The sequence below is a fragment of the Beta vulgaris genome, chromosome 4, assembly GCF_026745355.1.
Source record: "Beta vulgaris subsp. vulgaris cultivar EL10 chromosome 4, EL10.2, whole genome shotgun sequence".
NCBI classification, from domain to species: Eukaryota; Viridiplantae; Streptophyta; class Magnoliopsida; order Caryophyllales; family Amaranthaceae; genus Beta; species Beta vulgaris.
In genome coordinates this window covers 31,277,472-31,349,560 of record NC_079205.1, presented here as the reverse complement: position 1 = coordinate 31,349,560, position 72,089 = coordinate 31,277,472, and the positions used below count along the sequence as shown (strand labels likewise).

Here is a 72,089-nt window from a genome sequence, read left to right as displayed (position 1 = left end):
TCATTGTAGGGGACTTTTAGATCGAAAAAAGTGGCCTACCGTTTCGTTTACACAAGGTACGTACATAGTCTACGTGCTATATGGTTTAGAAACATGCCTTAGGGATGTTTTTATTTATTAGTATCATGTATAGGACCTTGTTGTTCATATATATGAGTTACTGAAATTGTTTTACATAATATTTTGCCTATGTGCTACATGTAAACTAGAAGTAGTATGAATATGAATGTTTGTATGGAAGTTTGATGCAAGCAGATAAGTTCAGTTCATGTATTAATTCGTGAGTGAATTAATGTAAGTAAGTTGAATCATGTGTTACATAGATTCATGAGTATTTATTTATCTTGTAAGAACCGTGGATCTTATTTGGTAAATATGAGTATACCTATATAAAGGTACAATTTACTGTTGGCTAGGTTCAACAGGCAAGTTAGTAAAGAATAAAAGAAGTTAAAAGAGTCTTGAATGATAAGTTGTGAACACTTGTTGATTCTAAGTTTAAAAAGGAGTTTTGTGATGTTTATGTGATTGTTAGTTGTGAGTGTTATGTGCTTGGTTGGTGTCAACACAAGTATAAAAATGAATGCAACGTAAAGTGAAACGAGAGTAGGTTATAGACTTTAGACTGGTGCACGTCTAGAGTTGGATACTAAGGGTTGGAATACATAGTCCGCCGTGATATGTATTTTCCTAGGATTGGTTTGATCACCTTTCCTCTTTAGCTCAAAGGTTCCTCGATATCGCAGGTCAATTGGAATATGTGGTAGCTCCCATATCTCCTACTTCATTATAGACAACTCGTCCCATAACTATTCCATTTAAAGAAGAAATAAAAGTTTAGAGTTTAGTTCAGTAAGAGTCATCTGCAGTTTGTTATATGCTTATTATTATTTATTTCTACAAGTTATGTTGTAGTATCATGTTTAGGATTATTTATGTCTGATATGTAGTACTCAGCTTTGCTGATTACGTGGTTGTTTGTGTGTGTGATCATGGCTTTGCCTATTGATCCTGTGATGATCCTTCTGGTGAGAAGAGTCAGTATTGCATTGACATTACAGGTTCGCAGATGCATCACATTGGGAATCTGGAATGGAGAGGCTTATACTTAGCATAGTTTAAGTTGTTTTCGTAGGGACATCTTTACTTAAGTTTGAGGTTTTTAGTTGGTGTGCTTTAGTTTCCAAACAGTTGTCATTTATTTCATAAGTTTAATAAAGTTGATTTTTATTTTAGTAAATTGTTTTCCGCTCCAAAATTCTGAGTAAGCCAAAACGTTATCACACGGGCGATAATGCCTGGGTAATTCTCTAGATTTGTTATAAAGTATTTTCTAGAAAGAGAGAATTATCGGGGTGTTACAAAGTGGTATCAGAGCTTTAGGTTAGTTTAAGACTTATAGGCGCCTAACTAACTAGCTCATTAAGTGACTTTAGTTTTTAAGTTACCTAGCTTATGGGTTATTGAAGGAAACCTTAGTATTGCTCCTACGTTTCATAAAATATTTTTTTTTAAGAACCAAAATTTTCTTGATATGCACCGAAAATTTCTTTTCACGGAAATTCGAGGTTCGAAATATTTTTTTCCCAAAAATTTTACGAGTTCGAAATTTTTTCGAAAACTTGTTGAGTCCGAAAAAAAAAAAATTTTTTTTTTTCGAGTGAAATTTCTTTTCGTGTAACCTTGGGGTTCGAATGTTTTGTATTTCGAAAAAAAAAAATATTTTAGGCACAAAAGTGATGTTATTTATAAAAAGTGTCTGCATTATTTTCATGCCTTTAAGGTATAGTATTGCATTGTGAGAATGGGTAGTATAAGAAGGGCATATAAGATAGAAACATTATATGTCTGCATTGAAAAGTTAGTTCAGCATCATCATTATTTTCTTCCCTGCAAATAAGTGCATTATTTATTTTTCTTCCCTACTGATGATGCATGAATGTTTTTCTTCACTGCTAACTATTATATCATTCTTGCCTGCTAAGGTGTTATATTTTACATGCCTTTGTTTTTGTTTACCCTTTGATTGTTGGTGGGAACACGTTAGGAAGAGTGCTAAACCTTTTGGTTTATTGTGATGTAGCTCTACGATTATTGCTGCAAATTTAGGAAACTATTTTAACCCCATCGTTCTGACTGACGGTGAAGACGACAACCGTCATCCACCCATTGACCATAGGGAGTATGAAGAGCTGCATTGGATAATGCGTTGCATCTTGAGAAGACACTATGCTAGGGATGATGAAGTCATCATAGAGATGGATCGTGCTAGAGGTACTACTAGGGAAGACATATATGATGCATGTATGAGGACTGAATCCGAACCTGAAGAAGACTTGGACACCATACCTACTAGACAGTCTAAGATCAAGAGAAAATTTGTTGATTACTATGAGACTGAAGAAGAGGATGAAGCTAGTGATGAAGACTTCGTACCTCAACAATATAAGGAAATAAGGATAAGGATGGCAGTGTAGTGCCATAGGTTATATACATATAGATATTTTTTTTAGTTATAAGAATAATGTTGGGTATGTGCCAACAAGACAAAAATGTTTTCTAGGATTAGCATTTTAGGAAAATATATATACTAGTGTGTTATTTTATTTCACATTTTTTTCCCTTCTATGGAAGAATAAAAATATAGTTTGTTTATTCAAGGAGTAAGAATTTATTTTGGGCACGTAATGGGAAATATTTTTATTTATTTATTTATTTTCATTATGTGATTACAATTTTCTTGCTCAATTTCATGTGATATGAATTTATTTACGTGAACAACTATATGAATATTAGAGAACATTCCATGTTGAAACTTAGTGAAATTGTATGTTGATGCGATCTTTAGGGATCAAATCAAGTATTGCCTTGCTTAGATGACTATGTAAGTTTCCTGGAACCTGAGTAGAGTTATATTACTTTCAGGTCCCGAAGTAGAATGGCTAACAACACTGAACTAGCTGATGCTATTCGCCTCTTGGCGGAGAAACTGAACCAGGACAAGGTCGAACGTCCAGAGACTGCTGGAGAGATGTTTGAAAGACTGTCCAAAGTGAAACCACCTTATTTTAAGGGACAAGCTGACCCTACCTTCCTGAAAACTGGATTAGGGAATTTGAGAAATTATTTGAGGTAGTAATTGCCCTGCTAAATGAGAGTAGGACAGCTGTTTTATACCTAAAGGATGAGGCTGATTTGTGGTGGAGAGAAAAGGGGCTAGATTGAGTGCTGCTGAGGGATTCAATTGGGAAGCCTTTGTGATTGTGCTGAGAGGAAAGTTTTACCCTGCCTTCATGAGAAAGCAGAAAGCTCAAGAGTTCTTAACCTTAGAATGGGTAGTATGACTATTTCTGAATACTATAGTAAGTTTATAACCTGTCTAGGTTTGCACCTGAGGTGGTAGCTACTGAGGAGCTTAAGGCTCAGAGGTTCGAACAGGGTTGACTGATGAAATCCAGCTGGGATTAGGGGGTGAGACCTTTACATCTTAGATGTGTGTATGGGAGAGCTTCACATATTTATGGTTCAATCAGAAGGAAGAAAGAATGGGATAGTTGGTGAAAAGAGAAAAGAGGTTAGTACTGAGGGAAACCAAGGTAACTTTAAGAAAAACCGGAATGGGAATGGGAACTTTCAAGGAAGGAACAACCAGGATAACCGTAGTCAGGGTAGACCTGAGAGGGTTCACAATTGCAAGTTCTGTGACAAAAACCATCCTGGGAGAGACTGTAAGGGAGAGCCAGTGACCTGCCATTATTGTCAGAAGAAGGGCCACAGAGAGTATGAGTGCTACGCTAAGCACGGAAAAGGTTTGAGGACTCAGGGAAACAGTAATCAGGCTAGACCAGGGTCAAATCAGATAGGGAACCAGGGTCCTAAGCCTGGAGGTCAGAATAACCAAGGGAACCATAGTAGGCCTACTGCTAATGATAATCCTCCCAGAACAAACCTGCGGAAAAGTGTTCGTGATGAGTCATCGAAGCAGAGAGATCTGCGGATGTGGTAACTGGTAATTTCTCTTTAATCAGTTTTCGTTAAAACGTTATTTGATTCGGGGGCGACTATTCTTTTATTTCGCCTTCTGTTTAAAGAGTCTGGGATTAGGGAGTATGATCAATTGACTTGTCTGTTAGTATTCCTACTGGGGAAGTCGTTAAGTGTACTAAGTTGTTCAAGAACTTACCTTTGAAGATAGGAGGGAGTGTCTTTCCATCCGATTTATCGAGTTTAACTTAGGAGATTTAGATGTGATTCTTGGGATGAACTGGTTGAGTCATTACAAGGCCAGGATCGATTGTGAAGTCAAAAGTAGTGTTGAGAAACCCTTCGGGAAAATTTACCTCATATAGACGATTTGGGAAACCTAAAACTTTGGAGTGATCTCTGCTATGCAAGTGCAGAAGTTGATGAGAAAGGGGTGTGAGCTGTTTTTCTGTAGCGTGCAAGATGTGAGTAAAGAAGCTGAGTTAAAACTTGAGGATGTTCCAATAGTGAATGAGTTTATGGACGTATTTCCGAGTGAAATTTCAGGTATGCCGCCTGCAAGAGCTGTTGAGTTTACCATAGACTTAGTTCCTGGAACTGCACCTATATCTAAGGCACCTTATAGAATGGCACCTCCTGAGATGAGTGAGTTAAAGAACAATTGCAAGAACTTTTGGATAAGGTTATATCAGACCTAGTGCATCGCCTTGGGGAGCTCCTGTTTTGTTCGTGAAGAAAAAGGATGGGAGTATGAGATTATGTATAGACTATAGGGAGTTGAATAATGTTACCATAAAAACAAGTACCCTTTGCCTAGAATAGATGACCTATTCGATCAACTGAATGGAGCGGTGTGTTCTCGAAGATTGACTTACGTTCAGGATATCATCAATTGAGGGTAGCTGATAAGGATGTACCTAAGACTGCCTTTAGAACGCGTTATGGTCACTACGAGTTCACTGTAATGCCATTTGGGTTAACAATGCTCCTGCTATATTTATGGATTGATGAATAGAATCTTTCATGAGTTTTTAGATAAGTTCGTAGTGGTTTTCATTGATGACATTTTGATATATTCGAGGAATGAAACCGAGCATGATGAACATTTGAGGATTATCTTGGAAACCTTGAGGAAGAACCAACTATATGCCAAGTTCTCTAAGTGTGAGTTTCGTTTGGAGAAAGTAGCATTCTTGGGTCATTTTGTGTCTAAGGAAGGAGTCTCTGTAGATCCTGCTAAGATTCAAGCTGTGAGTGAGTGGCCAACTCCAAAGAGTGTGCTGACATTAGGAGTTTCTTGGGTTTAGCTGGCTATTATAGGAGATTTGTGAGAGATTTCTCGAAGATAGCAAGACCTATGACTAATTTAATGAAAAAGGAGTCCAAGTTTGAGTGGAATGAGAAGTGTGAGGAAGTTTCAGATCTTGAAGGATCGTTTAACCACTGCACCTGTTTAACCCTACCTGATGGGAATGAGGGATTTGAGGTCTATAGTGATGCTTCAAAGAATGGTTTGGGTTGTGTGTTGCAACAGAATGGTAAGGTAATAGCTTATGCGTCGCGTCAATTGAAACCTTATGAGGCTAATTACCCTACCCATGATCTAGAGTTAGCTGCCATAGTGTTTGCATTGAAGATTTGGAGACATTATCTTTATGGAGCAACTTGCAAGATATTTACAGACCATAAGAGCTTGAAGATACATATTACCCAAAAAGACTTGAATATGAGGCAAAGAAGATAGTTGAGTTAATGGATTGATCTAGATATCCAGTATCATGAGGGGAAAGCAAATGTGGTTGCTGACGCCTTGAGTCGAAAATCGAGTCATAGCTTGAGTGCTTTGATAGTCCCTGAGGAGTTGTGTAGAGATATGCAAAGGTTGAACCTAGAAATTTTAAATCCTGGGGAAAGTGAGGCTAGACTTAGTAATCTTTCTTTGGGAGTGTCAGTTTTCGATGAGATCATTGAGGGTCAAGCGGGGATGAGCATCTAGATAAGATAAAGAGAAAATGAAGCAAGGTAAGGAAGTAGACTTCAAGATTCATGATGATGGGAGTCTAAGGTTTAAAGGGAGATGGTGTGTACCACAGAAGTGCAATGACCTTAAGAGACGTCTTATGGATGAGGGGCATAATACTCCGTATTCTGTGCACCCTGGGGGTGACAAATTGTATAAGGATCTTAAGGTGATTATTGGTGGCCGAACATGAAGCGAGAAGTAGCTGAGTATGTGTCTAAGTGTCTAACCTGTCAGAAAGTGAAGATAGACCATAAGAGACCCATGGGGAAAGTCCAACCACTAGAGGTTCCTGGATGGAAGTGGGATTCGATTTCTATGGACTTTGTGACTGCCTTACCCAAGTCGAGGAGTGGAAATGATACCATTTGGGTTATAGTGGATAGACTGACCAAGTCCGCTGTTTTCATACCTATTAAGGAGACATGGAAGAAGAAGCAACTCGCTACAACCTATATCAAGCATGTAGTGAGATTGCAGGAGTTCCAAAGGACATTATTCGATCGTGACTCTAGATTTCTATCTAAGTTTTGGAAGAGGTCCAATAAACCTTGGGACAACATTAAAGATGAGTACCGCCTTTCACCCTGCGACCGATGGTCAGACTGAGAGGACTAACCAAACTATGGAGATATGTTGCGAGCTTGTGCTATAGATTTTCAAGGAAGTTGGGAGGACCAATTAGATTTGATTGAGTTCTCTTACAACAATAGTTACCATGCGAGTATTAAGATGGCACCTTTTGAGGCGTTATATGGACGGAAGTGTAGAAGTCCCATTTGCTGGAATGACTCTATGTGAGAATATAGTTTTGGGGGAATTCATTGAGGAGACCGTCAAGAAGTTAGATTGATTCAGGCTCGAATTCAAGCTGCGCAAGATAGGCAGAAGAGTTATGCAGACTTAAAACGGCGCGAAGATGAGTTCGCTGTAGGTGATAAAGTATTCCTGAAAGTATCACCCACCAAAGGCGTTATGAGATTTGGGAAAAAGGGCAAGCTGAGTGCTAAATATGTAGGCCCATATGAGATTTTGGAGCGCATTGGGAAAGTAGCTTATAGATTGGCATTGCCAATGGAGTTTGAAAAGATGCATGATGTGTTTCATATATCCCAATTGAAGCGCTATATCCCTGATGAGCGCCATGTGTTAGAGCCTGAAGAGTTCAGATAGATAGTAGCCTCACTTATGAGGAAAGACCTGTCAAGATTCTCGACAGGAAAGTGCGTAGTACGCGTAACAAGGATGTTCATATTGTCAAAGTTCTTTGGTCTAACCACGAGTCAGAAGAGGCAACGTGGGAAGCCGAAGAGGATATGAAGAAAAAGTATCCAGACCTATTCCTTGAGGTGAGTTACGAGGGCGTAACTCGTTTTCTTTAAGGGGGGTAGAATGCGATAAATTTCGCGCTTTTGTCTATTTTTATGAGTTTTCATGATATGTATGCCTATGTTGGGCAATTTGCACATGTTAGTGCAAAAGAAGTAGAGTCTCCGCATAAGAAAAGTGTTCATAAGTAACACAAGTGTTTTAAAAATGGGAAAGTGCACGAGAGGCACTACCTTTTCTCCAAAAGTTTTCGAAATGTTTAGTTCAAACTTTTGAAAGTACGAGGGTTTTGTGTTAAGTTTCGGGACGAAACTTCTTTTAAGGGGGTAGACTGTAATCCCCCACATTTTTAAAGGATTTTCATAAATATATTAATATTTATGTAGTTATATTTAAATCCAAATGAGTTTGGAAAATGATTTGACTTTTAAAAAGGGTTGACTATTTTAAAAGTCAACAAAAATATTTTCATAGCTTAATAAATTTGAAATGTTTAATTAAGCATGTTTAATAAAAGTTTAATATTAAAAGTATTATTTAAAAAGAAGTTTAATGGAATCGAAACTCTAAAGATAAAAAGGAAAGAGTCTATTGATGATTAAAGTCCTAAGTTGATCATCTTATTAGTCATCAAATCTTTTAAATCTTATCTCTTTTCCTAAACCAAAAGGATTAGCCTTTTGTAAATATCCTAAAACCCAATTTTTATCCCACCCAATTATTTTATATATATCACGCCAACCATATTTTTCCTCCTCTCACTCGACATTTTTCTCTCTCCTCTTCCTTTGTGCGTGAGTTCATATTCCTCTCAAAAGTTGTTTCTTCTTCGCTAAGTAACGTTTCTTGTTGAACAAGAAACGTCACAAATATTTTCTTGAAGCCAAGATTCTTGCTGCTGCCACAGGCTGCCGGCGCCCCTTTCCTCCTCTTTGTTGTGTTGTTTTCTTTTCTTCTCTCTAAGATTCCATTAAAGTATTAATTTTTACATTATTTTATTTTATTATCATGTTTATGATTTAATTATATTTTATATGAAAATATATTTTCGGTTTCATATGATAAAAATAAATTTCAGATTATTATTTTTCAGTTTTTTTATAAAGATATGGTTTTTAGGGTTTTAAATCACTAGAAACTATATATTTAAAGTATAATATGAAGTTTTGATTAGAATATGATTTTTATATGCATTAAAATATTTTCAGAAGGTTTATAAATTTTATAAATGCTGGAATTTCAGAAAGTTGTATTTTAAGGTTTTAATGATTTTTAATCACTAGAATAGTTGTACTATACTAGGGATTAAAAATAATGAAAGTTTAATACATAAAAACGATTTTAAAGACGTTTAAAAGGGTTTGGGACGTTTTTAAAGTTGCTGTAAATTTTTTAGTTCAAGTATTTACTTGTTATTTTATTTTCTAGGCGGAGAATTCATAGTAGGGGACTTTTAGATGAAAAAGTGGCCTACCGTTTCGTTTACACAAGGTACGTACATAGTCTACGTGCTATATGGTTTAGAAACATGCCTTAGGGATGTTTTTATTTATTAGTATCATGTATAGGACCTTGTTGTTCATATATATGATTACTGAAATTGTTTTACATGATATTTTGCCTATGTGCTACATGTAAACTAGAAGTAGTATGAATATGTATGTTTGTATGGAAGTTTGATGCAAGCAGATAAGTTCAGTTCATGTATTAATTCGTGAGTGAATTAATGTAAGTAAGTTGAATCATGTGTTACATAGATTCATGAATATTTATTTATCTTGTAAGAACCGTGGATCTTATTTGGTAAATATGAGTTATACCTATATAAAGGTACAGTTTACTGTTGGCTAGGTTCAACAGGCAAGTTAGTAAAGAATAAAAGAAGTTAAAAGAGTCTTGAATGATAAGTTGTGAACACTTGTTGATTCTAAGATTAAAAAGGAGTTTTGTGATGTTTATGTGATTGTTAGTTGTGAGTGTTATGTGCTTGGTAACTCTAAAGTAGTCGCCATCTTCAGGGGAGTTGTTGAACCTTGCCTTGAAGATGGTCATGTGATAGTTGTTGTCCCAAACATATCTTATATCAATCAATGCAATAAACGTCCATGAAAAGAAATTTTGTTGGGCCAATAGCTCCCACAGTTTGCACAAGCACTTAAAGTGCACCATCCTCCCCTGATACTCATCTTGACCTTCTTCTATCCTCACCACTTTGAGGGAGGACTGGGTACAAGGGAGAACTAGGTGCTTCACATATGCCCAATTCATCATTTGAGGTCTTGGGAAATTTAAGATAGTGGAAACCTCCTTATCCCACCTTTTGCAAACTATCAACAGTTGGTCTTGTGACTCCTCTGCCAATTTAGGCCATATATGGGTGGACAAAAGGTTGATATTAGAACCAATCTTCGCAATGCTTGATCCTACTAGTGCCGAGCTGTCTGGCTCTACTACGGGTTCATTGCCAAATACCCGTGCCATTTTCTCTGCCCATCTCATCCTCTCATTTATGATGAAAGATTCTTTGTATTCCTTTATGTTGTTGAGGACGAAACTATTATTAAAACAATCATCATCAAACTCAACTATCATGTTTGCATGCGCTTCCTTGTTCATTTTAATTTTTGAAATGAAAATGTGATGATAGGATGTTATGGCCAAGTCCCTTTAAACAACCAACCCATTTGTTCAACGGTTACTTTCGTAATAACTTTTGGGATCAATGATAAATTGAGTGCTTTGACCCCTTTTTTGGGAAGTTTGTAGACTGTTTTTAATTATTTATTTAAGGTTATAAATTTGTTGATAAGTCTTAACATTAATTTAACACTTTTTAAGCGTTTGGGCCTAAAATTACTTCCTTAGATTTATTATTCATTTTATGAACAACAATCAAGCCCATAATTTTTTATATGATATGGAAGTAAGAAGGGATGTCAAAAATAAAATTATTTCATTAATTGAAATAATATTTCTTAATCATAAAATATCTTTATAAAGACATTTATTAATTAAACTCAAATAAGTACATAGTTCCCTAGGAACATACAAACTATGCATTATCAATACGATTACTAAGATATTTACCCCTACTGCTTGATCTATGAAGCATGGAGATAGACAAAGCTAATGCTGATTGGTGGGTCCTCATGTTCATCTATATTAGGATCATTATCATCCGAATAAGCTTCATCCAAGACAATATGGATGCCTCTTTCTGCTAAGTGTTCTTGCCACAAGAGACATGTACATTTGTACTGTATGAGTTTTTTAAAACTCAGATTCTCGTCCACTTGGACTACTCTATACTTTCTAGTGAAAACGCCAAAATTGCTTTCACATATTATGGACCTGGTGATACTTCAATGCGAGTTCATGTGGAAAGTATTATTTTGCAATGCATTATACCCATGCCTTGAGACGCTTAGGACTTTCAATAAATATCCTTTTTCCATTTTTGGCCATAGATTCAACATTAGGAAGTCCACATCACTTCCTATAATAGCAGCACTAGATCTTTGTTTATCGAAATCTCCAGGTTCGACATTTGGGTCTCTTTCGAAGAGCTTGATGATTTTGGATTCCCATCTGTCCATTTCCTCTTCTTTAAATTCCTCTCAGTCTTCTTGTGTAATGTCTCTATTAAATCTACACCTCCAACATTCGTCAAGAATGAGTGCTGAAGGAGAGATTTGTTGATTAGTCATTTCTCAAGATTTTTTCCGGTTTTTTTATTGTAAAACAAAGTTTTTTGGAATGAAGAACTTCAGAGTTACAATAGGAATATATGAAGCGTTTGATATTAACTTTTTACATGATAAATTCATGTATTTTGTAACCAACCTTAATCACTTCAAGTTAAGACTCTTGATGAGTAAAAATGGTCTGCCTACTAACTCTTTGATGTGTTATATCATTTTTAGAGTTTGCCATTAGTGACGTGTGTAACTTGATGGCAATTATTACTTTCAGAAATAAATTGTTTTCCATCTCATTAATACATGTTAAGAGTTTTAGTATCCCAAGAGACACCTTATTTAATCTTAGCCGTGGAGTTTGCATTATTTAATTTGAAGGCTTCTTTTTGAATAACATATTAGTTTGCACAATTTTGATTGGGCAAAATATATAAACAAGGCAAACAACATATATGATAAAAGAAATTTGGACTAAATGTTAGAAATTTTTATTTCATTAATAAAATAAAATTTAGAACCTAGGGCTAAAATTGTCATATTATAAAAATTACAACTATTTAGAATTTTTGAATTCTAAATCCTAGGCCTAAATTCAGTCCCTTGAGGACCTTGACTTATAGGCATCTGAATCCTCTCCAGAGGCGCCATCATGTTCTCTAGCAGCAACATCACTATAGTCATTGCCAAGAGGGTAGAAGCAGTATACACCGCTAGAGGTGTCGTTTGGGAAATGACCCTCCTGAACCCTCCTCCTTTGGGCAGGGGGTTCATCGTCATCTTAATCCTCATCATCATCACCATTAGATTCATCTGATGGTGGAGGAGTACCCTTTTCCTATTCCTCTTCCTCTTCCTCCTCCTTTATCTCCGATATCTCTGAAGGAGGGAGGAAAGGTTGGTCAACCTCTTGTGGGTTGAACTCTGAAGTCCCAGTAATGCAAGACTCGACAGATGATTAAGGGACATCCATTTCCGGAGAAGAAGGTTGTTTGAGAAGGTTTGGAAGATGAGAGGTTTTTTCCTGAGGGTGTTGTTTCAAGAGGTGAGTTGTGTGTCCAGGTTATTACACTTACCCCTTTTTATAAAGATATTTACTATCTCCTGAAACAAAAATTGTAATAAACCATGACGCTTCCATTTGCCTTTTGAAATCACAACCATCACCAAACTTCAATTCACCATGTTTAATGAAAGAATTCGCCGTGAAAATGAAAATCCTGAAGCGCTGGCTAAAAAAAGTGACGCCACGCAATATGAGGCAGCTAGTCAACTATGAAACGCCATTAGAGTGAACCTTGGGATTTATAAGTCTCAAGTGTTCTGGTATGTGAATAAAAGCACTGACTCTAGTACTCGTTTAGAGGACAGAATTGCCACCATTGGTCCTTGTTTTCCTTTAAAGGTGCCAACACCAAAGCGCCAAAGAGTCTTAGAGAAATAATGCTATCCAGTCTTAGATCATATTATTTTAGAGGATAATAAACCCATGACGCTTCCATTTGCTTCAAAATTTGCCCACCATTTGCATTAGCCTTTGTCCAACAAACCTTTTAAAGGTTGGATTTCAGGAATGGACGCAAAAGTATGGTTTCTACGCATGAAACCTTTTCATGAAAAATGGTCCAAGAGAAAAATATTTTCCTTCTAGATATTGGCTTCTTATGAAACCATTCCCTTTGACAGGGCCATGTCCACTGCCTTACTGGCTTGTTGGGACCCTGCCATCAACTGCTTCTTGTTCCGAAGGGGATCAATGAGTGTAACATTGGCTGATATTGCCTTTCTTGCTGGAACTTCTCCAAGAGGTCAATATGGAATTGAACTCCCTATATTTCACCATGTTAAAGAGTATAACTAGTTGTACATAAGCGTTTATCAACCTTTCGCCAAATTGCCAATCCTTCTGCTAATGCTGGCAAATGGGGCTTTCAGAAGTTTATTGATTTCTTCATTAATAAGGACTCTAGTGAAGAAGTAACTCCTCAAGAGAAAGTATTGTTCCTCACTTTTCCAAATTAATGATGTATAGAGCTAGAGGAGTTCTAACATTATGGCCATCTCTAACTATTTATATCTCATGTACTTATGAAGAAGTAGCTTTGGCTCTTATTCTATTGGGACGACTTCATAAACGTCTTTTCAGGAGTAGAGAATCCTTCAAAGGTTTTGAAATACACACCTCTGAGTCCTCTATATTCTCTACTAACAAGGAATTTGAACCTCTATGGCTCTTGACTTGCTAGGGCCACAAGGACTTACCTAGTCTGATGGTTCTCAACCCCTCTTCTGCTTTTGAAGCCCCTAAGGGTTCAAAGGAAAAATACCATTCTTTTGGTCTTTTTTTTTTTTCTAATTAAGAGAGATGTATTTCACACAAACTCCATTACATCCTGCACACTAGACTTTGGGAGGACAAACCAACTAGGTTGGACTCTCCTCAACAAAGCTAGGAACTACTTACAACCTGTAGAGTAATTTGCCTCAACCATTCTCTTTATCTCCTATTAATTTTCTTTGGTAGTATACTATAAACTCTTTCTACAACTGATCTTTGTATCCTATTGACAATTATATGCACAGACGCAACTTTCTGTTCCCAGTACACATCATTTCTTACTAACCAGATATGATAAACCACTGCAGCCACTGTTGCTATGTACACATTCTTCTGAAACTTACTCAGCCTGCATCTCTGAATCCATCGAGCCAAGTCCCCAATTGTGCTGTGCATAACCCCAATCTGCAACCAAGCCAGTATCTGCCTCCAGATATCATTGCTATACTTACATTATATTAGCAAATGGTCTTGACACTCTTCACTTACATCACATATGAGACAGTTAGGCACCTCACTAATACTATACTTGAACATTCTTGCTGTTGTCTGGAGCCTATCCTGTATAACAAGCCAAAGAAATAATCTATGTTTTGGTGTTGTTAGCCTATTCCAGACCATCTTATCCCACTGCACTCTCACATGATCACCCCTTAATAGCAAATAGACATTGCTAACGGAGTATTTATTCATCTGAGACATTGTTATCTCTGTAAACTTCTCTTTAAGAGTGTCTTTAACACTACACACCTTCTTCCAATACCAGCTACTTCCCACTGAAGGCTGGTAATCCCACGAATTATGATTCTTCACATAGACTTCACTAACCCATTTGATCCAGAGATTGTCTTTTTTTGAAGCAACAGCCCAGACATATCTCCCCATTGCTGCAATGTTCCAAATACCTATCTGCCTGATGCCCAAACCCCCTGCATACTTAGGTAAACACACCTTTGACCAAGCAACATAGTCAGGCCTTCCACTATAGTACTCCCCAGTCCATAGGAATGCTCTACAAATACTCTCCACTTCATTTATCACTCTCTTAGGAATGATAAACACCTGGGACCAGTAGACTTGAATATTGAGTAGCACTGAATTCACCAATACAAGCCTCCCCTAGTAAGCCAAATGTCTACTACTCTAGCTTCTTCTCCTAGAAGGGATCTTCTCAACAAGGTTCATGCATTCCTTTACTGAAATTCTTTTTAAACTTATTGGCACTCCAAGATATTTAAAGGGGAAAGCACCCAATTTATAACATGTCACATTCTTTATCCTTTGTTACACCTCCTGCTTCATGCCAGTTGTGTACATCTCAGTTTTATTTTCATTGACCTCCAACCCAGAGATTTCAGAGAAATGCTTAAACCCTTGAAACAAAGAATAAACAGACACAAAATCCCCTCTACTACATAGTATAACATCATCAGCAAAACATAGGTGATTCAACCTCACACCTTTACATCTAGGCCGAAATTTAAATTGAGTTTTTTCCCCTACATCCTTTAGAGTCCTAGATACGTACTCCATACATAATACAAACAATAAAGGTGAAATAGGGTCTCATTGTCTAAGCCCCCTCTTACCCTCAATAAAACCACTACATTTGCCATTAATCATTAGAGTATATCTAGGAGAACAGACACACTCTAATATTAAGACAATAAATTGTCTAGGAAAATTTAATCCAATCAACATTAAAGATTGTAGCAGTTATGGTGAAGTCAGCTTCAATCTTGTATCTCCAGGGGTTTGGCATCCAAGCTCGAAATTTTTTGTACTTCTTGGTTTTTAAATCTAGTCCTGGTATCTGGAATATTTTCGAGGGCAACAAAGCTATTTCTGCTGAAAATGAAACTTAGCGCCTTCATGTAATGCTTGCTGAGCTACAATCCCTTGACATCCACTCTAGTTCCTTAGGAAGTGGGAAGTTTTGGAGTGGTGTCCTTAGGTCCAGGGATTTAACAGATGCTGAACTTGAGTGTTGTGGCTTTGAAGCCTATAATCTACAACTAGTAGCTAGACAATTTGGATTAGTACAAATGTTAGATATACCTTTTTCTTAACCCGCAATGATTCTTGGACTTCAAGGGGTCGTTTTGAAGAAGGTAGAGCCCTTCGAAGTAAAACTCTCAGCCTTTAATTTCATGCATGTCCATTTCTCCTTGGAAATGGATCACTAAAGTTGTTCGAGGCTTCCATCTTGATGGGATCATGTATTCCTGGACGACTCAAAATGTTCTGATGCTTTGGCGAATTTTGATAATCAACTCTTCTTCGGTTGTAAGTAATTTTTTTCCTCGGTTATTTTATAACTTTCAGTGGGAATTAGGATTGCAAATATTCCTTGTGCCTTTTATTACCTTTTAGCTAATGCTAGCAGGAAGAAGCTAAGAGTGGCTCACAGGATGGCGACATACTTTAGGTATGACAAGCTCTATTGGGCCACCATAGATAAAAAGGTTCCACCTCATGCCTCTTTATAGGATTAAGATGATGCTGCTTATGATCAAGGGGTTTCATATGGCGATGTCCAAACAGTGGAGGACATTCAGACCATGGGACCAAGGAAGAAGATTGACCGTTTTAAGAGGGATGCAAGGAAAATAGATTACAATTGTCTCTCTACCTCCAAAGTAACTCAACCCAAGGGGTTCGTGGAGCAACGCGAGCCTTTTCAGAAGGCTACCAAAAAGAGAGATCAAAGCTGCCATTCTACATCCAAACCTCTAAGATATTTCAATAGGAAATGTTCTAAGTTAGAAGCATCTTTTGAGGTACAGCAATATGTGATCTCATCTGCTGAAGATGATGGTAAGACCATAGCTCAAATCTTCCCTAAAAGGAATCTTTCAGGAGTGAAAGCATGTATGGATACCATCTTTTACTCTCTTTTGTAAGAAATTTCATTCTCTCGATACTAACCTATTTAATTATAGGTTCTTCTGGTTTGAAAGAGCCTAAGACCTCCAGTGATTATTCTTTTGATAAGTGGTTCTGCCAGCCAACCTTCGACAGATGTTTCTAAAGTGGTTGACCCAAGATTGAATTCAATAGATGGTTCTATAGATGAACCGGTCATCAATCATCCCACTTTCCTTTAAAGCGATGATGCCCTCCAGATGGAACATATGGCTACTCCTTCTTTGGAAGGATGTGATGCCCCCAGTTGAAACAGAATGAGCACCTTAATGTGGAATCCCTTGATGAAGACTTGTTTCATCAGTTTAGTGAGGACCCCTTAGAGTCATGTCCTTTAGTGGTTGAAGTTCCAACTTCTCCTCTTACTCCAACAATTGTCATAACAATCCCTTCTATTACTGGGAGTAAGGTTCCAAAAGAAGTTATTCCTTTAGAGATCACACCCTTGAGGACCAATACTAAGCTTTTCACCACCTCTGTGTTCAAAGGTTCAGCATGAACTTCACAATCCTCTTCAAAGACCGATTTGCCTTTCTTTCCTCATAAATTGATTTTAGACTTCTTCTACATGAATCCATATCCTAATAAAACTAGACTTCTCTCTCTTGCTAACTTGGCTTCTTTACTTTATGATGTAGAGAAAAGCATTCAAGAAGCAAGTGTGATGAAAGAGTTTAATGGAGGGAAAGAGGCTAATTTGCAAACATCCATCATTATAAGGAATCAGCCTACATCTCACTAGTGGAAAAAAGCTCATCTGATGCGATCAAAATCGGGCTTACTAATGCGGTTTTGGTCCGCATTAGATGGGCCCGCAACAGTTTAAAAAAATTGATATGATTAAAAACTGCATTAGTATAGTAAGAAACTGATGCGGTGTTCCAGAATAACCGCATCAGATTTTGTGTGTTTTGAAAAATAAAAAAATAAAGTTACAGCGCCATAACCAATAAACGAACGGAACGAACAAAATTAACCCTAAACGAAACGAACGAAATCAACCCTAAATGAAACCAACGAAATCAACGAATGAAATTCTTTATAGTAACCAACAAAACAAATGAAATTCATAACTCAACGAACGAAACCAAGGCAACAAAATCCAAAATTACAACAGACTAAATTAAAAAATATGAACTGCAAAATACGACATAAAAAGGACAAAAAATATTACATCCAAAAAAACATATATTAAAAACAAAAAAAAACCTAATCACAAAAAAAACTCGAATGACAAATACTAAATTGAAACCCTAATTACAAAACTACATTTATTGAAAGAATCTATGGTGGTCAACGATGAACGAAACGAAATCGAGCAAATTAATTCAAGCAAACTCTTCATCGCGTCTTTATGCTTCGGCTAGCTTCATCCTTAGCCGGATTCGTTTCAGATATTGATGTTTCAGAGAGAGGAGGGCGGATTTGGTGGGTTGTTTCATGGACTAAAATCTAATGCGGTCCACAGAAGGACCGCATCAGATTGTCCTCTCAGCTTTCCCACCCATTTTTAATGTTGATTTTCGGATGCGGTTTTACAAAAATCGGATCAGTTACTAAGTGACAGATAAGGTTTTTACCACTAGTGTCTGCTAGCAGTGATCATTCCCCCAATGATGAGTCTTTTGAGCATATAAAACAAGAAGATAAGGTATGGGACCTCTTCTTGACCCTAAAACACAACCCTTATGATCAGACTTCTACACAGACACTCAAATAGATTTTTGAGTCCCTAACCTCTTGAGGCTTTGAGTATTCGATACCTTGCCTTTATTGTGTCAAAGAAACCCTTCTTCTCTAGCAATGTAATGATGAATAAAGAGTCCAATTTCTCGAATTCTCAGCTCAAACACTTCAGGAAGAGGAAGCTTCTTTGGAAACTCAAGCCAAATCCTTCAAAAACATCAGTACACAAATCCATAATTCTTTGAGTTCTTTTGATCAGAAGCTGAAGTTTATTTCTGAGGAAAGACAGTCTCTAAAAAATCGTCTGACTGAGATTAATAGAGAGGAAATAAACATTATCAATGAGATGTATTCACTTCAGAGCTTCATTGATATTGACAAGAAGAAGCTACACGAAGGACGAACCACGCTTGCTAATTTGAGGCAAGAGATGTTCAAAGACATTGCTATACAAAAAGCTTGATTCTCTAACAGGATAAACTTTATAATTCTTGGTCAGTCATTAAAAACCTTAGTTTAGCTGTTAGATAATGTTGGAATGTCTAAGATATAACATTATTATTAATGTTGTAACGCTAATAATACCTGGCTGTTTGAAACAATTCTGCATGTTTTTGTTGAAACATAGGATCATGTTGTTTCCATATAGATGGATGATATTTCTTTAGAAATTTGCCATTCAAGGCCCTATCTTTTATGTTCCCATCTATATCACTTAATAGGTATGCATTGCCAGACATTTTCTTGTGAATGATAAATAAACCTTGCCACTTAGGTGACCAATTCCCTAATTATGGATCTTTGTAAGCTGCTTCTGGTAGAAAAATTTTCCAAACCTTATCATTCTCCTAGAATTCTTTAGGCACTATGCTTTTGTTGTAGGCCCTAGTAACCTTTTCTTTTCGGATTCTCATTTTTGCTAAAGCTTCGTCCTTAGCTTCTACAGAATCCATAATTTCAATATTCATCGCTTGTGAATAATCAACTCCTGATAATCCCATTTGTTAGGCTACCCTTGATGACCTTACATTCACTTCAGCAGGGATTACTAGAGTGTGTCCATAAACTAAGTTAAAAGGAGTAACTCCTATTGCTTCCCTTTTGGAGGTCTTGTAGACCCATAGGGCATATATCAACAACTCATCCCATTTTCTTGGATAATTATCTACTAGCTTTGAGATCCCTTTTACTATGATATTCTTGGTAGCCCCAGCTTGACCATTTGCTTGAGCATAATACGGTGTTGAATGCAATTTAATAATCCTAAACTGATTAACATAATCTATTGAGTCAGGGTTCCTGAATATTGTGGCTTGATCAAAGGTTATAGTTTCTAGAATTCCAAATCTTGTAAAGATTTTATCTTTCAATAAATATATTACAACCTGGGTATTGATCTTGTTGAAAGCTTGAGCCTCCACCCTTTTGGTGAAGTAATCAATCACCACTAGGATGTATTAACGCTTTTTGGAGGATGCAAGATTGATTTCGCCTATGGCATCTCCTGCTCATCCTCTCAAAGGCCAAGGTTTAAGAACGTATTTTATTTCTGAGACTGGTGCCCTTTTGAGAGGTCCAAAATTCTGACATTTTTTACAACCTTTAGCATAATATATACAATTATTTCTCATAGTGTGCCAATAGAAGTCATACTCGTGCAACAACATATCCTTTTTAGGCCGTTTTGATGAGCACCACATAGCCCTTGGTGAATTTCTGTCATGAGAGTTAGAGCTTCTTTTGCATCCACACATTTCAAAAGTAACCTTTTGGATCGTTTCTGTGTAGTTCACCAAATTGCATGCATAACTTACTTGTCACCATTGAGACTCTATTTGGCACTTTTGTCCAAGATAGGTTATGGAGATAATGAATAATTTCATCTCTCCATTCTTTTTCCTCCCTTAATATTGAAATTTTATATATTTCCAATATGGTTTATGATATTTCTTTATCGATTTCATTGAGAGGGTCCAAGATATTGTCTTGGAGAATGATATCTTCATTTTGTGAAGGTATTTGTTCTCTAGCAGAAGCTATATGGGACACCTGATCTACTATTATGTTTTCTTCTTTAGGATTGTCTATGAAAGTAATTTCCCTAAATTTTTTAGATAATTCTTGTGCTTTCCTTCCAGACTCTTGTGATAATGATGATATACATACATTTGAATTCTTCAGTCATTTGATAAATGACTAGTTAAGAATCCCCATATATCTTTGCTCTCTTAGCTCCCAAATTTAGCAACATCTCCAATCCAATCAACAAAGCTTCATATTCAGCTCTATTATTGGTGCATGGACCCTTTTGGGTTACTGCTAACTTAGTCGGGATCCTATCAGCAGATAGAATATATATTACAGCTCTTGCTATTTCACTTGTGTTGGATCCATCAATGAACAAGACTCATGGAAGGATGTCCTCATCAATGATTCTTGAGTAACATCAAGGATGGGTTGTATGTCACATATATTATGTTGTATTCCATGTTTTGATGATGCCAAAGACTTAGGTAAATTTATTATGTTATTTTCCAAAATAATAAAATACCAAAAAACATTGTCATATTTATTTTATGTATCTTGAAGGAAAAATATTTTATAAATCTAAGTCAAGATATTACTTTTGTTCTCTTGGAATTATGAGGTATAGTTAATGTTATATTAACTTAGAATCTTTTATTAAAGATTCTTAGTTATGAGATTTAGTTGTTGTCAAAGTGCAGTTAAAACATGCGTGGGAAAATACCAGTCCTCAAGGAGATGGATGGCTGAAGTGATGAGCAAAAGGAGGAACTACTTCCTATAAGTACTCCAACCTTCATAACTAACCAGGCAAGAACAAAAGCAACTACCGGCTAGATTTTCGCTCCTCTAACGGATAGTGGGAGCCATCATGAACATTGTTACACTCGTGGAATTATGCGAGCCAATTTTGGGCCACAACTCACACGATCTTACAAGCACACATTAAGGAGATCGTGGAGGAGTAAGATTAAGGAAGAAAACGGTCGACTTCATCTACTATAAATGAAGAAGAATTATCGAAGAAAAAATAAAACTTTCTCGCTCTAAAAGTTTATTATTACTTAGAAAGTTTTTCTGCATTTTTCTTCTTCACCATGTTTGGGTGAGAGAAAATTAGGGGGAACCGAGTGATTGGGAACAAGTTCCTAGAGGAATATAGAAGGTCCTTGTTAGGCTGTAAAGAGAGATTATTTTGGCCTAAATCATTAAAAAATGTTGAGATTAAAATCCCTTGGGGTCAAGTTTTTTCTTCCTATTGGGCCTAAGAAGTTTTCCTTGTAAAATATTCGTGTTTCTTTTCTCTTAAATGTTACAGCTATTTCTATTCCACATTATAAGTTCGAAAATTTTCCCTCAACTATAATTCACCCCCTCTTGTAGTTGGCATAGTGTTCTACTAGAACAACAATTGGTATTCGAGCCTAGTACCTCAAAAATCAGTTAACCTGAGGAGCTAGTACCTGGCACCATGAACGCTACCGGTGAAAAACTTGCTGAAGGATATTTTACTCAGCACCCTCCCATGTTCAATGGGACGCACTATCCATACTGGAAAATCGTATGGAGATTTTCATCAAAGCAGAAAAAACTATCATATATGGAAAGTAATTGAGATTGGTGACTTCGAAGTTACCAAGAAGACTGATAAAAGGGAGTTGATCCCAAAACCCCTAGAAAAATTTGATAAAGAAGACTTCGACAAAATGGAGATGAACAATTTAGCTAAAAAGCTACTCCTTTGTGGCCTTGGTCCTCATGAACACAACAAAAACATGGGGTGGAAGACTGCAAGGCAGATGTGGGAACTACTTCAAATTATGCATGAAGGAACAAATGAGGTGAAAAGATCAAAGATCGACATGCTCATGCATAAGTATAAATTGTTTCAAATGAAACAAAAAGAGCCTATTCAAGAAATGTTAACTCGTTTCTCGAACATCATAAATGAACTTGAATATCTTGGAAAATTCATTACTCCAGAGGAACAAGTTCGAAAAGTTCTAAGGAGACTCCCCAAGATGAGAAATGGATGGCCAAAGCAACAACTTTTAGAAACCAAAGATTGCACTACATTCAATGTTGAACAATTGGCAAGTTCCTTGATGACTCATGAATTTCATCTAGGAACTCATGAAGTAGATATGGTAAGACCACAAACCCTGTCTCTCAAAATAGATTAAAAAGAAGAGTCAGAGAAATATGACGAAGAAGCTGTTATGATAGTTCGAAGATTCAAGAAGTTCTTTCATAAGAACTACAAAGGAAGGTCACAAGGAAGCATACCAAATTAAGTTGTCACAAATGTGGAAGTCCAGATCAATTCATCAAAGAGTGTCCTCAATAGGATACCAAGAAGGGTAAAGGCAAATTCAAAGAAATGAGCAAGGATCAGCCAAAACCTTTTTCAAAAACAGAAATGAAGAGAACCATGGTTGCAACATAGGGAGAATCTGATTCTGAGAAGAATATGAATAGACAAAAGAAAACTACTCACTTATGGCTCATGAAAAAACTGATGATGAAGGAGAGTCATCCGACACTAAGGTATGTCCTGACAATGTAGAAGAAACACTTACAGATCTTAACAAAAGAGAACTTGTGAAATTACTTCTCTAAAGTTGAGATGATTTTAAGGCTATGTGTGTTAAAAAGGATCAACTAGAGAATGCCCTATAAGTCACTAAGAAACATTCAAATTGTCTTTATTCTTTAAAAGCCGATGCTGAAAAACGATTCTTTTACCATTTTGATGAAAACTTCTTGATCCTGTAAATTGGATACAGAAGTATTAAAACAAAGGAAGGGATGGACTAGGCTTTAATCACAAGAAGAAGAATAAAAAGAAAAATATGTTGATTTGCCTAGTAGCAAGATAGTTGATCATAAGAAAATGGTGTTTGTGATCCTAGTGCAAAAGGAAAGCAAGGGATATCCTCATTTAAATCAAATAAAATGGTGAACACACAAATTCCGCTAGAACTCCTTCACATGGACTTATTTGGGGCCCTGTACACATTCAAAGTCGATCAGGTAAGATGTATGTTTTGGTGATTGTAGCTGATTACTCAAGATATACGTGGGTTATCTTTCTTCATAGAAAAGACGAACCATTTAATGAATTTTTAATGTTTGGTAAAAGGATTCAACGAACTAGTGGTTATAAATTAAAACATCGAAGATTTGACCAGGGAAAGGAGTTTGAAAACTCCAAGTTTGATGAATTTTGCAGCAATGAGGGTCTAGATCACAACTTCTCATCTCCACGGACGGCACAACAAAATGGTCTAGTAGAGAGGAAGAATCGGATCCTAGAGGATATGGCAAGGACAATGTTATTTACAATTAGTCTTCCGAAGAACTTTTGGACTGAAGCAGTAAACACAACATGCTACATCATCAATAGAGTCATGTTGAGGCCAATTACATTGAAGACTCCTTATGAGTTGCTCAAAGGAAGAAAACCAAATATTTCTTACATTCGAATTTTTGGAAGTAAATGCTTTGTACATAATAATGGAAAGGACAGTTTAGGAAATTTTGATGCTAGAAGTGACGAGGCTATATTTCTAAGATATACCTCAAATAGTAAAGCTTATCGTGTCTACAATACGTGTACGATGTTTGTTGAGGAAAGTGTCCATATTATATTTGATGAAACTAACTCTCTGCATGAACAGAGTCATGACGATGACTTTGAAATTGGATTAACTCGTCCAGAAGAAATAAATCATAACGATGAGGAACTAACACCTAGAAAAAAAGAGAAGAAGTTAGTTCCTGATCCAAAGAACTCAATACCTGATCCTTCCAAGAAACAAGCAACAAGAGGAGATGAAGAAACTTTAGTAACTTTTGAACCTGAAGAAATTCACATAAATCAACCACCTCACGAAACTCAAAAAGCAACAAGGAGCTTTGATCCAAAATCATAGAAGCACATAAATTCTCATCTCTTAGAATTAATCATAAGCGATAATATTGAAAAAGGAACTCAAACTAGATCCTAAATAAAAAAATTTCCTTCTTTTCATGCTTTCTTATCTATGACAGAACCTAAGGCTCATATGGAAGCACTCAAGGAAGCCAATTAGATCAATGCCATGCAAGAGGAACTAAATGAGTTTTAGAGGAAAAGGGTTTGGCACCTAGAGAACAAACCAAAGAACTCAAAAGTTATTGAACTTAAATGGGTCTTCACAAATAAGCTTGACGAGCATGAAATAGTGGTAAGGAACAAGGCTAGACCTGTAGCCAAAGGGTACAACATACAAGAAGATAATAATTTCGATGAAACCTTTGCTCCTGTTGCTAGAATAAAAGCAATAAGAATCTTTATTGCATTTGCTGCATTTTTGGGATTCAAGCTGTACCAAATGGACATAAAATGTGCATTTTAAATGGTTTCTTTCTTGAAGATGTCTATGTGAAACATCCTCCTGGGTTTGAAAATCCAGACCTTCAAAATCAGGTCTATAAGCTTGACAAGGCTCTTTATGGGTTAAAACAAGCTCCAAAATCCTGGTATGAAAGGCTACTCTCTCATGACTTCATTAGAGGCAAGGTTGATAGAACATTGTTCCTCAGATAAAAAGGAACAGACATACTAGAAGTTGAAATTTAAGTTTATGATATAATATTCGGTGCTACTAATGATCTTCTATGTACGGAGTTTGCTGATCTTATGAGTAGTGAGTTCGAAATGAGTATGATGGGAGAATTGAACATCTTTATGGATTGACAATCAAACAAATCAAAAGAGGAACAATGATCCATCAACAAAAATAAAGGAACTACTGAATAAATATGGACTGGAACAATCAAAAACCAACCACACTCCCATAGGAATGGGAACAAGGTTAGACGAAGACACCAATGGTAAGTGTGTAAATGAGAAGTAATATAGAGGTAGGATTGGGTCTTTACTCTACTTAACTGTAAGTAAACAGGATATTGCTTTTAGTGTTGGTTTATATGCAAGATTCCAATCAAATCTTATAGAATCTCACTTAACGTCAGTTAAGCGAATTCTTAGATATTTCAAAGGAAGTGATGACTTATGTTTATTTTATCCTCGAAGTTATGTTTTTGATCTTATAAGTTATTCAGACTTGGATTATGCTGGAGACTTAGTAAATCGCAAAAGCACATCAGGTATTGTTCAGTATCTAGGAACAAGCTTGGTCTCGTGGAGCTCAAAGAAAAAAAACATAGTTGCCCTATCCACTGCAAAAGCAGAGTATGTGGCAGCTGCTACATGTTGTTCCAGGTCCTCTGGATCAAGCAACAGGTACGAGACTTTGGTATTAAGTTTAAGTGTGTTCCTATCTACTGTGATAATACAAGTGCCATATGCATCTCCAAGGATCCAGTTCATCATTCAAAAGTCAAACACATACACATTAGGCATCACTTTCTTAAAGACAATGTTGAAAAAGGTCTTGTCAAAGTTGAATTTTGTCCTACAGAAAATTAAATTGCTGACATCTTGACCAAACCACTTCCTAGAGACAAATTTGAGAAAATTCGCCTAGAACTAGGAATGATTAGAATTCGTTGAGTGTGCTACACAAAATGGAACCCTTAATCTAAATTGATATTCAACAAGTGACTAGCATTATGTTATGAAGATAATTATGTATCATACTTCATGGTAAAGGAGTCACATCATGTCTTCATAATACTCGCCTTATTGTCCATGCATATATTTTGACCATAAGTTAGTTAGGACAACGTACATATAGCTAGAAGTGTAACATGCATGAGTTTACACCTTCTTCATTTTTTACTTTTTATTTTTTCTCAATTTTGTTTTCAATTTTTATTTTGTTTTTCTTTTTCATCCAAACTCTCAAAATTAATTTTCTCTCTTCATTGATCTCCCACCAATTTTTACATAAATTAAATTAACCACCGTTTCACCGACGTGCATGTACAAACCCAAGAAATGATACATTCAACGGATTCAAAGTTGGGAAAATAAAAGAAAAGCTGCATTAAATTTCCCAAAAATTAACCCACATAAAACCCATCAAATCAATCCATTCTCACACGCGAAATTTAACTGCTATATATTAATCCAAAACCAATGCCCATACAAAACCACCCTATTATATCTCCTAAAATATCTCAAACTCAAACTCATCTTCTTCACCTTACTAAAAAATGGCTTCCAAGAAAATCACATCTGAAAGTACCCAAAATTTACCCACTGAAAAGTCCTCTCCACAGGTCGATTACCATGCAAGTGAAACTGAGTCTTCAAACTCCAACGTCGATTCCATGGGATCGAATCAACTTTTAGGAGAACTGGAAACCATTTCGCCGAAATAGGAAGAAGTCGTGGAGGAGGTTGAAACAAAGCAAGAAGTGCTGGTTCCTACTAACAGGGGCCAAAAATCTAAGTCCTCTAATACATAATTGGGGTCGAATTTTCTTGGTGCAAGAAAATAAAATGGAGTCAAATTCTTAACTTAGTTAAGTGTCAAAAATGGGGTGAAACTCTTAGTTTTTATGAGGGTTTATATGAAGAGGAAAAGAGTGAGTTTGTGTCTAGTTTTGAGAATAATGATGGTCTGTGCATCGGGGTTGTGAATTAAAAAATTGTGAAATTTTCTGAAAAGCTTTTAAGTGAGTGGTTTGAGGTACCTCTTGAAGGGTAAAAAGAGTATGTAAAGGGTAGGGCAAAGTTAAATGTCGGCGCATCAAATGCAACCATTTTGAAATTTTTGGTGGTAAAGAATCTGACCTGTCTCTTGATCAAAAGGAACTCTCTCCTTCCCATAAATTTCTTTTTCAATTGCTCTGGCGGTTCATTTTATCGAGAACATCCAAAAGGACTCAGGCTAGTGTTATGGATCTCTCCCTTACGTTATGCCTTGCTATAAACATTAAGATATATTTCCCAGCATTACTGATCTCCCATCTCTCCTACTGTATTTCTCACAATACTAAGGTTGGATATGCCAACCTTATCTATGTCATCTTCAAGAAAAATCAAATCAAACTCCGATCCCTCAAACACAACATTTGACCTTGAACCTGATAAATACTTAACCAAGGATATCCTTTCTAGGTTGTCCCTGAAGGTACTAGATGGGAAGTTACTCTTTTGGTTGTACTAAATATTGGTGACTTATTTTTATTTTTATCATTTTATGGTTGTGTGGAGCACACCTTCTTTTGCTACTTATCATGTCTTTTATGCTTATTGCTAATTCTTTTATTGTTTTTTGATGATGACAAAAGGGGGAAAAAGTCTATGGCACATAAAATAAATTCTAGTGATTTGAGATTTTTGGTGACTGATTCTTTAAATAGTCTCTAGTCCCTTGTCTCAAATTATGATCCTTGATGTTGTTTAGTTGTAGACTTGCTTGTCTTTAGTTAGTGTCATTGTCCTTTTTCTTGCTATATTACTTTTTGTTTTGTTTTGATTTTATTCTATTTAACCTCATAGCTCTTTTTTCTTTTGCTATTGTTAATTTTACATTTTATGCCTTATATTTGCTATCATAAAAAAAGGCGAATATTGTTCTATTCCATGTTTTGATGATGTCAAATACTTAGGAAAAAATATTATGTTATTTTCGAAAAAAAATAAAATACCAAAGATATTGACAAATTTATTTTATGTATCTTGAACGGAAAATATTTTATAAAACTAAGTCAAGATATTACTTTTGTTCACTTGAAATTATGAGGTATATTTAATGTTCTATAAACTTAGAATCTTTAATTAAAGATTCTTAGTTATTAGATGTTGTTGTTGTTGTTGCTATAGTGTAGTTAAAACATGCGTAAGAAAATACTTATCCTCAAGGATTTGGTTTTATGAAGTGACGCACAAAAGGAGGAACTACTTCCTATAAGTACTCCAACCTTCATAACTAATTGGCCAAGAACAAAGGCAACTACCGGTTAGATTTTCGCTCCACTAACTGAAAGTGGGAGCTACCATGACCGTTAGTTATTACACTCATGGAATTAAGCGCAGCAAATTTAGGGCCACAACTCACACGATCTTACAAGCACACATTAAGGAGATCATGGAGGAGTAAGATTAAGAAAGAAAACTGTCGACTTCAACAACTATAAATGAAGAAGAATTGTCGAAGAAAAAATATACCTTTCTCGCTCTAAAAGTTGATTAGTACTTAGAATGTTTTCCTGTATTTTTCTTCTTCACTATTCCTTGTAATATTCTAAGTGTTTGGGTGAGAGAAAATTCAGAGAATATCCTTGAGATAAAAAGAGAAAAAGAACGAGAGAAAAGAGAAGACTTCTAGAGAAGTCAAAGTGATTGTCATTAGTTCGGGGGGGGGGGGGACCGAGGGACTGGGAACAAGTTCATAGAGAAACATAACAGAACCTTGTTAGGTTATTAAGAGAGATTCTTTTTGCCAAATTCATAGATCGAATTGCAGTAAATGTAGGCTCCATTTATTTAACCTTCCTTTTATTAAAGGTTGGGATATCATATATTTTATGACATTGTTGGAGATACTACTTCTACTATAAAGGCCATGAAATAATGTATGAGCTTGATACCATTAGTCTGTCATGGTATAACTTTTTTCTGTATCATGCATCATATAAGCACAAATACCATTAGTCTGTCATGGTATAGCTTTTTTTCTGTATCATGCAGGATTATACATAGATTGAATATAACTTGCTCATGTCCTTTCTCATTTTCTTGAGTAGGGAGACTACCGATGAAATCTTCACAGACAGACAGATATATAACCTTAATACAAGAAGACTTGCCAAATCTTGTTTAATTTTGTCAAAGGCCTTCTGATGCTCCTCGGTCCATTTGAATTCTAACTCATGTTTTAATCTTAGCAAAGCTGAAAACTTTTTAGTTTTTCCAATTAAATTGGCCATGAATCTTTTAAACATAATTGACATGTCCAAGGAATCTTTTTAACTCCTTATTAGAAGGTGGCTTGGCCGGCAATACTGCTTTTTCCTTATTTTTATCAATGTCCATTCCATTTTTATAAATGAGAAATCCTAAGAAGTTACAAGCCTTAACTCCGAACGCACATTTGTGTGGGTTCATTTTTAGGTGATATTCTCTCATTCTAGTGAATGACTTAACCAAATGCTCTTTATGTCTTAAAAAGTCATTTGATTTCACGAGTATGTCATCCACATATACTTCCATGATCTTACCGATCATGTCGTAAAAATTGCATCCATTGCTCGTGGTTACGTGGCTCTAGCATTTTTTTTTATCCAAATGGCATGGCCACATATTCAAACAAGCCTAATGATTTTGGACATTTAAAGGCTGTTTTAAAATAATCCTCATGTGCAATATTTCACTGGTGATATCCTGCATCACCGTGTATAGAAGATATGTATTCATATCTTTATGTTGCATCTATTATGAAATAAGCTACAGGCATGGGATATTGATCCTTAGGTGATGCTTTATTTAGATTCCTAAAGTCAATGCAGATTCGTATCTTGCCATTTTTCTTAACTACTGGGGCTATGTTAGAAATCAAGTCAGCATATTGGCAACGCCTTATGAACTTTGCCTTAAGGAGTTTATATATTCCTCTTGTATAGACTTTGTTAGTTTAGGCCGTAGTCTTTGAGGACTTTATGCCACAGGCTGAAATCCTTCCTTGATAGTTAGTTTATGTTCTACTATTTTCCTATCAATACCAGACATTTCATGATATTCCCAAGCAAAATTATCCTTGAATTCTTTTAGAATTAATTCTATTATATTCATGTTTTTCATGGTTGGTGAGGAGCTTACTTATGTAAGTAACACATTGATTTTCATTGTCCCCTAAATTTATTTCCTCTAGTGGATCATGAACTTCCTGTTTAATATCCTCACTTTTAACCCATACTTTCTCATCCTCTTATTCTAAAGATTTAGTTTCATGTAAAGTTGAGCAACGTGCATTAGAGTTTATAAGAAAATCCTCTTGGTATCTTCTAAAAACTAAATATTTTATAATTTGATTAACAATAGGGGTAAGCCCCTTACAATATACTTCTTGTTTTATGGACATAATAAACTTTTATAAGAAAAAATACATTCTAACTCTATATGCTCACAGGAGCTAGTGTTAATCGTAGTCTGACGCCTGTTGAATATATTCATATTTTAATTTAATGTCTTCAACTTCTAGAACATCCTCGACTTCTTCAATGAGAATTGCACTTGAATCTTCTATCTCTTGGCGAGAATCTGACTCAAGTTGTAGAGCAACCTCAATTTTGATAGTAGGAACGGACTTTAGAGTCCCTCATAAAAACAAAATGAGGAGATGTGATTAGACAAACTTCATCATTTGCTTGTACCATTTCATAAGTGTCACCATTCCATAGGATTAGGACCTGGTGGAGTGATGATGGAATAGCGTAATTATGATGTCACCGATTCTCTTCCTAGTATGGCATTATAATTAGTACCACTTTTGCCTATGAAGAAACCGATATAATTACTTTTAGTTCCTACCCTTATCATTAGGATAACCATTCCTTCCAGTTTTTCTAACAAACTAGAAAAAGCAGTTATGTTGATTTATATGTTATGCAAATCTTTTCTAGTTTTGCCTAGTTTTCTAAACACATAGAGTGGTATACTATTAATAGTGGCTCCAGTGTCCACTAATACTTTGCCTAAACAAACTCCCTCAAAATCAAAATATAGGAATAAATCTTTAGTGTGCTTATTATCAACATCAACTGACCTAAAGATTTTATCTATAATTTTAGTTTTTCTAGGTTAGCCTTTAGAGATGTCTTATTGGGCACTTTCTTCTAAGCTACATTCAAATTAGATGACAAGATTCAAGAAGAAGTAATTTTAAATTTACCTACCCTCTCTTTCTTATTAACTTCATCTGCCCATGATGTAGTATTGGTTTAGAATCCTGGCCACTCTTCTGACTTTTTCAACTCCGTTGGTAGCTTGACCACATTACACTGCTTGTTTTGGCTCTCTCACATTTCTGTCTGAGATTCATCAGTGGATCTCCATCCAACGCTAAGTCATTATCTGACACTAATAAGTCTTAGTCCTTAAATCCAAACTCTAAATCATAGTCCTCATTAACGCCATTCCGCGGCGTCTCTTTCATAAGAGAATCACCTCCTTGAGGTTGTTAGGCATCATTATTTGTAGATGATGGACTACATTGTTCCTCTTCCAAAGGCAACAATTTATTGATACCGACTTGTAGAGCCTCTTTGTCAATACTAATTTTTGCGATAAGGGACTCCTGCACATTGTGAGTGCTAATATGAGCCCTTACTGCAGCAGCTTTTGCACTTAGCTCTTTCATCTTTAATGTCCTACTTTTAGGTAAGTTTTGGGCATCTTGTAGTGGCAACGACCTCACTACTGATTTAATTTGCAAATATCCTTGGTCCCCATGGGACTTTACCCTTCTTCTTAGAATTTTGGACATAGGAGTTTGACTTGGCTCCCTTTCTCTTTCTTTTTTAGGAAGGGTATGACCAAGGGCCATTGCTTTTTCTTAGTCCTTGACTTTTGGACCTTTTCTAGAATGAATTTTAATAAGCAGGTATAAAGGTAGTATGATTTGGAATGATCTGAGTTATAACCATTTCAAAGGTTATCCTATCTATACATTGCTAGCACATTTCATTTCTCATAGCCTTCACCCCTTTTATTGCCCTGGTCTGCAACGGAAATTTTTGAGCAGCCTCTTTATAAGTCTTAGCTCTTTCCTCAAGCATCACTAGCCTTGGAGTTGGGTTGGAACTAACAGGCGCCTTAGCTTTGGCTAAGTTGGCCTTGTAGGCTTCTAGCTCCATGGCATGTTGTTCCACTTCTGAGACAACCAGTCTTTTGTGACTTAGTTGCCTAGTTAGAAATCATCTAAATACTTGACATTAGTCTGTTGTATGTGACCCATTCATATGCCATCTGCACATATCTTCCAATCTTTCTTCATTGGTTGTCTTTGGCATAACCAAGATTTCTTCATCAAGCAATATGTTGAAGAGTTGGCTGCCTATTTCAGTAGCTTGAGATGTCTGCAAAGTAATAATAAAAACATTATTAATCTCTGCCATACCACATAATAGTTCAAATGGTTCGTCCATTGCAACAACATTATCATCTTTATCATCGGAAAACATGATATTTTTCTTATCAATTTCAGCGTGGATTTTGTTTCTAAAAACGATATACTCAGAAGTGTCATGAGTTACTGCATCATACCATTTACAATATTTTTTACCCTTAATTTAACTTCCTCATAAGTTCTTACATTATGCCTTCCTACCAGTTTTCTATTTTTGTTAGATAATAACCAGTCGAAAATAGCATTGGATTTCTTAGCATCAAAGGTATATGTCCTCTTTTACCCATATTTCAAATCCGTTGGCGCCGGAAACTCTTTCTTCTATAATGGAGAACACTTATAAGGTACTACATGAATGATTTCTGCCAAATCCACTTCTTGTGCAGTTTCCAAGTGGAAGGGCCCCTCATTTTGAGCGAAGAAACTTTGGTGCCTTGCTAGACTTTCATCAGCTTGTAAGTTTCACTCATATCTTACAGCTAATTCTCTTAATTCGACAAAATCGCCAAAGGCATGACCATCAAAACTTTTTTGAAACTGAATTAACATTTCCTCTTGAGTCATTTGTACAAACTCTCTTTCAGGATTGCTAACATGACACCTACTCTTAGCCATTTTGAATCTAGATAGGTAGTCTTCTACAAACTCTCTTAGCCAGATCACTTAGGGTCACTCCAAGTTCAGTGCGTGCAAAATGATTTGTAAATTACAGTTGCATGTCCTGCGAGGAATGGATATAATTTGATGGTAAATTGGTATACCACCAAAAAGTCGTCTGAGTTAGATATGGAAAACATACTAAGTTTTAAGAAGTCATTGTCAATTGCTTCCCGACACTGACAATTGAACCTAACTAAATGTTTTTCAGCAGAAACTTTATCATTCACTAGGGGAAAAAAAAAGAAGGGCTGCGGAGGAAGGGCTGCGCTTTTAATAAAAGCGCAACCCTTCTAACTAAGTAGGGCTGCGCTTTTTCTACAAGCGCAGCCCTTCTGACTAAGTAGGGTTGCGCTTTGAAGAAAAGCGCAGCCCTTCTTAAAAAAATTTGAAATAAAGAAATCGCGGGCTTTCAAATATTGAGCGGGCTTCAAATATATTATCCCTCCTTCTCTCTCCTCTCTCACGTCCCTCATCCATTTTCCTCCTTCTCTCTCCTCTCTCACGACCCTCCTCCCTTTCCTCCTTCTCTCTCACCCTCTCTTCTCTCTCAAAAACTCCCAGAAATGCGACAAACGCGACAAAAAGCCTGAAATGATTTGCACGAATCATGCCGACGGAGTCCGATTGCCTATTATGATACCTTTTCGGAAGCGGAACGGGCCAACGAGTCAAACCCACCGCTATGCTGTGAAGTTTAGGCTTTTTAAGCCATCCGAGTTCGGTTAAGGCTCCAAATAGGCATTTTAAGTATTTCCGATTTTTTTTTCCTTAATTATGTATTAGGGTTTTGTTTTATGTATTTAAACATTATTAGGTTAATGTTTGGAGGTAGTTCTTGTATTTTCAGATCTATAATTTCTTAATCTTTGTTTTGATTAATGTTCTTGTATACTTCTCTTTGTTTTGATTAATGTTCTTGTATTTTCATCTTCGTTTTGTTTAATGTTCTTGTATTTTCTTTTTTGTTTTGATAATGTTCTTGTATTTTTAGATCTATAATTTCTTCCCTTCTGTATATTAGTTTTTGTTCCTTTGTTTCATTTTCGTTTCGTTCTTTTTTTTGTTTTGGGTTTAGTATTTTCATTTTCGTTTCTCTTCTCTTCTAATCTGTATAATTTCAGAAAATGTGAGATTATGAGTAAAAAAAAAAAAATTTTTTTTTTTTTTGTAGGAAGGGCTGCACTTTTTAGGTAAAAGCGCAGCCCTTCTAACTTAGAAGGGGTGCGCTTTTACCTAAAAAGCACAACCCTTCTAAGCTTGAAGGGCTGCGCTTTTACATAAAAAGCGCAGCCCTTCGTTGTGAAGGACTGCGCTTTTCTAGTGCAGCCCTACTTAAAAGGTGAAGGGCGGCTATTGAAAGGACTGCTGTAAAAAAGCGCAGCCCTTCTTCATTTTTCCACTAGTGATTGCTTGAGAACAAGGTAAAGTCATGTATTTTAAAAGTTCTAGGAAATGGATTGGCCCTATTTATCCATTTAGGGTATGGCTTTCAACCTATTTGCCTTTAATTTCTCCTAGAATTATCTCCTACTAGTCTTTCGATTAGTGCCTCTACTTGTGCCTCCCATAAGGATTAGGGTTAGGGTTGAAAGGTTGATTTCGATAACCTCCCATAAGGATCTCCTGGCGTTGCATAAAATTAGGATTGGTTACTTCTTGTGCCATTTGTGGTGGTAATATATGTCCATTTGTGGGTAAATGGAGCTTGGGACTTACCATACCCCGAAATATTCCTATGATGAGGCATACCAGTCATAGTTGGTTGGGTTAGGCATATAAGCATAGGGTGAAGAATGAATCCCAACCATATTTGGTTTGTTAAGAGGCACATATGCATGCGATGAGCTATTGTTGATTAAAAAAATTACTTTGCCTCTGTCCTCCTTGTTATGGTCCAAATTGGTTTATGTTGTCACCAATTTGTCCACCACCCATGGAAAACAAAGGTTGATGATGTCCTAACACTTGGTGCTAGCCTGGCTCCATGCCTATTATCATTCCATCACTTCTCCTAAGGATTCCACGATCAACCTCTCCAACGTTAAAGTGTATTTCCCTCGTTGGGTGCTCATAGGAGGAAGTTTGTGGATCATGTGAGATAAGTGGATCTCTAGGTTCAAGATGAAAGATATGTACCCGTGGAGGGTAGCCTATTGGAGGAATATGTGGTGCTATGCCACAACTACCCCTTGCTCTATTTAGCCGAACCTCTTATAAGACCTTAACCAATTTTTTGTTTAATTGATAGTGTTTTTCGACTAGTGGTTCTAAGCAAGTAACTACTTCAGTAGTGAGAGGGCTTAGACATTGTCATGAAATTTGCACTCATAGTATCGTTGATATCTACGAGTATTCGATCAATTTGGCTAGAGTTGATTTGTCTATTCTCCTTACTTATCCCTTGTAAGATGTAAATGAAGACTTTGTCAGACTCATGGGCTGGAGTTTTGTTGCTAGAATCAAACTGTTGTCTTTGACTCTCTCTAGATTCTAACAGTAAATACTTTACCATCTCTGTGAACTTTCCATACATTTGATGTATAAGTCCACAACTAGTACTACATGGAGACGAGCCTTTCCTTTGTGGGGTCTCTCTACTTGACTCTTCATGACCATGCTGAATTGGTTCACCATTCTTACCTTGTAATACCCTAGTCTCTAAAGAAATTGCAGAAATAGTTTCCATGTTTTGGAAACTTGATTTACCCTGAGCAAATTCTTTATTCTTTCTAGAACAGGTTTTCGGCATTTTTAATGAAAATGACGATAACGGTTTTTTACCGTTGAATTGTAAAAAGTATAAAGAAGAAATTTCAAATTTTGATTATGAATCTTCTCCTTCTGCTGTGGTCGCTAAAAAACTAGTTGCTGGAAAAGTCAGTTTGTAGACCTTGCAAACAAGTCAATGCACATCCAATATGTTGATATTGAATGTCGTTCGAGGTTTAGTCCATAGGGATACCGATTTTAATTAGATAAAACCCTGTTAATATACTTTATTGCATAACTAATGATTAAACTACAACGCCTATTAAATTCAGGCGAAATGCAATAAATAGAGCAAGAAATAATTAATCATTTAATTAAGGCAACATTACCATACATACCACAAACTTTAAGAAAGATTGTACAACACATAAGAGGATAAGTTAGGCTGGAAAACTAAATGGAAAGCACGAAGGATATTACCTCCATGGTTTCTTGCTTCAATCGGAGAATAACAGAACTTAGCGCCATAGCCTGTTCTAAGTCTAAGGAACTAAACTATAACCTCAAAAGGGGGTTGGCTAGACTAAGGCTAGGCTACACTATAAAGAGAGTAAATGTATGCAAGTTGTTGCATGTTATTTGTTCGTTGTCTTTTTGCTTGGTGATCGTTCCTCTATTTGTAGAAAAACGTGTTATATAACTTCCATACTTTTTTGGAGGAAATATATTTGAATTATCTTTGATTCGAATCTCAACCGTCTTCTGGCGCTGAATAATTGTAGTCTTACACGTTCTTCCTTATGTGGATCCGTTTCATGATTGTTCTTTAACCACCTGTACTTTTTCTATTCTTGACTTTCATCTCCTGATGGTCTTGATGACATGTTCACTTTGACTTTCGTTGATTTTATCCAATGGGCTTTATATTCTAGTTTGACCTTCATATGAAGGCGAACATTAAACCTTTTGACGTCTAATATAATGTACCATAATAAATGCTATCATACATCTACAAATGGTGGTAACAACACCACAAAATTACAAATTCTAAACCTTCCTTAGCATCTAAGTATATAATCTATCGATTTAGTAAAAAGATTGGCAGGCGTAATATAGATTTGCTCAATATCATTAGTGTATGTCTGTAATTAATTTGTAATTAATTTGGATGATACACTTGTAATAGGTTTCTTTTGATTCTTTTCATCATCAATCATGACCGGAGTGCTGAAATATATATGGTGCATATTTAAACTACGTACTATATCATCTCAAACATGTGCCAATGTTGTGATTTGTCTTTTAACGAACTCAAACGTAACATCCTATGCTACAATTGTGCATGAAGCCAGCCTGTGATAATAGGCATTACAAAACACAACCTAGACACTAAGTTTAATTTGGAACTAACACAAGAAAGAACAAAGTCATACTTATTTTATTCTCTACTTTCAAAACTTTAATCACAATAATTTAATTGGGTATATGCAATTTCTATACTTAAATCATCTTATCATTATCTTGTTTTTGCGTTTTCAATGCAATAGACAAATAACTTAACTAAACTAACAACCGCAGAGGTCAAATCTGATCAAAACCATGCATGTAACACCCCTAATCAAATATAAATTATAGTTTATCCTCATGTACGATGCATGTTCTGCGGTTGATCATACATACAACTGCAGCTAAGAATATCACACAGAGATATCACCCAACGAAATTATTGAAAGATGAATATTGTATTATTAAGATTGGTTGACGTAAATAATATTCCTTAATTAAATTTAACATGTGGAGTGTACTGTTACATTTCAGTTGGTGCAAAGAAGCAAAGAAGCAAAGAAGCATTTACTTAGCCATATTCAATTCACTCACCTCTCTTTGTGGTCCCTTCACGGCTCCACCCCTATTTTTCATTACTCTATCACTCCATCTTTGCTCCACCTTCTTTCTATTTTTCTCTCTCCTACACCCTTTATATCAACTACCTGTTATCTCTTGTTGTCTCACCTAAAAAAAACTCACCCCAAACAAATGAAGCTACTTCCTCTCCCATCTCTTTTCAAGCCGAAAGATTGGCCATTATGTACACAACAACCCAAGACATCGTCCTTCAGAATAACGACGATGAAAGACGACATATATAAGACTATCAACTCCATGTACTTCGACAACGAGGCCGATGCCGTCGAGACGCCGGACTCATGGTTTACAAACTCGTCCGAGGCAGGCAGTTTGTCGACCAGTGAGTACGACGACTCGTTGATGTCTATCTCGGGCGAGTCTCATCTAGAGGCGATCGTCCGCGGGGCACAACAGTCGTCTTCCGCGGACCATCGCCTCTTCTTCGACCCGGGCGAGTCGCACTCGCCAAAGATACGTGATGATGATAAAAGGGCGAAGATTATTGGTAATGGTAACAAAAAGAGGCCGTTTAAAAAGTCTATAGCAATGTCGCTTGTGAGTGATCACCCGTACGAGGACTTTAAAAGGTCGATGGAAGAAATGGTGGAAAGTCTTGGAGTAAGAGATGATTGGGAAGGGTTAGAAGAGTTGCTTCGTTGGTATTTAAAGGTGAATGGAAGGGAAACTCATGGGTATATTATTAATGCATTTGTTGATTTAGTTGATGGAGTTATCGGTAAAGATAATTCGAGTGATTATGACCATGAAGCTATTTCTAAGTCTACTACTTCTTTCTCATCTGCTGCTTCCTCCCTTTCTTCCTCAACTTCTAGCTTAGATCATAGTATGAACATTAGTTGATTTTTCTGTATTACTTTTTCTATTATTTTGGCTGGTTGTGAGTGACTTTTTTGCCCTTTGATTGTATAGTATGGTGAATATATATCCTGTAAATGCTGCAAAGTTAATTAGTTTAATGAGATGGAAATTCGGGTTCCCTCAAGTATGTGCGTGCTTTCCTATCTTTCTTGATCCAAGTCTAGGTTTTAATTTTCATGTCAATATTGCTTGGATATAGGAGGTTGGGGGCCGTGTAAGTACAAAGGTAGTCGAGAGACCGAGACAATAACTTCAAACGTATTTTTTTTAAAATAAGATCAACGGAGAGGTGAATTTTTCTGATCTTTAAATTTTCAACTGCATAAATCATGGATGTCATGTGGTATTGGTAGTATTAATTGTTGCTTTTGTTAGTTGGTTGTAACTTGTACGTGGTCATACTGTAAGATTTACTTTTTTGACCATGGAGCTAGAGTTATTAGTGTCCATTGGACGTTCAAAAATAACTTTTTAAATTTAACTCTTGCAATAAATAATCTTTAGAAAAAACTGCAAAAAAATTACCTTACATTTTTTGTTTTTATTACAATTTTGGCCTATATTCCAACATTGACAAGATATTTTACTGGTGTTGAATCATTAAAACCAAACATGTGCACACCACATCATGTGCATTGATTATGTTTTAATCACATTTCTATCCATTATTTTAACGACTTTTCACCATATACTGCTGCCATGTACTCTTGAAAATTCTCATTAGTAACCATGAATTTTTCTAATTATCATAAATGACCATAAACTATTGTCTATGGTGCAAATGTAACCTTATGAATCATTTTTCCATTAACTTTCTTATTCACCATATACCCTCAATGTTTCAAATATTCACCATATACCTTGAATTTTTTAAAACGTTCACCATATACCCTTTTTTAACGGATGTGAACTCGTCGTTTTCCATTATATACAATTATATCACTAGTAACGTAATTAGTTTACTATTGTCTATGGTGCAAATGCGACCTTATGAACCATTTTTCCATTAACTTTCCTATTCACTATATACCCTCAATGTTTCAAATATTCACCATATACCTTGAATTTTTTAAAACGGTCACCATATACCTTTTTTTAACGGATGTAAACTCGTCGTTTGCCATTATATACGATTATATCACTAGTAACGTAATTAGTAATTACCCCTAATTTTTTTAAAAAATCCTCATATATCTCCTCTACTATCAACACTAACTAATTATTGTTATGTTGGTACTCATTTTGGTGGACATTTCAAAATTAGTGTCCTTTGACAGTTGTCAGTGGAGTATGTTATTTCGAAAAAAAAGACGCTTTTACGATGAAATATGCCATTTAAGATCGCCGCACTCGGAAGTATTCATGCAAGGAATATTATCGTATCGTTACTTGTTTGGATGAGTTTTTGAAATTCATGCCCTTTAAGGATCGTTGTTGGAGTCTATTTTTTCAAAAAAATTGTTTTAGTGGTGAAATATGTCGTTTAAGATAGTCTCCGGAAGTGTGCCCCGAATACCGTCATATTGGTACTGCTTTTGCTGGGCTTCTTGAAATTCATGCCCAAGGGTCGTCGATGCATGGCATCCATTTTTTTCAAAAAAAATTGTTGTGGCGGTAAAATAGGCCATTTAATCGTCTGAGTAATTGTGCCAAGAAAACCGTCGCGTTGGTATTTCTCGTTTTGATGGGCTTCTTGAAGTTAGTTGTCCTTTGGGGTCGTCGGTGGTGTCCATTTTTTCAAGAAAAAATCGTTTGGCGATGAAATAGGCTGTTTAAGATCACCTCAGGAAGCTTGCCTAGAATATCATTGTATCGATACTCGTTTTGATGGGCTTCTCGAAGTTCGTGCCCTTTAAGGATCGTCGGTGACGTCCCCTTTTGAAAACAAAGTCGTTTTGGCGGTGAAATAGGTTGTTGAAGATCGTCTCGATAAACGTGCCCATATTACCTTTCGTAATGGTACTCGTTGTAATGGACTTCTCCAAGTTTGAGTCCCTAAGGATCGTCGGTGGCGTCCGTTTTTTTAAAAAAGTTGATTTGGCTGTGAAATAGGGAGTTTAAGATTGCATCGGGAAACGTGCCTAGAATACCACACGATCAACACTCATTTTGATAGGCTTGTCGAAATTCGTTCCCCTTAATGATCGTCAATGGCGTCTGGTTTTGGAAAAAAAAATTCACGGTGAATAAACCGATTGAGATCGTCTCGGAAATGTGCCTAGAAAACCAAAGTAATGGTACTCGATTTGATGGGTTTCTCGAAGATTGAACCCATTAAGGATCGTCGATGGCATCCGCTTTTTCAATAAAATTCCTTTTGCCGGTGAGATATAATGTTTCGTTTTATTAATGTTAATTAGTTAGGGTTAAGGGCATTAGTGTTAGGGGGCTAGGTTGATTAGAGCATTATGGTTATGAGGTCAGGGTAAATGGAGTGGTAATTAGTTTGATAATGGCAAACTTGTAAATAATGCGATCAACGTCTTAATGTCCGTTAGGAAAAAGGGTAGTTGGTGCAAATTTTTGAAAAGTCAGGGGGAATAACTGAAATATTGGGGGTATATGGTGAATTTTGCAATTGATTAGGGGTATATGGTGAATATCTGAAATATTACGGGTACATGATTATTTTGCAATTTGTTAGGGGTATATGGTGAAAAAACCGTTATTTTAATATATACAAATTGAGCTCGATGTCGGAAAATAATTGGTCATGCTGGAAAATGGAGGGAGTTGGAGTTGAGACATAAGATATACAAGCTATATGCTCTTTACATGTTTAATTTATGAGCCAACGCCCGAAACTACTTGGTCAATGTTGGAAAATGAGTCAAGGTTGTTCCAAAAAAAACTTATTTAATGGTCTTCTTTTGTAATATTTTTTCCTAAAGTATTTTTTCTAGAAAAAACCTTGCATTAAAAAATTTTGAACTGACATTTTCTTAAAGAAAATATGTATTTAGTTTGGAATGGTTATATAGTGAAGTATTTAGATGTCAGACATACAAGCCGATGAAATTAAGCGTTATTGTTATTACATGCATTATTTCTCATATTTCATGATAACATATCTAAAATTTTAGAAATCTAGCATTTTTCCTCTGTAAAGAAAGGTAAGTTTTATCTTGGTCTCGATTTGGCTCGAGTTTAATGTATCTAGCTCTGTACATTACTATAAGAGAAGACACAGGCTGCAAAGGTGACACATACTATTGTTTTATAGATTTGTAAATTCTCTTCTTTAGTTATTGTTGCCAATTGACAGGCTAAAGTCGTATCACCTAATAAAAAATAACTTAACGTACATTAACTAGTAGTAAGGGTAGTCAAGATCGAATCAACAGGGAGATTACTATATTATCATATCTGAAGTCTCATATCATACTAACTAAATTAGATGAAAAGGGTTGGTTTACTGAACTAAGCAAATAATGAAATCACAAATATCAAATAAGGAAAAAACTAGGGAACGATTCACCATATATGCATATCAGGATATCAAGAATGATTAAAGAACTCAATAAAATAATCTAACTAGGGCTCATGTAATTTCTGTTGAACATTACCTCCCTCGAAGCTCACTAAGTTGTTCTCGCACGATCATAGATTGCTAAGCCTGCTATTGAAAGCGCATACAAAATCTTACCTCTCGGTCCATAATTTTGTATTCCAATAATAATCAACACAGTTAGCCAAACTTGTATATTAACTTAAATAACTCAATTACAAGAACAAAACAAATCAATGAATGAAACAATCATTCAATCAATCCTATATATGTATATACATAGATCCCTAAATCCCTGGAAAAGAACTACTCACACATAATTGGAAAAAACATAATTACAATAATTAAATAATTAAGAAAGCAACATGATGACATAACAAAGAATAATTGAAAAGAGAAAGATAAGGGATGAGAAATAATACAAATTGAAAAATGAATATTGAAAACAATTACTCTATTGAATCTTGAATGAATTTATAATGTAGAATAAACTAGTGTTCTGGAGAGAATAAAAGTGATTAGTAAACTAATGACTGAAAATAATAATAATAAAACATAGTTTTTCTCCATTAAATGGACAAGTATTTATGTCAAAATAATAAAGAGGGCAACACGCGCTGTAAAACGCGTAAAAATTGCCCCGCCCAGTCGGGCGGTCGTCGGGTCAAAACCTGTAGAAATAAGTGAAACAACGATCCTCCCGACCAGGCTTGCAACAAACACAAAAAACGCTCATTTTCAAAATTTCATAACTTTCTCGCCTCTCGTCGAAATTCAACGTGTGACCAGTCATTGGAAAGCTCTTCAAAGTATGATTTCCCACCAAATTGGAAACAATCCATTGTCATTTATATATCAAATGTTATGAGTAAAAGAGTGTATAAGAGTTAGTTTTCACGTTTCTTGTAGTGATGGTTTGCTTCATTGTAGCCCAAATTCGTCCCAAAGAGATGTTTTGTTATCCTCATACATTCTACCTTCATTTTCATGTTTGTTTCACTCAAGCTTAGCTAACCATAATCTATTTTCTTTAATATCACTTGAAATTCATCAAAACAAGCAAACAGAGAGGAGTGTAGAGCAAAACATGAGTAAATCACGCAAATGCTCTAACATGAGCTAGAATTGCAACCTAAATGCATCTAAAGTCTATGTATAAATATGAGACAACAAACTCCTTCAAGCTAAACCATTGCTTGTCCTCAAGCAATAAGACACAGACATTGGAGAAGAAAGACACCTACAATATGTGACTACAATAAGGCAAACACTTAACTAAAACCACGAGAGATATAATCACTACACAAAGTAAGCATCAAAACAATCTCGAACAAAACCGCATTGCATATTATGTATCTCAATCGACTCTCCAATTATACCACAAACCATCTCCCCCAAGCTAGATTTAACAAAACTTGACATACCTCACTATAGTTATGTGCCCTCAAATCTCCTCATGTGTTTAAAGGAAAACAAATGACACTCAAACTACATAAATTCGACTCATATGGAGCATATACTCTGTAACTTTTACCCTTTGACTCAATGTTTACTCAATAATACAATAAATAATGATCAAGAGGGCTTTAAAGGGTGGTAATATGGCTAAGGTTAAGGGCATGGAAGATAATTTGGAAACTCTGGTGGAAAAACGAAGAAGGGGGACCATCACATTATTGAAAGCATGACTAAGAAAGGTCACAACAACTCCAGACAACAACAAACAATCTCCATATATAACGAACAGTTTTTTTCATTCAAGAAATTTAAGAATAACCTTTTTCTTTCACTTTATTCACAACTCTTTCTTTCTCTTTTTATTTCATTTCATTTTTCACAAACTTTCTTTTGATTTCGTTTTTTTTTATTATTTATCTATTCAATTCAAATTTCCAATGCATTAACATACTTTCTATCCAACTACACTACAAATCGAGCTTTATCATTCAATGCAAACAAACCAAAACTAATGCGGGTCGGCCTCGTGTCTCCTGCGGGCCTGACTTGTGTTTTATGTTGTTTATTTGTTTTTTTTTTGGCAATTCAGAAAAGGGGTATTTGACGGCCCACGGGCCATATAGGTGGGCTCGTGCCGGGATGGATCAGAAATAAAATTTCTTGACCGTTGTAGGCCCACGACCAACGTAGCGGACAACTGGCCGGGACGGGCCGGGCCCACACCGTGCGGGTCCGGGATGACCCTCATGTTGTCCCAACCCATGCCCATCTCTAGCTAAGGACTTGTAATGTAGGTATTAATCAAACATAATTAGAAAAGGCTCAGCGAAGATAGAGGAAGAATAATATGAAAACAAGAATAACTCTGGAGCTAAGATCTTGAAATAAAACGCCTTAGACCTTAATCATATCAAAATGTATGCACTATCAAAAATCATAGAGTAGCAAGTAAAAATCAAGATGAGTCCGACAACTTAGGAACTAATCACACATGAAAGAACATAACTCACACTGATACGTCGATTCATAGACACAAAAGCTCGCATGGGTTAAGGTGTCTACACTGTAATGTTAAATCGAGCCAGAGAGAGATCAAACAATCTTGCCACAGACAATAAATTACAAAACAATAATGCTATGAAGAATCATGAACAAGATAAATGACTCTTAGGAAGTGTAGTGAAATATCAACGAGGTTCTCAAAAAGTGCTAGCAATAGTCTCATAGATGTAAACTAACATGATATGAAATCTAATATGAACAAAAAAATCTAATGCAACTAAGAAAGCAGTACATTTTTTTCGTTACATGTAAACTACCGCCCCCAATGAGTGGTACTAACCATGTAACAATCCTACTAAAGCAATAAATCTAAACTAGTATGCAACTAACATGCACAAAACGACATCCTTCCCCAAGCCGAACTTCACATTGTCCTTAATGTGAATACTAAGAAGAACAACGAAGCAAAATAAAAATGGAAGGGTACAACTCACAAAAAAGATGGGTAACGAACATACAGTGTGTCAAACAATATTGACACTTCCACCACAACCAAGAGCACGTAACTAGAAGACACGTTAGCAAAGTAGTCATAAAGTATAAATAAAGTAACATTTAAAGGTTAGAAAGTCGGGTTGGTTCTTGATAAACGCTGGTTATATAGGGTCGCGCATGACCAAAATACTTCTTACAGTATGAAGAATCTAGTGCCTTAAGTAACCTATCAAATTCCCCTGCAAATACGTTATTTAACACTCGACATTGCTTGATAGCAAGCATTTTAATGTTCACTAAGAAGGGTTTAGAAGTATCAAAAGAAAAAGAATAATAAAAAACAAAAAAAGAAAACTGAATAAATGTAAAACTATCTCGCAAATCCTCTAGTTTCACCGAATGAACTTGAATATTTACTTGGTAAAAATTATCATGCAGCAATAACTCTTTAAGAAAACAAGGAGTAACACAAGGAACGAAGGTACAAGATCAAACATCCATGAAAACGGGATATGAGGCTTATGTGGGTTAGGCTCAACATCAAATTTTTGTATGCTTTGAGCATATTAAAACTCTTTACCTAAAACTTCAATCTCATCAATAAGCTTGTCGACAAAGGAGATTTCATTTAAACGTTCAATAACCAATGGTTTTTCAATCCTTGATTTTACAATTAATGATTGCTCATCCTCAAAAACATCAATTATATCCATCTTTTCTTTATTTAAACTACCATCACGAGTCAAATGATAACCTTCTTATAATAAACTAGCATTGTCAACCAACACATTATCATAATACAAATATTGCTCAAAAGGGTGGCTAATAGAATTTAATCTAGATAATATTGATCTTTAACTTTCTGCAATTTTTGCTAGTTGTAACATGTAGTCCTCCTGAAGGAACTTATAATCCTCTTGAACCTTATTTAATTCATTCATGAAGTCATAAAGACAAAGTTTGATATTATCAGATTCAGATGGAGTATTCGACAAATTAAACTCGAGGATAGAGTTATTGACATGCATATATGACTCATTATGTGGAAAAAGAGAAATATCATGATCATAAGAGTGACAACAAGAACGAAAATCAGATGGAGTGGTAAGAGTTAGAGAATCATAGATAGATGATTTTTTTTAGATGGAGTAACATATCGTGTCATCTGCCACTCAATGGTTTTCGTAGCTAGTTACACCCCGATTCAAGTGTCATATCCGTGAATTTACTATCACTCATGGAATCTAGAACCACTCTCATATCCTCATTAAAACATTTATAGATTACTAAATCAATTTCCCATTGTTCAAATAAATGGTTTTGACAAAGAAAATTTTCAAATCTAAGGTTATATCTCAAAAATACTTCATGCTAGAAATGGGGAAAAGAGATAGACGTCTTCCAAATTATGAAATATATATATATAGTCTAATATTAACAATTCATATATAATATTAGTAATAAGCCGTCTCCCCAACAATGGCGCCAAAATTTGACAGGCTAAAGTCATATCACCTAATCAAGAAGAACCTAGGGTCCACTAACTAGTAGTTAGGGAAGTTGGGATCGAATACACAGGAAGATAACCATATTATTATATCTGAAATCTAATATTATACTAACTAAATTCGATGAAAAGGGTTGGTTTACTGAACTAAGCAAATAATCAAATCACAAATATCAAATAAGGGGAAAACTAGGGAACGGTTTACCATATATGCAATTCAGGATATCAAGAATGATTGAACAACTCAATGAAATAATCTAACCAGGGTACATGTAATTTCTCTTGAACATTACCTCCCTCGAATCTCACTAAGCCGCCCTCGCATACTCATAGATCGCTAAACATACAATTGAGAGCTTATACAAAATCTACCTCTCGGTCACTAACTTTGTATTACGACAATAATCAACACTATTAGGCAAACTTGTCAATTAACTCAAATAACTCAATTGCATGAACCAAACAAATCAACGAATTAAACAATCATTCAATCAATCCCTCATATGCATGAACCAAACAACTGATCACACATAATTGGGAGAAACATAATCACACTTAAATAAGAAAGCAACATGATGGAATAACAAAGAAGAATATAAAAGGGAATAATAAGGGATGAGAAATAATACAAATTGAAGAATGAATACTGAAAACAAATACTCTTTTGAATCTTGAATGAATTTGTAAAGTAGAATAAACTAGGGTTCTTGGGAGAAGAAAAGTGATTAAAAAAATAATGACTGAAAAAAAACATAGTTTTTCTGCACTAAATGGACATGTATTTATATACAATCATAAAGAGGGCAACAAACGCTTCAAAACGCATAAAAATCGCCCCGCCCGAGCTGCCGCGGCGGATCCCGCCCGATCGGGCGGTTGTCAAGGAAAAACCCATAGTAATAAGTATGTAAAACATCGATACGCCCAGCCGGGAAAGATCCCACCAGATCGGGCGCTTCAAGAAACACGAAAATTGCTCATTTTTAAAACTTCATAACTCTCTCGTCTCTCGTCGAAATTCAGCGTGTGACCAGTCCATGGAAATCTTTTCATTTGTACTTTCCAAAGCAATTAGAATAAATCTATTATAATTTTTGTATCAAAGGTTATGAGTAAAAGAGTGTACAAGAGTCAATTTTCCAAAGCACTTCATTCTAGGCCAAAATCGTCCCAAAGAGATGTTTTGTGATCCTCATGGAATCTACCTTTTTTATTCATGTTTGTTTCACTCAAGCTTAGCAAACCATAATCTATTTGCTTTAATATCACTTGAAATTCATCAAAACAAGAAAACAGAGGGCAGTAGAGCAAAACTTGAGTAAATCATGCAAATACGCACCTAAATGGTCTAATATTAACTAATAGAAATGCAAACTAAAAATGCATATAAAGTCTATGTATAGATATGAGACATCACCACTTTTTGTACTAAGTACTTAAAAAGGTTTTGGGAAGCCGGCAAAAAAAAAAATGTATTGTCTAATAATAAACGAAATAATTATAGCAATAACGTAAATGAAATAGTGAGAAGACAAACAATTGTTAACGCGGAAAAGCCTAAAGATGGGAAAAACCGCGGGTGATTCTCTTGATCACCAATCTACTATTGTAACATCGTTGACAATCTTATCTCACCAATACAAAGATAGGTCAAGAACTGTTCTAGTGTCTATGTAGGCGAGGAGTAGTTAGAGAAAATGAGAAGTATAATATGAGGAGTAAGGATGCAGTTGAATGAATAAAACTAGAATACATCAATTAACTATTTATATTTGACCTAATGCCCCTCTTTTAATCTGTTGCACAGTTCCCTTGAAGATAGTTTCATGCCTTTGTTATCTCTAACTCCGTCCTGATTTTTCGTTAATTAGGGGCCATGATACCACTTCCCAAGACGGATGTACAACGGGACATTAATTAGGGGCAATGGTTGAGCCCCCTATATTTGAAACTATTGATCAGGCTTAGGTTCAGTTTGAAAGGGTCCATGACTAAGAGATTGATCCCACACTTTGTACCTCTCCTTAAAGAGGTGGTCTTGTGTAACACGCACTCCACTTCTCAAGTCAAAAATAATAGAACATGCCATGGTTGGATAGGTTTGCTTATGACCAAGATCTAATACTATCGCTCAGGAACTTTTTGGAAGAACAATGCACAAACCCCCTGGGGGTGACCTCACACATAGAACATGTGTTAATGAGGCAAGATAGATTGTCCTTATAGTGGCTTAACCAATAGTCATTCATATGATTGTAATGTCATTCTAATGCATAAAGAGTATGAATCATGTTTTTTCGAGTTTCACCCACTCCTTTTAAAAAAATTAATTTTTAAAATTCTCCCCAGTGAATTCACCATACTATAATACGCGTGTTTTTATTTCGCCAAAGTGGGATGATCGCAAATTCATATTTGACTATTCCACTGTAGAGATTTTTGTTTTGAAAACGTTTTGAACTCGCCAACCATTCTTTCAAGAAAGAATCATAATCGTAATTGGATATTGAAACGATAAGGACATCTTATGGACTTATCCAACGTAAATTTCCCCATCATAACTCCATCGATGGTAAGGAATCAAAAATCATGTTAGGGGTGAGGGTACAATACAGTCAGAAACTATATTCCCCATTGCTGGCCTCTACTAAATATCAATTCATGTCAAAGTTTATGCAATAGAATAACCACAAAATGTTTAAAGCACCCTAAAATTAATTAGTCTAGGTTGGTACTGAGACACATAAAAGACTATTTTTTAATGATATGTTATTTTGCAATCAATATCATAGGAAACCTAGCAGGTTATCCAAATTAGATTGATCAATGTTAGAACAATTCTTCAGGTCTTGATTAACAAAAATAACATGTGGGTGATAAAAGCAATAAAACAAGGCAATCATATAATATGTATATAATGATTAGGCAAACATATACTAATATATAAAAATAAATTAGAAGAAAATATTAGAACATACAGTAGGACGATTTTATATTAAAGATCTACATCAGGAAATAAACAGTTAGTAACTTCAATATAAATAATTATTTTTATTTAAGGACCCTCAGGATTATACTAGACCATTAGTCTACAAGATTGACAATCTTCAGGACGAGCAATCCTCAGGATTATACTAATATATATATATAATAGAAAAGTAAATTAGATCTAGAACTACGATTAGTCTAATTCAGCAAGGATACGTAGGAATCCTCATATCGAGGTCCGACGACTGCAATAAAACAAATAAGTCATGGTTTAATGATTGACATATTAGAGTTAATGCGCGTAATATCTTTCTAGATCCCGACCTAGACTCGAGTCTGAACATTAGCCTCGTCAAAGCGTTTTCCCACCTACATTGATCTGAGTGCAGCTGATTGATTGACCGCAGCTGCATGCGTCGAGCGCACGTGTCTTGACACGTAGACTGCCACATAAGCCTGCGCCTAGCGCACAGCCTGCATCAAGCGCACATAAATGCTACATAGACTTATGTGTCATATAGCTTCCTGCGTCAAGCGCATCTTTCTACGTGAGACACAACTTTTCTTTTATATATTTCTCAAAATGCGTACCATGTGTACACTTTCTACTAGGCATGTCGCGTCATGCGCGTAACACATCAGCCTGCATTGTCATTTCCTCTATAAATAGGCATGATTTCCATACATATTATATACAACATATCTTTCACATATCATTTGACGAATGTGTTACAAACCTCCCTACAAAACCTTCCTACAAAAACTCATACTTCCAAACACAAATACAGTCACCCTACATTCATATACATTCAGATTTTCAGGCTTCACGATTGGTCGTCCTAAAGGTTGTCAATCTCGTAGACCCAATGCACAGTATAATCCTGAGGGTCCTTACATAAAGTAATTATTTATATTGAAGTTACTAACTGTTTCTTTCCTGATGTAGGTCTTTAATATAAAATTGTGCTACTGTATATTCTAATCTTTCATTCTCATTTATTTTTATATATTATTATATGTTTGCCTGAGCATTATATACATATTATATGATTGTCCTACTTTATTGCTTTTATCACCCATATGTTTTTCTGTTAATCAAGACCAAAAAAACTGTTCTAACATTAATCAGATTAATTTCGACAACTTGTTAGGTTCCCTGTAATATTGATTGCATAATAACTTATCACTTAGAAATAGTCTTTTATGTATTATCGAAACCAATCTATACTAATAATTTTTAGGGTGCTTAAAACATTATGTGCTTATTCTATAGCATAAATATTGACATGAATCAATATTTAGTAGAGGCCATCAACGAAAAATATAGTTCCTAGCTGTATTGTACTTTCACCCAAATACTCAATTTTTGATTCCTGACCATCTCTAGAGTCATGATGGAGAAATCTATATTGAATAAGTCCCTAAGATGTCTCTACCGTTTCAATATCCAATAAGGTTTATGATTCTTCCTTTAAAGAATTAGTTGCGAGTTCAAAACATTTTTACTAAAAAAAGTTGTGCAATGGGGTAGTCAAATACAAATACGCACTCATCCCGCGTAGGTAGAGCAAAAACACGCCTTCTCTAATAAAATTGAGTAAATATTTGTGAATTTTGGAATTGGATTGAATTAAGTTAAATTTAAGATATTAATTTGAACCGATTTGAAGGTTTTGATTCGGTGTTATAATTTTCACAATTTATAATGTTTAGCCTTTGTGGTGTTGGAACTTGGTCATGGATTAAAAGGGTGAAATAGATGAGTTGTTAGACTAGATCTTAGCATTCCCCAAAGTAGGATTGTGGATTACATAAATAGATGTGGCACGAGTATTAGTTGGTATCGATTTTCAATGCATCCTGCTCCATTGTCCTCTAAAATGGGTTTTAGTTGTTTTTTCATCATATGAAATTGATTACGGCTATGAAATGCTAGATTCCCTTAAATGTGTGTCCACAATTTTTGGAAAGGGTGTTGTTTCCGGAGAAACTATTGGCGCATATTCGGCAGAGCTAAGAGTGTCCATACCAAGGTATATTAGTAACTTTGTCAGGAAAAGATAAAAAAAGTTGACTTAATGACAATTTAGACGACTCTGACATTTAGGATAGAAATCATATCAAGTATTATATAAATCAAATCAACTACAATGTGAATCAGATCATGAATGTGTCCAAGTAAAAAAAATTTTAAAAAAAGTTAAAAAACCCCAAATAAAATAGAAAAAGCTGTATTTATTTACAACTTTGCCACGGTATGGACAAACCGTGTCCATACCGGATATGCGCATATAAGCGCTGGTTGTTTCTATGGCCTCATCTATATCGTAAACGATAATCCATGGAGGCCACCTTTTTGTATTTCGGTAGCTTTAGGGGAGCTTAAATCAGTTCCTAAAACACTCGATAAATATTACATATACGCTGGATTTATCGCTGCTTGTCTTTTAACGCTATGCTTCCCAAATACATAATGTTGCGTGTAACATGCGATGATCACATATAATAGGAAATTATTATGCATATGGACATTGGTAAGTATATAGTGTCTTTATGTCTAACTTGCAAATGATATTATCATAGTTAGAAATGATAGTTAATATTATAATAGAAAGGACGTGTTTGGTTAGGGGGTTACAAGAAAGGGAAAGGGAATTAGTTGATTTCATTCCCTTAAAACTTGTTTGGATTGAGGATTTTGTTTCCGCTCTTTTCCCCTCCAAGTTAAAAGAATTTGATTTCTCTATTGTATTCAACGATTCCTACTAATGTTCACTCTTATTTGGGCAAAGCCTAAACCGTTGTACTCCTAGTAGTTTAGTTCACTCGGAATCGTTCAATACAATAAGGTGCAATGAAGAAATCGCATTTTCGCAATCTCGAATGCGATATCCGTTAGCTCAGTAAACCCGGAACTCAGGAGATAGAAGCAGTAGGTATATAACGCATGCAGCTAGTAGGCGATAGGAGGATGTCAGCCTTGGTGGCAGTGGTACTTTGGCGAGAAGAAAAGAAAAAATTTTAAAATTTTGATTCCCCACTACCCCCTCCACTTAGAAATAGGGGAATGGAAAACCCTTGACCATCACCTTTGACCACAACCACTTTGCCACGTGAACCACCACCCTAGAACCCCTCCACTGGAAACCACCACTCCACCACCTAAAACGACCACCATCAACCCAAAACCACCACCCCACCACCGCTCCGCACCCGAAACCACCATCCCACCACCGATCCACACCCAAAACCACCACCTCTACCCAAAAAACCACCACATCCACACGAAACTACCACCATCCACACGAAAACCACCACCATCCATGGAAAACACCTCTCCCTTGCCGAAAAACTCTAGATCTACAAGAGAGGAGGAAAGAGAAAAGATTATTTACCGCAAAAATCAGTGGCTCGAAGGGAAGGAGAAGAGGTGACGGAGGAGGGAAAGGGGCGGCGCGCCGGCGACGGAGGAGGACGGGAAGGGGCGGCGCGCCGGCGACATGGAAGGGTAAGAGCGACGACCGATTTTCCGAATATCTATACAAACAACTTTGAAAATCAACTTTGAGGGGAAAAGTTGGTTACATGGGTGGTGGTAGTTTGAGGGGAAAAGTTATGGTGGTGGGACATATTAGGGTTTTCTTTGATAATATCTAAACAAACAACTTTGAAAATCAAAGGGAAAACCTTTCCATCCTCCTTGTAACCCTTTCTCAAATCCTTTCCCTTTCCACTCAACCAACCAAACGCCCCCTAACTTTACTCAATTAATGGATTGAAGCTTGTTTTATGATATGAATTTAGTTTTTTTATAGATAAATAAAAAATCAATTTAAGGGTCATTGCGATTTTTTAAATATTCATAACTTTTTTTTGCTTTTTATATGTGCCGCATGTGAAGCATTTTCAACTTGTAGACACATAATCGTGTCTCACCATTTAAGGGTCCAACGATGAAACATACAACGATATTAGTTAGCGCGACCTAATGGAAGAGTAATCCAAATAACCATGGCTATGTCGTGTTTTGAAATGATATTCAAAGGCCTAATTAATTATCTATGATGGTTAATTGTAAATTCAGCCTATAAGACATTTTAAGTTTAATCATAAAATTCGAATTACCTGGAATCTGAGCCGGATGCGGCGGCTGCGTGCAACATGCAACTTGTGTCCAGCGCATAGCCTAGAATGCGTCAGTCGCACCAATGAGCGCTTGACACACGGACTTGTAACTCGTATAGAGTTCTGTGCCAGATGCAAGTCTTGTGTGTGATGCAGGCTTCTCGCTGCTTATAAATGTAGGCCGATTTTCCGAATCAAACACGACTTTTCATTATTATTTACGAGCACAAAATACTTACGGATCCTATTATGAATCTCCAAATACTTAAACACTTTCAATACATCAAATAAGTTTCCAATTCCTGATCATACTACATTCTTGGTTTCATGATTGCTCCGTCAAAAGGTCGTTACGCTCTTTGATCTAATCGCATAGGCATAATCTTGGGGATCCTTTAATAATCAATTGAAATTATTGTATTGAATTTACTAATGGTTTTTTGTCATGACGTAGATCTCTAATTGATAATCGTGATTATTTGTAAATTCTAACGCTTTTATTATTAATCTTGTATATAATATTTCTGCTTGCTTTATTTGTCCTATGCATGATTTTATTACTCACATGTTATTATTGCTAAACAAGACCTAATGAAATGTCCTAACTAATTCAAATATATTTGACAACCTGTTAGGAACCTTGTAATTTGATTGCTTAATAACTTGCATTAAAAATATAGTCTACCTATGTGTTTTCTAAACCAACCTATACTAAATATTTTTAGAGTGTATTAAAATGCTATATAATTAGTGTCTTGCATAAATTCTTTTATGAATCGATATTTAATAGAGGCCAGCAATGTGAAACATAGTTCCTGAATGTGTTGTACCGTCACCCCCAAACTCAATTTTTGGTTCCTTACCATCTATGGAGTCTAGACGGGGAAATTTAAATTGGATAAGTCCCTACGATATCCATATCGTTTCAATATCCAATTAGGTTTATGATTCTTCCTTAAAGAATTGTTGGCAACTTCAAAACGAATTTTAAATAAAACTTTAACAATGGGGTAGTCAAATAAACGCGCTCACACCGCGTGTAGGCTTAAAGGAAAAATACACGTCTACAATATTGTTATGTACACTGATCAAATTCACCACATTTTTCCTCGCTGGATTTGTTTACGTTTTTGAGATATCCAACCAATTTTCATTTAGTGCCTTAATTTTCAATTTTAGTAATTTCTCCATCCTCGTGTAATTTTAGTATTTACTGTATAAGTTATGTAATTTGTTTTCAATTCTTTATGGTACTAAGTTGTGGAATTGTTCTGTCCTTATGTAAGCTTTTGTATAAGTTAATCAAATTCCATTTTAGCTCATGTCGTTGTCGTTGTTGTCTGCTACTGTTAAGGGATGTATCCTCTCAGTTTTTTTTAAAAAAAATTCAAAAACACACTTAATTGATCCGGTCATGCTGAAAATCAGATCGATTAAATTCACTAACTGCTGCGATTTTCATTTCCAAACCGGATTGGTTTAGAACTACTTCGGGCTCACCCGATCTAGACCAAACCCGAATTTGTAAGCTTAGTTTTGACCTGATCCGATGGGCTTTTTCACTAGTGAATGAAAGATCTTCTTCTATTGCTCATGTATAATGGCAATATCTAATACAACTTTCTAGAGTATTGAATATTCAACCATCTTTAAATCATACTGAGTAGAGAGTCAACATACTTGCATCTAAAATAAAAGATGCTAATGTGTTTCAGTTCCTGCCGCACATAACTGACATTGAACAACGGTTGTGAGGCCTAATTGCATAAGTTAATATGTTGTTTTAAACTTCTTGTGCATCACCAGCAAATAAATCTATGTTTAGGGATAGCAAGCCTATTCCAAACAAGATTCTCCCATCGCACTCTTTCTCATTCACCCACCATATTTTGTACATTTTCTTTATAGTGTATTGTGTAACTCAGGCCAAGTCTCGCCGATTGTATAAAAGTTTTCATCTCTTCCTTTAACTTGCATATTTGCCTACAATACCAACAACTATTAACTGGTGGAACATCGCCTCACCAATCTCCACATGTGGTGTAGAACTCATTTACCCATTTTATCCATAAATTATCATGCTTGCATTGATAGCCCACACATACTTAGCAAGAGTAGCCTTGTTCTAAAGAATAATCTCTCTAATCCCCACCCCCCTGTTTGGTTTGAAGTACATAAATTTTGCCATTTTATATTCCCTAGTTTGCTACGAAACCAGTTCCCACAATAAAGAAAAGCTCTACAAATTTGAGCTATTTCTTTCAATATAACTTTAGGAAGAATGAAGAATTGAGCCCAATAGACATGTATACTTATTAAAACATAATTAATAAGTTGAAGTCTCCCTGCATAGGATAGGTTCATAAGACTCCAAATCTTGATCCTTGCCACCATTTTCTCTATAGTACCCCTACACTCAGTAGTTTTGATTGAACAAATTGGTACCCCTAGGTACTTAAAAGGTAATCTACTATGAGCAAAACTTGTAGCATCCCGGATTCTTCTTATATCCTCAATATGAACCCCTACTTTGTAGAAATTTGATTTACTTTCACTTACTTTCAGACCAGAGGTTGCTGAAATGCTTGTAACATTGTATAAAACAACTGGAAATTTACCACTACAACCCAATATTATGTCATCAGTAAAAATCAGGTGGTTCAGCTCAACTTTTCTGCATCTAGGGTGGAAAGAAAATCTAATATTACTCTGAATTTTCTTCATTAATCTAGATTCAAATAAATCATTCAAAGAACCATTGACCATAAGTGTGAATTTAGGAGTCTTGACACAAATCATCACAAACTTGGTAAACTGACTTGGAAATTACAAGGCTTGCACCATCTCCTCAAGGAATGACAACTCAATAGTGTCACATGCCTTCCTCATGTCAAGTTTCATTCGCAAGTTGGCTTAACTTTCTGTCTTCAACGATGTCTAACTAAATCTCGACACACCATGATATCATGGACTATAAATCTCTCATAAACAAATGCTCCTTGATTTTCAGAGATCAAATCAGGAAGCACTTGTCTCAATCTATTACAGAACATTAGTTATGTATTTGTACAAAGTATTACAACATGCTATAGGTCTAAATTCCATAACAGAGCTAGGGCAGACAATTTAGGAATCAAATTTAACACTGCAACATTTAATTCTCTAAGTAATTTACCTGTACTGAAGATATCTAGGAAAACTAGTGTAATGTAATTACCAACAATACTCCAAACATCTCTGAATAAATGAGACCCGAATCCATCTGGCCGTAGGGATTTATCAACTGTTATATCAGAGCGGGATTTCTTGACTTCATCTACTATGTAGGGCCTATTAAGGATCTACTCATGATCTGCATTCACCAATGAACCCATTCTGATTAAAACCTCCCTAACTGTCACCGTTTGCACCATAGCTATTTCCATCACATCAAAATCTTTTAGATTGTCTCTCTAGACTCCATCTGATTCATGTATGGCATACACTTTGCTTTTGAGTCTTCTTTGCTTAATAGGTTGATGAAATAAGGAAAAATTCTTATTTGCACCTTACACCAACGAACCTTTGATTTCTAAGCAAGAAAAGACATGTTATGAATTCTCCCACACTCCTGAACAACTTTCTTTTCTTCCTGTCTAAGCATCAGACTTTGAGGTTGAGCTTGCAATTCAGCTTAACACACCATCATCTTTTTATGTGCTTGGAATTCTCTGCATTGTATATATGAAAGCCTTCACAATCAGCTTGTTTAACACCACCTTTACCTTCTTAAGTTTTTGCACCACTCAGCACATGGGACAACCTCTAACAAGCTCATTTCACCCCTTTGTGATCACATCCTGAAACCCAAGAGCTTGACTTCACAATCAAAAGTTTTTAAATGGCCTTTTCCAGGTTCTAAAGTAGGATACGCTGCTATTACAATTGGACTACGATCATATTGACCCTCGGGCATGAGATGGGACACAACACTTGGAAAACTTTCCATCTATGCTTAATTTATCATGGCTCTATCCAATTTACAGAAGACTCTTTGCTCACTTTCTTGCTTGTTCCATGTAAAGAAGTTACCCGTACTATGACGGTCCTCCAAACCACACTTTAACATACATTGTTGAAGTCCAGCATATTCATGAGGTCTTATAACCGATCCAATCCTTTCATCAGATTTAAGACACAATTTTAATCTCCTACTATTCCCCAAAGACTTGAAATTATCTCTTTTAGCCCTACAAACCCTTTCCAAGCCATTTCTCTCATTTAAGGATCATTACTTGCATATAATATTGAACAAGCAAAGCTAACATCACCACACCTGGGAGTAACAACACATTGAATCACTTTACTAGAGCAATAAGTGATATTTACATTAAAGTTTCCTGCTGGGTTCCAAGCAACAACTATTCTTCCTCCATTATGAAATGCTGAAATAGAGCTAAAACATCACTGTAGACGTTATTTTATTTTGACCTACAGTCGTGTGAGCGAGTATTTGACTACCCCATCATTAAGGTTTGATTGAAAATATGTTTTGAAGTCGCCAACAAGTCTTTTAGAGGAACCATGTTGCCCATTGCTGACCTCTACTAAATATCGATTCATGTCATAGTTTTATGCAAAAGAATAATAATATAATATATTTATACACCCTAGAAATATTAGTCTAAGTTGGTTCAGGAAACACACAAAAGATTTTTTTTTTGTTGTATGCTATTCAAGAATAATATTACAAGGTACCTAGCAGGTTGTCCAAATTATCTGAATTAATTAGAACAATTCTTTACGTCTTGTCTAACAATAATAATATGTGGGTGATAGAAATCATGCATAGGACAATAAAAACAACATGAATATCATATACAAAATTAAGAGTAAAAGAGATTAGAATGTATAATAAACAACATTATTCATTATATATCTACATCATGACAACAAACTGTTAGTAACTTCAAGGCAATCAACTCAATAGAATCATTCAAGAGTCCTCAGGAATTATACCTTTGCGGTTTAGGTCAAAGAGTGTAACGACCTTCATGAGGAGCAATCGTGGAACCAAAAACACAATATGATTAAGAACAAGGATTTATGTGTTTGGATTTTTGAAGGTTCGAAGTATAGTACATAAGTATTCGAAAATTTAAGTTCTCGAGAAATAATAATTCCAAAGCAGTTCCTGAATTCTAGAAAATCATAGGTATTTATAGAAAAATAGACATTGCACTTCACGCGCCCCATGCGCCATGCGCAGGCTGACATGTAAGGCGCAAATCCACGAATCCAGCAATAATAGGAAATGTACACTTGCTACACGCAAATTAAAGGAGTTATGTGTTACACAAAGAAGTGCGCTAGGCGTAGGACTCTGTGTCAGTCACAAATCCACGTGTCACGTGTAGATTGGCGTCTGAGACACCCTGATTTGTGCTGTAGTAACTTTTGGCTACATTTCCTTCCTGATTACAGGCTATAAACATGTTGCTTCATGACCCATTCCCTTACACTACACAATAGGCTTTCATTCTTAGAGAACATCAAGAGGTATTATTTTGTAAATTTCATTCACAAAAAACATGTGCTGAGGAAGATTTTGATCAATCTAACTTGATACGCATAAATCTAGGCCTTAAAAGCTAAGGGAAACAAGAACAGGAGCAATTGAAAACAAGCCACAACCGATTCGATTGAAACTCGAAAAATTACTCTTTCTCCCTTTAAACCACCAATAAAGAGGTTATTTGTGCACATCACAACTCAACAACACTCTACTCTACAAGCTTAGCTCTTAATTCAGTGAAAGACAAGCCAAAAGCAAGGAAGATTTATATAGAATTAAACACACAGCTCCATCCATCTGAAGAGAATTCTAGAGAGAAGGGCTCTCCCTTCTCTCTAGAATTTTCTCTGAAAACCCCTACTGCCCTTTTCCAAAGCCTCTCTCTCAGTCTTGTTCATCGCTTTCTACCGCCTTTTTGCCGCCTTTCTACCACCTTTCTACTTCTGTCCCTCCACCGATCAGCCTCTACCGTCTCCTCTCCATCTGTTCTACATCTATTACTTCTCCTCCGTTGGAGAAACTGGTTCTACATCTGTTCTGACCTATTCGATGTCGCCAGACATCGAATCCGACCGCCACCGATATGCCCAGATCTGAAGCAACTCATCCTTCAGACCGGGGCTTGGCTCCGAAATTCTACAACTCCGCTCTACCGCCACCACCGACTTATCCTTGATCTTGTCGGTGCCGTGTTCGGTGGTTGAGGGCCGCCCCTCATAGTCCCTGCCATCAACAGGACCTGGACAACGTCCTCTATCTGACGAATTGAAGCTGACGCGAGGAAGCCGCCGCCTCAACCGCTTTGGGGTTGCTGCTTAGTTGCAAAATTTGACTGTAATGCTTCCTTGAGAAGCTAGAATTAGTTTTTCCTTTTCTTTTTTCTTTTTCTTGTACTTTAGATATCTAGTAGTCTCTCCCTGAGATAGGGATTCTACTAGTTTTAGGTTTCTAGTGGATAATTCCCTGAGATAGGGATCCACTAGAACCTCATGTACCTAAAAAAAAAAAAAAAAAGAAAGCTCAAAATTACAACAAATATGCGAACTCTCCTTTCTTTAGAGTTTTCTACTCTTAAATTACAATAACTCAACTTATGTTACATAGTAGACCCTTAAGAGATATATATACTAGTACATAAACCGTCCTAAGCAATAAAATAATCAAAGAAACTTCCTAGCTAAGTCTAAATTTCCCAGCCGTAATCCTGTGTAGTTGTGCAAAAATGGTCGTAAATCGATAGAATTTGGTAGCCACCACTTAAACAACCAATGGAATCTGGTAGTAGACTTAAAAACAGATCAACCAAGGGTGGAATGGCAGCCTTTGGATATGAAGTTCACCATCATTTTCTGACAGGTAAACCGACCTTAATGTGTTTGTGCTGCGATTGGTGGAGATTGCGGCTTCTTATTGGTCAGAAAACAATTGGACATTAAACTAGACTTAAAGAGATTTTCAAGGAGTCATCGCGCGATGCTATTGGTCTACAATGACTGCTGCCTGAAAGCTTGCAAACTGACGTTGTAATCTCGTTGGTATGGAGGTAATGCGACACATCTTTCCTTCTTAGTGGGTAAGCTCGTCTATTCCTTTGGCAAGCTGATTAAGCACATAGATGAACTCCCATTTGTGTTACCTACTTGATAATATAATTTTTATCCCTAATTACATCCATTAAGCGTACAAAATTGGGGTTACAAATAGATTACACCAAAACCGATAAAACTGAAAATCAAACTAACTTAACCCTTTGATTATAACCTTTTATATCTTGACTTAATTAACACTAATTAGCCTATATAGAAAATTTAACACGACTCTTGACATAATTAATGATTATGACTTGATTTAATAACAAATACAAAAAGTAACTTTATACAAAGCCTTAATGCACCTGTTATTGTTGGAGACAGCGGAAGTATAATGGGTATAAGGATAGGAAATATAAGCGATATATAGAAAATAATATATATATAATAAGCAGAGCTGCACCATATACTTTATAAATTAAAATAATAGATAAAGGTAAGTGTATTATATTGTGTTGGTATATATTACATAATTTTAGTTGAAAAATTATTACAACTTTTATAGATGGCTACAAACTTAGATAAGAGAGGTGGGACATCAACATTATTGTACGTCTTACACATAAATAACCTTTTACGATTTTATTTTAAGATTTCGCTTTAATTTCTCTTTATTGCAAATTAATCTCACAATTATCACTTGGGTTAGCATTGATTAGCCTTGAAATTCTTTTCCATTCTTAATACTAACGAAAGCCAATAATTGGACAAACTTATTAAGAATCATGGCTTGGCTTGTTTTGAGCGGCTCCTTAGATATGTATCATGATTTTCCACCATTACTAGAGCATACTGCAACTTGTCCCTCTTACTAGTTGTCTTATCCACCTTATTCATTTTTCCAATATTACTCACAATCTTCTCTAAGAAAGCTTCCTCCCATCATATAAAATCAAGCTTAATTTGAATCCACGTTCGGAATAGTTTTTAGGCTATCCATACATAGATACACCTCATAACTCCAAGCCTTCACTATTAGAGGTTTTTTTTTAATCAAAAAAGGTGCTGCTAAATTCAGATCATGTCTCTTTTGTCCATAGATTAAAGTTGAACTACATATATCCCTTTTGTTTTGCCATAGAAACTTTCTCTACACCAAAATTCCTCCAAATTCTTCTAAATAAGCCTCCATTACATGAATCAAAGAATGAGCCCCCACTACACAATAATAAATTATAGAATTCCAGTAATCAATCTCATTTTGAACATCAGTTATATCAATTTTAGCCACATGACTTGTTTCTGCTTAGAAATTGAGTATGTTTAAAGTATGTTGATTAGGCATCGGGTCAAATCTCACTAATTTGGGTCAATTGTCCGTACACCGGAATCCTACAAAAGACAAGGTTAGACTGCCCCGGAGGTGGTTCCGGGATCGCCTCTTCGACGCTAAAGTCAGTTGATGATCAAGCTAGAGAGATAAAGGCTAGAGAGATATGCTCTGGTTTGTTAGGCGAGAATTCAATACATGTTCATAGATGAGGGAACGAGTATTTATAGTGCTCCAAGGCTCCCAGTTGTGAGCCAGCTGGAAGACACTTACAACTGGAAGTCACCCCTTGGGTGGGCTTCTCGAGACCAGGTGGCTAAATCACCTGCTAGGCCTTTTCTTCCTTATAATTGGGCTATAGCTTAAATAAGCGCAAACAATGAGCCCCACGCCGGGGGTGGGGAATCACGGAACCCCGGTTGAGTGTTGCTTACTCACGGCGGAATCCCGATCAATTTAAACTTTCTGGAGTGAAGAGGTGGGGGCCTAATGGCTGAGAAGGGACCGACCCAGTTTAAGGGGGAGAAAAAGGGTGGACCGACCCAGTCCTGAAAATGGAGGGTAAGGCTGACCTGGTTTCTTCCCTTCGACAAAGGTGGGAGCCGACCCGGTCTCTCGGAGAGGAGAGAGGGGAGTGCCGCCCCGTTCTTTCGAGGAGGAGATAGGGGAGTACCGACCCGGTCTCTCGTAGAGGAGAAAGGGGAGTGTCGACCCGGTCTCTTGAGGAGGAGAAAGGGGAGTGTCGACCAGGTCGCTCGAGGAGGACAGAGGGGAGTGTCGACCCGGTCTCTTAAGGAGGAGAGAGGAGAGTGCCGACCCGGTCTCTCGAGGAGGAGAGAGTGGAGCGCCATCCCGGTCTCTCAAGAAGGAGATAGGAGAGTGTCGACTCGTTCCCAAGCTTTTACTTGGCCAATTCTTGACTAACACTAGTAGAATAAATGCTATTTGTTGCGGTGATATTGCTGCGGTTTTACCTATACGCAGCAATATTACACGCAAAAAAATAGAAAAAATAGAAAATAACAATATTGCTGCGGTTCCCGCCCAAAACCGCAGCAATATTGTTCAAGGGATACATTTTGAAAAAAATGTGGGGCCTGGATAGACTAATATTGCTGCGGTTTTGGGCGGAAAACCGCAACAATATTATAAAATGATGTCAAAAAATAATATTTTAATATATTGCTGCGATTCTTTATAAAAACCGCAGCAATATCATTAAAAATTATTTTTTAAAAAAAAAGTAAGACATGGCCGGCGTGTTACGCGTGTATGCTAAGTAGGGTTTTTTTTTCACACTTATCTCACAGCCACTCTCATCCGCGCCTCTCTCACTCCTCTCATCCTCTCCCTCCTCAAATGCTCTCTCAAATCTCACGCCTCTCTCAGCCGTTTTCTCTCTCCTCTCACCCTCTCCTCTCACCTCTCACCTCGTCGGCATCGCGTCTCGGTGGCCCATCTCGAGATTCCACCACCGAACAACAAAGCATCGCAACGTCTCGTCGTCTCGAGATTTCTTCTCGTTGGTCGAGATTTCCTCTTCCTCACCAGTCGAAGAACTTGCGTTCGGTCGTCTTTCAGATCGACCCTTCGAAGCCCGCGATCGTCGTTCCTCGCGAACCTTCGTCTTTCCTCTCGAAGCCGTCGTCGTTCAGATCTTGTTTTCGTCAGGTATTTCTCTGATTTTGACATTCAATTTCTTGTTTTTTTTTCGATATTTTGTCCTTTCTGCTTTGAGTTTTACGTCTTTGTCGCTGTTCGTCCTCCTTCTCGCTGCTCGCCGGACGTTGAATCGCTGCTCACCAGTCGAAGAACTTGCGTTCTTGGCTATATTTCAGTTTCATTTTTCAATTTATTATTTTTTGTTTTAGGGTTTTTTGTTTTGAGTTTTTTATTTTTTTAATATTGTTCTTATTATATTTTTATTAGTTATTTAGTTGGAACTGTTTTTTTATTTTTGCTTTTTCATTTTATTTTTTGTATTATTTAAGTAATTACTTTTTTTATTTATATATATTAGTCTGATTTATATGTCATTTTATCTTCAGTTCGTTTATGAATTTGGTGGATAGTGGAGGGATTTGTTGTCTGATTTTAATCTTTCAAATGTGACTGCAAAATGCAAAAAAAAAAAAAATATTTTTTTGGTTACCAGGACCTATTGCTGCGGTTTTGGGCCAAAATCGCAGCAATAGTCTATGTTAAATCAATAGTACATAATAACATTGCTGCGGTTTGGACTAAAAACCGCTGCAATATTTGTAGATATTGTTGCGGTTTAAAACCGCAACAATATAATTATTACCTATTGCTGCGCCCTTAATTGCTGCGCGCCCAAAATCGCAGGAATATGCCACTTTTTAACCGCATCAAATAGCATTTATTCTACTAGTGTAAGAAAGCGGCTCGGTCAAAGAGGGGATGGTCTCTATGGAACTACTAGGTTGGACGCCACTCAGATGAGGGGCTAATGAGCCCGAAGCTTATCCGAGTAGGTGCCTTCTTTTACTTAGCCATTTTTTGACTAAAAAAGCGGCTCGGTCAAAGAGGGGATGGCCTCTATGGGCCGGATAGGTTGGACACCACTCGGATGAGGGGCTAATGAGCCCTAAGCTTGTCAGAGTAGGTGCCTTTTTTCACTTAGCCATTTCTTGACTAAGAAAGTGGCTTGGTCAAAGAGGGTATGGGCTCTATGGGCCGAGTGGGTTGGACGCCATTCGTATGAAGGGCTAATGAGCCCCAAGTTTGTCCGATTACGTGCCTTCTTTTACTTAGCCATTTCTTGACTAAGAAAGCTGCTTGGTCAAAGACGGGATAGCATCCATGGGCCGAGTAGGTTGGATGCCACTTGAATGAGGGGCTAATGAGCCCCAAGCTTGTCCGAGTAGGTGCCTTGGATGAGTAGCTTGAGCTGGAGGACTCAATGTTGAGCTGACAAGCTGGATGTTGCCTTGCTAATCCTTGAATTGGATGCCACATGGCGCTCGTGGCTTCTTGGATGTGGGGACCCTTGAGACATTTCGACTTCCAATGAATGAGGGTAGCCTTGAGACGTTGTGACATCGATGGACCGCGATTTTTGGGCCAGTTGCTATATTTGGGCCGCTTAGGGAAGGCCCAATAAGAGACTTAAAAGGCAGGTCCTGGTCCATTATCGGACGCGGAAGGACACGTTTGTCGAGGTGGTCTACAAATATGAGGGGGAGAGGTTTTGGAGATCATTTCTCTCTCTAAAACTTTCAAGGCTTATCATTCTGTCTCCACCTCAAGTTTCTTTCTCTCGCTAAGTCCGAGCTTCGTTTGTCCGACCACGTACGCACTTTTTTTGTTTTCGTTTAAGTCCTTTTTCGTTTCCATTTAATAAAATCGATCGACCCCCTTTGTTGATAAATAATGGGGTGCTCATTCGAGTCAGTGACACCCCCATCCTCGCCTCCCTAAAATTTAGCCGAGGAGGTGAAGGGAATGGTGTTGGTGTCAGCTTTAATAATTTTCCCGAATCCCTCAGTCGTGTCTGACGCGCTTTCCCTCCCGAGTACTCCTTAGCAGGTAGAGGAGGAGGAGACCAAGGGCACCATACCCCTTCGTTGGGAGGTGTCCCTGGCTTATCCTTCTTCGAGGAGTTACTTAGACAAGTATCTTTCTGATGGTGTAGTTAGGATAACTATTCCTGGCGACGGAGGTGAGGCATCAACGTCCGGCCGATTCGAGTACCCAGATTTGGACCCGAAGGTGGTCCGGGCTCAAAGTTTCCCCTTTCTTCATTAATAAAGGCGATCCTAGAGGATCCTCGGGGCCAAGCCACGACATTCCAAATTAAAGATCCCTATCTTTTGGTCCGACCAGATGCACGCCATACTATTTTGGCTCCCCTTCCGGGCTGTACAACTTTTTACTACAAGGCCATGGAAATGGGCCTTAGGTTCCCTTTGACCCAGTTCGAGAACGACTTGTAGAACTCCTACAACCTTTACTTGGGCCAGATATATCCCAAATCATGGGGAGGAATATTGGTCGTTCAAGTTATCTACGAAATTATTGGAGTCAAGCCGACCGTGACTTTGTGGCGTCATATGTAAAAGCTAGTCGAGAGGATGGCCATTGAGCACGGTCCGGGCTGGTGGTGCTTCCAAGCCAGGAGAGGCTATCGGTCCGTACTGGATCTCCCGTCCTCCCAGAAGTGTTTCCGACAGGGTTTTGCCTTTGTCTTTTTCAGGGGAGAATGGGGCATTCTGATCGTGCCTTCTTCTTCCGAGCCGAATCACGGGCTTAATTTCAAGGTGCCTGAATTGACTAATGATGAGGTCATAGCCGCCTGACATATGTAATTGTAAGCTAAGATAGTCAACAACAGGGAGATTTTTGTTGCCGGTAACTGGCTTTCGAGCTGCAAGTTGTTTAAGAATGAGAATTTCTTAGCTGCCATGGGACTAAGTCCGGCCTTTCCCAAGGGTAATTCAGAATAGGGAGTCTGGTTCACTTTTGCCTTCTGTTTTAATTTGCATTTTCTAACTTGTTTACTGATTACTGAATCCTCCCTCGCTTACATCAAGGATACTGACCCGAAAATGGCCGAACGATAACCGCCGCCAGCCTAAAAGCAACTCGAATCTGCGCCGAACTAAATGCCTAGACGATGAAAAAAGTTAGTTGCGCCAAAGGTATTTTTGTCCGAGCCCATATTTTCGTGCGAGATTCTTCCATATTTTTGTCTAACACCTTGAGTATTTCAGGACCCGGCCAACCCCAAGCCAAAAAAGTGCAAAGAGTGAGCCGATGACAAGGTCGTGTTGACCGAGAAGGTCGTGCCCTTCACTAATGTCGAACCCTTCACTAATGTCGAACCCTAGTTTTGATGATGACAAAGGACCAAAGATGCAAACTAAGTAATGGACTAACAAGTTGTTTAAGTGAGTGAATTATAAAGTATCAATGAAAGGAACAAAGAGAATACTAAGTCAAGGAAGAAATCAAGTTTGGATTTTGAATACTAAGTGAAGATGTTTCTATAACTGTTACTAGAGCAGCATTGGAGCAAGAAGACTAAAGCAAGGCTTTTGTTTCTAGTTCCATTGTAAAGGAACGCGTAAGAATGGTAAGGAACTTTGGCAATTTAGAATGAGAATGATCGTTTGTTCCTTTGAAAGGAACAGGTGAATTGGCGCTAAACTAATAAGTTAAAGGAACTAACAATTAAAAGGAACTAGACTTAGGATGAATCATTACAACGTTACATAGCAGTTGAGAAAAGTATGCCAAGAATCTAGGTAACCGTTTTATTTAAGGAAAAATCTAATTTTATGTAAAATAATTTTGAGGAAAAGATTTTATTTTTTCAAAGATAATAAAAATATTTTTCGATTTTTATTGGAATGATTTAAAGATAATATTTTTATTAAAAGGATTTTATTTCGGTTTTATTAATTAATATGTTTTTAATTAAATCAGATTTTCGAGTAATGCTTAAAGTGGTTGCTAAAATTAAGGAGCAGTAACTAAATATACTCCCACGTTTAAAATTATCATGGAGATAATGGGATGTTTAAGGAACGTGTTCCTCAGAGTAAGGAACATCATGGGATAATAGTTTTTCACAAATACATGTTTTAATCCCACGTTCGAAGTTACTACCACTTTAAATACTAATGTCTAATTAAGTTCCAAAGTGAGTCTGACTAAGTGATTTAGTGAGTTTAACTAAGTAAAGTGTCAGTGCCTTTATTCTCTCATAAAAGCCATTTGTTCCTTGCATTCTTACTCTAATTCCACTAAGTTTATTCGATCAATTATATTTTGGTTTTTGGGGTAAGGGGACTTTGAGGAAAGTTTTGTAAGAGAGAAGCTTTGAGTAAAGCAAGTAAAAGTGAGAAAACTTGAAGTGAAGTTGAGAGGAATAGTTGTTAAGGGAACAGTGGTTCAGGAACTTGAGTTTAGGAACTCAAGGTGTGGCTCGTGAGTAGAATTAGATTGTAACAACGTTGTTTGGCCTAATTATCGAAAGATTGAGTTTAAAATCCCTAGTGGTCGAGGTTGTTTCTTCTTGTTGGGCCCAAGAAGTTTTTCCTCGTAAAAATCCCTTGTGTTCCTTTAGCTTGTTTATTTGTTTAAGTTTAAATTTCCGCAAAAAGTTACGTTTATTTCTACACATACAATTCACCCCCCCTCTTGTAGTGTTCCTAGTGAAATAACAATTGGTATCAGAGCTAGAACTCACAAAAGATAGGAAACCCTATTGAGAAAAAGATCCAAGGAACAATGAATACTACCGAGAAACTTAAGGAAGGTTACTCCACGCAAAGGCCTCCCATGTTCAATGGGAAGTTCTATTACTACTGGAAGAACCGTATGGAGATATTCATCAAGGCTGGAAACTACCAGGTATAGAGAGTCATTGAAGTTAGTGATTTCGAGGTCACAACTACTAATGAGAAAAATGAGGTAATTCTAAAACCCTTCTCTGAATATGAAAAAGTTGATTTTGAAAAAATGAAAGTAAATGTCATGGTTGTTAAACTGTTGCATTGTGGACTTGAACCCCATGAACATAATAGGATCATGGGATGCAAATCCGCAAAGCAAATATGGGATTTACTAGAAGTAACTTACGAAGGAACTAATGAAGTCAAAAGATCTAAAATTGATTTACCAATGAATCAATATGAACTGTTCTCCATGAAGACTAAGGAAAGCATTCAAGATATGTTTATTAATTTTACTAACATTACTAATGAGTTAGCTTCTCTTGGAAAGTTTATTTCATTAGAGTAACAGGTTCAAAAAGTTCTTAGGAGTCTCCCTAAGGACAGATGGATGGCTAAGGTCACTGCGTTACAAGAAACAAAAGATTTCACTAAGTTCAACTTGGAACAGCTGGCTGGGTCACTTATGACTCATGAGCTTCACCTTGACACTGAGTATGGTGAAAGCTCCAAATCAAAATCCATTGCTGTCAAAGCAGATGACGAAGATGACTTTTACTCAGAAGAAGAGGAAGCAGCTCTCATGGATCGAAAATTTCGAAAGATGTATAGGAACATGAAGAACGGGAACTTCAAAGGTAAAACTAAAAAGTTTTCTAACAAAGATGCTTATCATAAAGGTAGGATACATATCACTTCATCAAAGAATGTCCACTTCGGGAAAATGATAAAACCAAAGAAAGGAACAAGGAACGTTTCACGGAAAGGAACAAGGAATCCAAGGCACCATCCTCGAAGGCGAACGTTCGCAAGGCAATGATAGCTGCTTGGGGAGATTAAGAGACGGAAGAGGAAGAAGAACAAGAAACTGAAGAAACAGCAAATCTTTGCATGATGGCAAACATTGATGAAAAAGAAGATGAAGAAAATGTTGAGGTAAGCCAACATGGACTTGAGTAAGACTAGATTGCAAAACTAGGCCAGAAATATATGATCTTCTTTATGATGCAATTCTTGAATGTGGAGATGAACGTGAAAAACGTGAACAAACTAAAGAAGCTCATAAAGTTTGCAAAGAAAATATAGAATGGCTTAAGAACATGAGAACAAATGTTGAAACTAGATTCTTTGATTTGTTTGATAAAAATTTAAAAATCAAAGAATATTATGAGAGTGTGAAAAATGAAAATTATCTAATAAATTCAGAAATTTCATACTTAAAGGAATTTGTCCCTCTTCTAAGTTCCTTTGATATTAGATCAACCCCTTTGAAAGGATACAGATCTGAGATCGAAAATTTGAATAAAGAGAAAATTATTTTGAAGGAACAGATCTGTAATCTTAAGAAGGAACTGGTTGTTGCAAGGAACAGAGGCAAAACGACGGTCGTTCCTAAGTGGATTAAGAGACCACAGACTAAAAGGAAAGAACGTATTGGTTTTGAAAACTACAAGAAAAGGAACAAGAACAAGAAATGTTGACCTACCTAGTGATAAATTTTGTATATAACGTGGAAAGGTAGGTCATTACATAAATAAATATCAACTAAAAACTGAAATGATTGGCAAAAATGTGAAAATAAGTAACAACAAATGGGTTGTCAAATCAAGTCGTAGTCGAGAACAGGAACCCACGAAACAAGGGGTGCCTACGCCTAACAATTAGTCAATTTTTGCAGGTTGGAGTGAGGGGGAACAACACATGGTATCTTGATAGTGGTTGTGTAACAGCCCGTTTTCCCGAGTTGCTAGGTAAACACACTTAAGATCCACTAACCACAATCAATGCTTAATAAGCCTCGAATAAAATATTTACTCGCAGCGGAAACATAACCTATAAAACGATCTTGAACTTGTAGTTTACTGGCCCACAAAACAAAATCCTTTATATAAGACTTCAATTACACCGATATCTCGACTAATATTCCCAAATATTGTATACAACGAAATATAAATATCTAATCTCAAATACACTATCTAGATACAAACTCAATCCATAAGCTACAACGACATCTTTATCTTGCTTCACTTCAGAATCTTGAGCTCACAACACCAAACCTGCAATAATATTTCTCTCTGCCACCCACCAAGTGACAGGGCACATAAATGACAGCACTATCAGCAAAGCTAATTACACACTGTGTAATAGAAAATACAAGTTTAGGTGTATTTTGAAAACTAACACATAGTTATAATAACAGATAATCACATTCGACTCAGTTATTATAAATTTTTTTTTTTGGTAAGTAAGCTAGATCAATATATTAACCACCACAAACATTACAACCAAACAAGCTGCTACAAGCCAAACAACAAGGCTCATAGCAAGCTTCCTAACAACACATCTTACAGCTTACTTACACACTTCATTGGATATTTCTCTAATCCATTCTCTATCTTTCTGACTTCTCTTCTTAACGTAATTACAATAGCATCTTTCAATTACATTTAATTGAATTCTATTACAGACACCAGCTACTGTATGAACTTTATTGTTCCAGAACGCTTCATTTCTTGTCCACCACACATGGTAGACCATAGCTGCCACACAAGAGGCATAGACCTGCTTCCTGAATCTTGATTCTCTACTATGAGCTATATCCCTTAGAAGCCTAGGGACACCAGTACTGTTGTTATTGCACCTCAACCATCTTTTAATTTCCTTCATCACATTTGCCCTATAACAACATCTAAAGAACAGATGTTCCAGAGTTTCATCCTCACTATCACAAATAAGGCATCTTGCTGACTCACAAATTCCAACTTTGGACAGTCTTTCTGTTGTTTGCATTCTGTTCTGCATCACCAGCCACATCATGAACCTATGCTTAGGGATTACTTATCTGCACCAGACTAGTTTATCCCAATGTACTCTTGCATAAGTACCAACTAACTTCTTGTATATATCCTGTACTGAATATCTTGCCATGCTAATGAGTTGTGCCTCATTCATAAGTGCTTTGATTTCTTCCTTCACAGCACACACTTTCTTCCAGTACCAGCTGCATTCCAAGGGTGGTTTATATTCCCACCACCTACGATCTTTAAACTATTGAGGGTACCACGCAGTACCAGCTGTCTCCAAACTATTGAGGGTCGTCACCCAGCCTTTTATTGTTATGCTTGCAAGACTTACCCGGACATGTCCTATAACGCCAGGAGTTCGCCCTTCCTGGAAGGCAACAGCTAGGGACTCTACCCGCCCTAACTCGGGGTGCCTATTCATGCCTCACTTTCATATTTATAAAATAAGATATTTAATGATTCATACTTGAATCCTCAATACTCATAACATAACACCATATTCGACCTTATCTGGTCTTAACTCATATTTGAATCATTTCCTCATTATCATACCAAATCATATTTTGAGAAATATAGTATTTTCGAACGATTTCGATAATTGAACAAAATGATACTTTTATAACAATCCAATAGCAATTCACAACTAACTCATAGAGATGTATCTATAATCATGGCCATTACCACAAAGATATATGATATCCAAAATTCAATATAACGCCCACGGGAGCATTTAAATATATTTTGCTGAACCTAAAGGTTACCTCAACTCTATAACAATTATACGAAACCTCCAACATCATAACTTGATTTCCCATATCATCTTCAATTATACGTCTACATAGCCATCCTCCAACAACCACCTCACAGTAACATCAATAATCAATAACCAAACTTAACTATTCTAATTATCTTCTTCTAACGCAACCATTATGCTAATCAAACTGAATCCCGTAAATAGAAATTAACGAAGTCATTCCATAACTCATAACTCGACTTCATGCATATCAACTCCAACTACAATAATTATAAAGTCTCCCAATTCTAAGATTATGACTTCCCTCGCATCATCAACAACGACTATCCAATAAGAACGATACAACAACAACATAATAACAACAGCACATAC

At 36.5% G+C, this 72,089-nt stretch overlaps 1 protein-coding gene across 1 annotated transcript; it reads left to right on the top strand.

Moving 5' to 3' along the window:
• Positions 1–37,345: 37,345 nt before the first annotated feature.
• On the top strand, positions 37,346–38,368 carry LOC104907787 (transcription repressor OFP13). The gene has a single exon (XM_010696777.4). The coding sequence runs from the start codon at positions 37,495–37,497 to the stop codon at positions 38,224–38,226; it is 732 nt and encodes a 243-aa protein (XP_010695079.1). The 5' UTR covers positions 37,346–37,494; the 3' UTR covers positions 38,227–38,368.
• Positions 38,369–72,089: the final 33,721 nt, after the last annotated feature.

Bases quoted from the DNA above. Each gene is read 5' to 3' on its own strand.
- LOC104907787 (XM_010696777.4), top strand. From the start codon at position 37,495: ATGAAGCTACTTCCTCTCCCATCTCTTTTCAAGCCGAAAGATTGGCCA.